Source organism: Triticum urartu, chromosome 4A, assembly GCF_056163025.1.
Source record: "Triticum urartu cultivar PI428250 chromosome 4A, HENAU_Tu73, whole genome shotgun sequence".
NCBI lineage: Eukaryota > Viridiplantae > Streptophyta > Magnoliopsida > Poales > Poaceae > Triticum > Triticum urartu.
In genome coordinates, this window is record NC_141876.1 from 5,893,623 (window position 1) to 5,965,711 (window position 72,089).

Sequence of the window (72,089 nt, forward strand, 5' to 3'; positions counted from 1 at the left end):
CTCAAACGAGCATATCAGGCACGGGGCGACTGCTTGAGACCATAAATAGACCGCTGAAGTTTGCAGACATGAGAGGGATAAGTGCCATCCTCGAACCCAGGTGGCTGCTGTTGGAAATATGAGCAAATTACTACGAGATTTAATCCGAATAAACAGAAGATAAATCATGACCATAGCAGTAAAGATTAAACTAATCATGCGAACTAGCATATGAGATGAACATATCACATCTAGGGCACATACTAGAAGCATGAATTCTACCACGATCTCGAACAGGAAGGATAGAATCACATACGGTGCAGCGGGTGCAGCACCGCCGGCGTTGACGTTGTCACCCATGTCGTCGAGGACGAGGTTGCCGAGGTCGGGGAAGAAGTCGTCGTTCGCGAAGTCGTCGCTGCCAGCAGTCGCGCGAGTGCGCTCCCCGAAAACCTGATCGCCCCTCTCCCGTATAGGATCACGAGAGACGGGGTTTCGGAGGCCTGCTGTCCCTTCTCGCGGTGCACGCCGGAAGGAGGGATGGAGAAGACTTGCTTGGCGGCGCAATGATCTGGAACGGTGGTGAGAAACCATACGAAGCGGCGGCGGCTAGGGTAGACGTCTGCCTGACTATATAGTGCGGGCCGGGTAGGTCGTGGGAGTAAACCCCACGTCCGAGTCGTCACGATCCAAAAGAATCGGAAACGGTTCAGTAATTAACGCATCCGTTAATTATTAATTAATGACTCATTAATTTTCCCATGCAACAAAAATATAGACAACGTGCATAGCTCTGTCCTCGGCTCGGCTAAATCCCGTAACCCGTGGCGCGTCGTGACGAGGCGTGGCGAGGCGAGCGAGGAGGAGGAGCGCGCGTGTAGGTCTCCTCTTCTCATGCTCATACAAGTGGTAGAAGAGCTCACCTTATTAAGAGGTGCAACTCTCTCTCAACTTCCGGGGTGGGACTAAACTTTAGCCTCACTCACTCTACTCACATGTGTGCATGAATGGGCCAAGAGAATTTCAGAATTTTAGTTGGGCTTTGGGCCAAAGGCCTACTAGCAAAATTTCAACAATCCCCCACAAAGTCTCATTGGCACATCTCATCATTTAGTTCCAAAACATTGTTTTATATATCGGTGCTTAGTGGAGACTGTGAAGTTGAACTTCCACTTAGAAATTTATGCTACACTAGATCACAACTTGAATAGTGGACTATGCCTTGAACTACAAGTTTTCTGTGAAACTAGTTTCACACAAATTCTTGACCGATACTGGGCTGCCGCAAGGATTCCCCGCGGGTGGAGCGTATACGTCATACTCCAGGGCCTTTCATGAATTTATTAGAGAACACCCAATTCTCACAGACTGCGACGTTAATAGTCAAATTCATATAGGTGTGTTCCTCAGAAGATGTTCTGCAGGACAACATCTCTGCTTACCCGAATAAGCCACTTGGGACACATTAAGATAAGTATCAACCTGCCATGCAGATCAGGAGAGTATTGCATCTTCACGGAGTGGGATAATTAATATAGGGATACTCTCCTCCCAGCTGACCAACAGCTTGTCTCCCACTTCTACTTCACGGGATCTCCGATCACATAGAGTGGGTTACCACTATGGACAACTCATGCAGTGGGTCTCAAACCCAACTCCATCGATGCATTATCTATCACATTACGTGATAGACCCTTTGTGAAGGGATCTGCCAAGTTTTTCGACGTTTGGATATAATCCAACATAATAACTCCGAAGTTCCTCAATTTTCTGACAGATTTTAGTCTCCTCTTCACATGCCTTGAGGACTTCATATTGTCCTTATAACTGTTTATCTTGACAATCACAGTTTGATTATCACAGTTCATCAGGATAGGGGGTATTGGTTTTTCAACCATAGGTAAGTCCGTCAAGAGTTCACGAAGCCACTCTGCTTCAATAGTGGCAGTGTCTAATGCTATGAGTTCTGCTTCCATAGTTGACCTCGTTAAGATGGTCTGCTTGCAAGACTTCCAGGAAACAGCGCCACCACCAAGTGTAAAAACATAACCACTTGTGGCCTTAATCTCATCAGCATCAGATATCCAGTTTGAGTCACTATAACCCTCCAGTACCCTTGGATACCCGGTGTAGTGAATCCCATAGCTCGCGGTGCCTTTCAAATAGCGCATAACTCTCTCAAGCGCATGCCAATGATCATCTCCCGGTTTTGACACAAACCGACTCAGCTTGCTCACAGCAAAAGAGATGTCAGGCCTCGTGGCACTCGCGAAATACATAAGCGAGCCAATAATATGAGAATACCTCAGTTGATCTCTAGCAATCCGTCGATTCTTTCGAAGCAACATACTAGCATCATATGGAGTTGGAGAAGGCGTGCAGTCGCTATACCCAAAACGACTCAAGACCTTTTCCACATAATGAGACTGAAGCAGTGTGATCCCACCATTCTCATCTCTCAACAACTTGATGTTTAAGATAACATCAGCTACTCCTAGATCCTTCATCTCAAAACAGCGAGATAAGAAATCCTTAACCTCCTTGATTAAATCAAGTTTGGTTCCAAAGATCAATATGTCGTCGACATACAGACAAAGAATAACTCCTTCGCCCCCACCATAGCAATAGTACACGCACTTGTCACCATCGTTTACTACAAAGCCGGCAGCAGTTAATGTTCTTTAGAACTTCTCATGCCACTCCTTAGGAGCTTGTTTAAGGCCATATAAAGACTTTAATAACTTGCACACTTTTCCTTCCTAACCAGGTACTACAAAACCATCTGGCTGATCCATGTAAATTTCCTCCTTCAACTCTCCATTGAGGAAAGCCGTCTTAACGTTCATTTGATGAACGAGAAGACCATGTGAGGCAGCCAGTGATAGTAGCACCCGAATTGTGGTCAGTCTAGCCACGGGTGAGTAAGTATCAAAGAAGTCTTCACCTTCTTTCTGGGTATAACCCTTGGCCACAAGCCGTGCCTTGTACTTTTCAATTGTACCATCAGGTCTAAGCTTCTTCTTGAACACCCACTTACATCCTACAGGTTTGCACCCATAAGGACGGTCAGTGATCTCCCAGGTACCGTTAGCTAAGATGGAATCCATCTCGCTACGTACAGCTTCCTTCCAGTAGTCAGCATCAGGAGATGCATAGGCTTCTGAAATAGTCCTGGGTGTGTCATCCACGAGGTACACAATGAAATCATCACCAAAAGACTTTGCAGTCCTCTGTCTCTTACTCCTCACAGGAGTTCCATTGTTACCCTCAACAGGATTCTCAACGTGTTCCATCGCAATGGTGGGTTCAGGAATTACAGTGAATTCCTCACTAGATGGAGTAGGTATCTCCTGATTTGATGAACTCGACATATCCTTCATAGGAAATATGTCCTCAAAGAAAATTGCATCATTTGATTCCATAATCGTACCAACATGCATGTCAGATACCTCAGATTTTATTATCAAAAATCTATAGCCGATGCTATGAAAAGCATAGCCCAGAAGAACACAATCCACGGTTTTTGGTCCAAGCTTGCGCTTCTTGGGAATTGGTATATTGACTTTCGCCAAACAACCCCAAGTACGTAGGTAAGAGAGTTTCAACCTTTTCCTTTCCCATTCCTCAAATGGAGTCATGGTCTTATGCTTTGTGGGAACTCGGTTTAGGACATGACACGCAGTCATTAGCGCCTCCCCCACCATTCCTTGGATAGACCCGAAGTGTCTAACATGGTGTTAACCATATCAGTTAGAGTTCGGTTCTTTCTTTCGGCTACCCCATTTGACTGGGGTGAGTAGGGAGGCGTCCTCTCATGGATTATACCATGTTCCACACAAAACAGATCAAATTCATTGGAAAAATACTCTCCACCATGATCGGACCTAAGCCGTTTAATTTTTCGATCAAGTTGGTTCTCTGCCTCAGCTTTATAGTTTTTAAAGAAAGTCAAAGCCTCATCTTTTGATTTCAGAAGATACACATAACAATATCTAGTGGAGTCATCAATCAACGTCATGAAGTATCTCTTTCCACCTTTTGTCAACACGCCATTCATCTCACAAAGATCAGAATGTATAAGCTCTAGTGGCGCCAAGTCTCTTGCCTCTGCAGTCTTATGTGACTTGCGAGGTTGCTTAGCTTGCACACATACTTGACACTTGGAGCCTTTGACAGTAGAGATTTTCGGAATTAAATTCATATTGGCTAACCGCGTCATGCAACCAAAGTTAATATGACAGAGTCGTGAATGCCAAATATCAGACTCATTATTGTGGCAAACATTATTAATAACTTTAGTGCAAATATCTGACAAAGATAGGCGGAACAAGCCTCCGCACTCATAGCCTTTTCCAAGAAATTGTCCACACTTATAAATTACAACTTTATTGGATTCGAAAACCAACTTAAAACCATCTCGACATAAACAGGAACCGCTAACGAGATTTTTATTGATGGACGGCACATGATGAACGTTCTTCAGACGCACAGTCTTCCCCGAAGTAAACTTCAGATCGACCGTACCAACACCTCGAACGATGGCATGTGACCCGTTCCCCATCAGCACGGGTGAAGTCCCTGTTGCCTGGTAAGAAGAAAACATGGTGGCGTCAGCACAAACATGTACATTGGCACCGGTGTCAATTAACCAATCAGGGGATTGAAATACTGAAAGGATGGTAGGAAAAATACCGTACCCTGATTCCTTCATATCAGTATCACCGATGACAACATTAGCGGACTTGCCGCTCTTCTCATGTTCGCGCTCCTCAAAGCGGTTAGGACACTTCGAAGCCCAGTGATTAGGATCACCGCAGACATGGCAAAGTCCCTTCCCCTTCTTATGAGAATTATTCTTGAAGTTGGTAGAATGTGATGGCTTGTTCTTTGTATCAAACTTGCCTTTGCCCTGAGTTTTGTTCTTATTGTTTTTGAACTTGTTGGGCTGGGATTTCTTCTTCTGTACCATGTGGGCACTAGAACCTCCCTCAGCAACTCGAGCACGTGTGTCCTTTGCTCTCGCCTTCTCTTCAACATCAAGAGTACCAATGAGATCCGCAACGGAAAACTCCTGTCTCTTGTGTTTCAGGGAAGTAGCAAAATTGTTCCATGAAGGTGGAAGCTTGGCAATGATGCCTCCGGCAACACACACTTGAAGTACTCAAGTTCTTTTGCGAGCGACTGTATCTCATGAGCCTGCTGTACAACAGGGCGCTCATCAGTCATCTTGTAGTCATAGAATTGCTCCATGACGTACAACTCGCTGCCGGCGTCCGAGGCACCAAACTTGGCCTCGAGCACAGCCCACATGTCCTTGCCGTTGTCAAACGACATATACGAATCCACAATGGAGTCATCAAGAACACTCAGAAGAGCGCCTTTAAAGAGGGTATCGATCTTCTCAAAAGCTTCCAGCTGTGCTGGATTAAGATCACCCTCAGGCTTGCCCTTGGTGGCATCATAGCAGCCCATGGTCTGAAACCAGTAGACTGCTCTCGTGCGCCACCTCTTATATTGCGCCCCCTTAAAGGCAGGCGGCTTCAGATGTGCAGCAAAACCACTCGGAGTAAATTGCCTATAATCAGGTTTTTGGATTGTTGGAAATATGAGCAAATTACTACGAGATTTATTCCGAATAAACAGAAGATAAATCATGACCATAGCAGCAGAGATTAAACTAATCATGCGAACTAGCATAGCAGATGAACATATCATATCTAGGGCACACACTAGAAGCATGAATTCTACCACGATCTCGAACATGAAGGATAGAATCACATACGGTGCAGCGGGTGCAGCACCGCCGGCGTTGACGTTGTCGCCCATGTCGTCGAGGACGAGGTTGCCGAGGTCGGGGAAGAAGTCATCGTTCACGAAGTCGTCGCTGCCAGCAGTCGCGCGAGTGCGCTCCCCAAAAACCTGAACGCCCCTCTCCCGTACAGGATCACGAGAGGCGGGGTTCCGGAGGCCTGCTGTCCCTTCTCGCGGTGCACGCCGGAAGGAGGTATGGAGAAGACTTGCTTGGCGGCGCAATGATCTGGAACGGTGGTGAGAAACCATACGAAACAGCGGCAGCTAGGGTAGATGTCTGCCTGACTATATAGTGCGGGCCGGGTAGGTCGTGGGAGTAAACCCCACGTCCGAGTCGTCACGATCCAAAAGAATCGGAAACGGTTCAGTAATTAACGCGTCCATTAATTATTAATTAATGACTCATTAATTTTCCCATGCAGCAAAAATATAGACAACATGCATAGCTCTGTCCTCGGCTCGGCTCAATCCCGCAACCCGCGGTGCGTCGTGACGAGGCATGGCGTGGCGAGGTGAGCGAGGAGGAGGAGCGCGCGTGTAGGTCTCCTCTTCTCATGCTCATACAAGTGGTAGAAGAGCTCACCTTATAAAGAGGTGCAACTCTCTCTCAACTTCCGGGGTGGGACTAAACTTTAGCCTCACTCACTCCACTCACATGTGTGCATGAATGGGCCAAGAGAATTTCAGAATTTTAGTTGGGCTTTGGGCCAAAGGCCTACTAGCAAAATTCGAACAGCTGCTGCATGTACACATCTTCGGCCAGGAACCCATGTAGAAAGGCATTGCTCACATCAATCTGTCGGAGGCTCCAGCCACGAGACACAACAAGAGACAGAACCAAGCGTACCATGGCAGGCTTCACCACGGGGCTAAAAGTATCTCCGTAGTCAATCCCATGCTGTTGAGTAAAACCGCGAGCAATAAGACGAGCTTTGTGCTTATCAACAGACCCATCCGGACGATGCTTGGTTTTGAAAATCCACTTGCAGCTCACAATATTAACACCAGGTGGTCGAGGCACCAACACCCAGGTGTTAGTGTGATGGAGAGCAGCAAACTCCTCGGACATGGCGGCACGCCAGGCAGGTTCACCCAGAGCATCACGATGGGAAACTGGCGCGGCGAAGAAGGCACGGCGGCGAGAGTCATACCGAACTGTGCCATCAGTGCAAGACTTCTCCTTGCGCGTATGATCACGATGGCGCGTAACCATAGCATGCGCCGGAGCTGCATCGCCAGTAGGAGAAGATGACGGCGACGAGGGCTCGGCCGAGGGTGTCGCGGCTGAGGGGACCTCAGCAATGGGCGACACGGGCCTAGAGATGATGGTGTGCTGGACCGGCACAGGCGAGGGTGGCGGCCCGGGCGACGGACCGGGCGAGGGTGGTGACCCAGCCACGTTCGCGGTCGTGTCATTGGGCGAGGCAGCCACGCCTGCGTCGGGCGGCGCAACATGCACGTCGGGCGCATCAGGAGGCGTCGGAGCAGCAACATGTACCTAGGGGGAACTCAAAGCAATATCACCTGCAAAAGACAAGTTAGATGACAAATAGGACAGGTCATATTTACACACATGGACATCCGGAACCGGTTCATCGGAGGGAAAAGTGAGTGCATGTTCAAGAGAAGCAGGATCAACCGAAACGCCGGGTTGAGAGTAAGGGAACACAGTCTCGTCGAAAACAACATCACAAGAGATGTATATACGACCGGAGGTACGGTCAAGACACTTATAACCCTTATGCAAAGGACTATAGCCAAGGAAAACACACATCTTGGACCAAAACTCAAGCTTGTGAGCATTGTACTTGCGGAGACTAGGCCAGCAAGCACACCCCAAAATCCGAAGGGAGGAGTAGTTGGGCTGAACATGATGTTGGGGATCGTAGCAGAAATTTAAAAAATTTTACGCATCACCAAGATCAATCTATGGAGTAATCTAGCAACGAGGGGAAGGGGAGTGCATCTACATACCCTTGTAGATCGCTAAGCCGAAGCATTCAAGTGAATGGGGTTGATGGAGTCGTACTCGTCGTGATCCAAATCACCTATGATCCTAGCGCCGAACGGACGGCACCTCCGCGTTCAACACACGTACGGAACGGAGACGTCTCCCACGCCTTGATCCAGCAAGGAGGAGGGAGAGGTTGAGGAATAGAGTCCAACAGCAGCATGACGGCGTGGTGGTGATGGAGTGGCAGTTCTCTGGCAGGGCTTCGCCAAGCTCACGCGGAGGAGGAGAGGTATTGGACGGGAGGGGCTGTGCCAGGTTCAAGGGTGTGGCCGCCCTCCCACCCCTCCACTATTTATAGGTGGGGAGAGAGGGGGGCCGCCCCCCTAGATCCCATCTAGGGTTGGGGGCGGCGGCCAAGGGGGGAGGAGTGCCTCCCAAGTCAAGTGGAGGCCCTCCCCCTTAGGGTTTCCCCTCTCCCATGCGCATGGGCCTTGGGGGGGCTGGTGCCCTTGGCCCATTAAGGTTAGGGCGCCCCCTACAGCCCATGCTGCTGTATTGGACATGGTGGAACATTTTTCGGACCTCCGGACCCCTCCGGAATCCTCTGGAACCTTCTAGAAGCTTCCCGGTACAATACCGGAAAAAACCAAACTTTTTCCAGAACCCGAACAACAACTTTCCATATATAAATCTTTACCTCCGGACCATTCCGGAACTCCTCGTGACGTCCGGGATCTCATCCGGGACTCCTAACAACATTCGGTAATCACATACAAGTCATCCTAATAACCCTAGCGTCATCGAGCCTTAAGTGTGTAGACCCTACGGGTTCGGGAACCATGTAGACATGACCGAGACAACTCTCCGGCCAATAACCAACAGCGGGATCTGGATACCCATGTTGGCTCCCACATGTTCCACGGTGATCTCATCGGATGAACCACGATGTCGAGGATTCAATCAATCCCGTATTCAATTCCCTTTGTCCAGCGGTATTGTACTTGCCCGAGATTCGATCGTCGGTATCCCGATACCTTGTTCAATCTTGTTACCGGCAAGTCTCTTTACTCGTTCCATAACACATCATCCCGTGATCAACTCCTTGGTCACATTGTCCACATTATGATGATGTCCTACCGAGTGGGCCCAGAGATACCTCTCCGTTACACGGAGTGACAAATCCCAGTCTCGATTCGTGCCAACCCAGCAGACACTTTCAGAGATACCTGTAGTGAACCTTTATAGCCACCCAGTTACGTTGTGACGTTTGGCACACCCAAAGCACTCCTACGGTATCTGGGAGTTGCACAATCTCATGGTCTAAGGAAATGATACTTGACATTAGAAAAGCTTTAGCATACGAACTACACGATCTTTGTGCTAGGCTTAGGATTGGGTCTTGTCCATCACATCATTCTCCTAATGATGTGATCCCGTTATCAACGACATCCAATGTCCATGGTCAGGAAACCGTAACCATCTATTGATCAACGAGCTAGTCAACTAGAGGCTTACTAGGGACATGGTGTTGTCTATGTATCCACACATGAGTCTGAGTTTCCTATCAATACAATTCTAGCATGGATAATAAACGATTATCATGAACAAGGAAATATAATAATAACCAATTTATTATTGCCTCTAGGGCATATTTCCAACAGTCTCCCACTTGCACTAGAGTCAATAATCTAGTTCACATCGCCATGTGATTAACACTTACAGGTCACATCGCCATGTGACCAACATCCAAAGAGTTTACTAGACTCAATAATCTAGTTCACATCACTATGTGATTAACACTCAAAGAGTTCTGGGTTTGATTATGTTATGCTTGTGAGAGAGGTTGTAGTCAACGGGTCTTGCCATATTCAGATCCCTATGTATTTCGCAAAACTTTATATCATAGATGTTGCTACCACGTTCCACTTGGAGCTATTCCAAATTATTGCTCCATTATACGTATCCGGTATCTCTTCTCAGAGCTATCCGGATAGGTGTTAAGCTTGCATCGACGTAACTCTTTACGTTGAACTCTTTATCACCTCCATAACCGAGAAACATTTCCTTATTCTTCTAAGGATAATTTTGACTGCTATCTGGTGATCCACTCCTAGATCACCTTTGTACCCTCTTGCCAGACATGTGGCAAGGCACACATTAGGTGCGGTACTTCAGCATGGCATACCGTATAGAGCCTATGACAAGAGCATAGGGGACGACCTTCGTCCTTCTTCGTTCTTCTGCCGTGGTCAAGCTTTGAGTCTTACTCAACTTCACACCTTACAACTCAGGTAAGAACCCCTTCTTTGACTGATCTATTTTGAACTCCTTCAAAAACATGTCAAGGTGTGCGTTCTTTGAAAGTATCATCAGGCGTTTTGATCTATCTCTATAGATCTTGATGCCCAATATGTAAGCAGCTTTATCCAGGTCTTCCTTTGAAAAACACTCTTCAAACAACCGTTTATGCTTTCCAGAAATTTTACATCATTTCGAATCAACAATATGTCATCCACATATACTTATCAGAAATGTTGTAGTGCTCCCACTCACTTTCTTGTAAATACAAGTTTCTAGCAAACATTGTATAAACCTAAAAGCTTTGATCACTCCATCAAAACATATATTCCGATTCCGAGATGCTTGCTCTAGTCCATAGAAGGATTTTTTTTAGATAAAAGGGCCACATGGCCCCCATTTTCATTAAGAAAATAGAAGTCTAGATACAACCACCACACCACTTTTTTCCATCAGACCTGATGCATCACCTCATCAACTGATAAGCAACCTACATCCTAGACATATAACCATATCTATAGGATGCCAAATCACCCACTACCGGAGAGAGAACAGACTTTTAAATATCTTTTTACAGATTGCACATCAGCCAAAACAATAGGCAAATCTAAAACCAGAACATACTACAGAACCGCCCAATTTCAGGTAGACACAAAACCCAGTCTTAGCGCAGAAGGATTCCACCCATATGTTCTTCTGTAGACTTCATTTGCTACCCGAGATAGCCTCTTGGAAACCTCCCTAAGCATTTTTTGCACACCTTTTCTCTGTAGAATCATCCATGAATCCAACAAAGAACATAGGGTAAATATTACATTGATAGGATTTGAAAGGAAAACACGTTGAAAACAGGATTTGTTCCTTGTTTTCCAAATTGTCCATATCAAAGCAGCAGCACCAATAGAAACAATAGCCCTATCCTTTCCAGAATAGGATGGTATCCAGTTTTGACAAAGATCAAAGAAAGATAAAGGTATTTTCGGGTTACCTAGTGTACCACATATCACATTCCATAAAAACCTAGCACAAGAGCACGAAAAGAATAGATGATCAATGCTCTCAGAAACGCCACAAAACTCGCAGAAATTTGGTCCTTTCCACCCTCGTCTAGATAAGTTATCCTTGGTTAGGATCCTCCCTTTGATCACTAACCATATAAACGCTTTTACTTTTAGAGGTATTCTCATCCTCCAAAGAAGTTTAAAAGGAAAAGCAACAACTCTAGCTATAAGGTAATGATAAAGCGACTTAACCGAGAAGGATCCAGATTTAGTTAAAAGCCATTTAACTCTATCAGGCTCCTCCGACAGAGTAACCTGACTACACATATCAAGTAATTCATTCCACATTTTAAGAGTTTCTCCACAAAGACATCTCCTAAATCTAATACAATCAAAATCCTGGTTAAAGACTTTAGCAACAGTAACATGTTGACAGAAAGTTAAATTATACAAGCGGGGGAAAAGTTGACAAAGTGGCTTTCTCCCCAGCCATGTGTCCTCCCAAAATCTCGTCTTACAACCATCACCCACCACCCTTTGACAGCAAGAATAGAAGATATCCTTTATACTCAACAACCCATTCCAAAAATGGGAATTACCCCGAGATGCTTCACATTGAACCAGAGTTTTCCTACTCAAATATTTGGCTCTAATCATTTCCTGCCAATCCCCTTCCTCATTCTCTAATCTCCATAACCACTTACATAAGAGGCTGATGTTTTTAATCTCCAAATTAGTAATCCCCAGACCCCCCTGGTCTCTAGGTTGGCATACGTCCACCCACTTGACTAAGTGATACTTTCTCACTCCATCCCTTTCTTGCCAAACCATACGAGCACGAACAAAGTCCATTCTCTTGCCTACACCTTTAGGTAGTTTAAAAAAAGAAAGCAAATGGCTAGGAACATTACTCATACAAGTCTCAGCGAGTGTAATTCTATCTCCCATTGAAAGCAAACCCCCTTGCCAGGTTGCTGCCTTCTTCTCAATTTTCTCTTCTGCTGGTTTCCAATGCGCATTATGCAACTTTTTAAAATGTAAAGGAAGGCCTAAATAAGTAAAGGGGAAGTCCCCGACCGCACAAGTGAAAATTTGAGCATATTCTTCTTGTTTCAACAAAGCGGCACCAAAGCAATGGATTTCACTTTTTAAGAAATTGATTTTCAAACCCGTCAAGTGCTCAAACACGCATAGAATGACTTTAAGGTTTCTAGCCCCTTCTAAGTCATCTTCAAAGCAGAAAATCATATCATCAGCGTATTGTAAGACAGTAAGACCACCCTCGTACAATCTAGGCAGAATTCCTTTAATAAATCCTTGTTCTTGCGCCCTTTGAACCAGGGTAGCAAGAACATCAGCAGCAAGGTTAAACAATAGGGGGGAGAACGGGTCCCCTTGCCTCAATCCTTTCCTAGTAACAAAATAGGGGCCAATCAAGTCATTTAAAGTAATAGCTACTTTCCCATTATGAATAACCGCTTTCGTCCAACGAATAAATTTATCAGGAAACCCCTTCATTTTCAGCGTACTAAGCATAAAGTCCCAATTAATTTTATCATAAGCTTTCTCAAAATCAACCTTAAAAATAACAGCAGCGCATTTAGACTTATGAAGTGAGTGAAGCGTCTCATGTAGAACAGCGACATTATCTAAAATATAACGTCCTTTGATAAACGCAGATTGCACCTTAGAAATCGTCTTGTGAGCAGTAGCCATAGCTCTATTGTTTAAGACTTTGGTAAAGATTTTAAATGGGACATTGAGCATGCATATAGGTCTATACATCTGAATCCTATCCGCCCCTTGACCCTTAGCTAACAATGTAACTACCCAATAGTTTAGCCTAGAAATATCAATCATATCATCATAAAAATCTTGAAAGAGACTCAGCAAATCATTGCAAATGAGGTGCCAAAAGGTTTGGAAGAATTCAATAGGCATACCATCGGGACCGGCTGCTCTATTATGCCTCATAGAAAAAACTGCTGTTTTTATCTCATCCAAAGTAAATTTACTAGCCAACTTACTAAAGTCTATGAACTTACCAAAGTCCATAGAAGGATTGCTAGAGCCAGCATACCTTTTAGCATCCTTAGGATCGACAAAACCTTTTATTGTATCACATACAACTTTTCTTACGAAAACTTGGTAAGAAAACTTGTTTTGACATCCATCTGTAAGATTTCATAATCAAAAAATACAGCTAATGCTAACATGATTCCGACGGACTTAAGCATCGCTACGGGTGAGAAATTCTCATCGTAGTCAACTCCTTGAACTTGTGAAAACACTCTTTCCCACAAGTCGAGCTTCATAGACGGTAACATTACCCCCCACGTCCGTCTTCTTCTTAAAGATCCATTTATCTCAATGGCTTGCCGATCATCGGGCAAGTCCACCAAAGTCCATACTTTGTTCTGATACATGGATCCTATCTCGGATTTCATGGCTTCTAACCATTTGTCGGAATACGGGCCCACCATCGCTTCTCCATAGCTCGTAGGTTCATTGTTGTCTAACAACATGATATTTAAGACAGGATTACCGTACCACTCAAGAGTAGTACATATCCTTGTCGACCTATGAGGTTCGACAGCAACTTGATCCGAAGCTTCATGATCACTATCATTAACTTCCTCTTCAACAGACGTAGGCGCCATAGAAAACATCTTTCTGTGTTGCATCAATCTCTGGTTGAAGTAAAGGTTCGACAACCTCATCAAGTTCTATCTTCCTCCCACTCAATTCTTTCGAGAGAAACTCCTTCTCGAGAAAGGACCCGTTCTTAGAGACAAACAATTTGCCCTCGGATCTGAGATAGAAGGTATACCCAACTGTCACCCTTGGGTATCCTATGAAGATGTGTTTGTCCGCTTTGGGTTCGAGCTTCTCCGGCTGAAGCCCTAAGCATCGCATCCCCAAACATTAAGAAACGACAACTTCGGTTTCTTGCCAAACCAATGTTCATATGACGTCGTCTTAACGGACTTAGATGATGTCCTATCTAAAGTGAATGCAGCTGTCTTTAACGCATAACCTCAAAATGAAAATGGTAGATCGGTAAGAGACATCATAGATCGCACCATATCTCATAAGGTTCGATTACGACGTCCGGACACACCATAACCCAGTGGTGTTCCAGGTGGCTTCAACTGTGAAACAATTCCACAATGTCTTAAGTGTTTGCCAAACTCATAACTCAGATATTCTCATTGATCAGATCGTAGGAATTTGATCTTCTTGTTATGATGATTCTTAACTTCACTCTAAAATCGCTTGAACTTTTCAAACGTTTCAGACTTGTGCTTCATTAAGTAAATATACCTATATCTACTCAAATCGTCAGTGAAGATGAGAAAATAGCGATATCCATCGCATGCTTCAATTCTCATTGGATCACGCGCATCAGCATGTTTGATTTCCAACGAGTCACTTGCCCGTTTCATTGTACCTGAAAACGGGGTCTTAGTCATCCTGCCCATGAGGCATGGCTCGCATGTGTCAAGCGATTCAAAATCAAGTGACTCCAAACATCCATCAGCATGGAGTTTTTTCATGCATCTTACGCCAATATGACCTAAGCGGCAGTGCCACAAGAAAGTGGTACTATCATTATTAACTCTACATCTTTTGGCGTGAACATGTGTATTACCACGACCGAGATTCAATGAACCATCCACATACGGTGCATGACCATGAAAGGTATTATTCATGTAAACAGAATAACCATTATTCTCTAACTTAAATGAATAACCGTATTGCAATGAACATGATCTAATCATATTCATGCTCAACGTAGACACCCGATAACATTTATCTAGGTTCAATACTAATCCCGAAGGCAGATGGAGCGTGTGATGGTGATCTCATCAACTTTGGAAACACTTCCAACACACATCGTCACCTCGCCCTTAGCGAGTCACCGTTTAGTCCGTAGCTTTTGCTTCAAGTCACCAATAATAGTAACTGAACCGGTATCCAATACCCAGGTGCTACCAGGAGTACTAGTGAGGTACACATTAATAACACGTATATACTTTGAAGTTGCCAGCCTTCTTATCTACCATGCATTTGGGGTAATTCCGCTACCAGTGACCGTTCCCCTTACAATAGAAGCACTTAGTCTCGGGTTTGGGTTCAACCTTGGGTTCCTTCACTGGAGCGGCAACTGGTTTGCCATCCATGAAGTTTCCCTTCTAGCCCTTGCCCTTCTTGAAACTAGTGGTCTTGTCAAACCATCAACACTTGATGCTCCTTCTTGATTTCTACCTTTTGCGGGCTTAAGCACCGCGAACAACTCCGGGATCAACTCCATCCCTTGCATGTCATAGTTCATCACGAAGATCTAGTAGCTTAGTGATAGTGACTAGAGAACTCAATCAATCACTATCTTATCTGGAAGTTTAACTCCCACTTGAATTAAGTGATTGTAGCACCCAAACATTCTGAGCACATGCTCACTAGCTGAGCTATTCTCCTCCATCTTGTTGGCAAAAGAACTTGTCAGAGGTCTCATACCTCTCAACACGGGCATGAGCCTGAAATCCCAATTTAAGCTCTTGGAACATCTCATATGTCTTATGGCGTTCAAAACGTCATTGGAATCCCGATTCTAAGCCGTAAAGTATGGTGCACTAAACTATCAAGTAGTCATCAGGATGTGTCAGTCAGGTGTTCACAACATCCACAGACAACGTTGTAAGGGTTTGCACATCAAGCGGTGCATCAAAGACGTAGCAGTGAGGACACTCCTCGGACTACGGACCCAGTCCGGATCAATGCTTACAATATCTTTCAACTTGGTATTTCTGTAGGAACGTATTGAAATATGGAGCTACAACGTGAGCTATTTATCTACAAAATATTTGCAAAGACAATTTAGACTATGTTCATGATAATTGAGTTCATCTAATCAAATTATTTAATGAACTCCCACTCAGACAGACATCCCTCTAGTCATCTAAGTGAAACACGATCCGAATCGACTAGGCCGTGTCCGATCATCACGTGAGATGGACTAGTCATCAACAGTGAACATCTCATGTTGATCGTATCTTCTATACGACTCATGTTCGACCTTTCGGTCTTCCGTGTTCCGAGGCCATGTCTGTACATGCTAGGCTCGTCAAGTCAACCTAAGTGTTTCGCATGTGTCCCGAGGCCATGTCTGTACATGCTAGGCTCGTCAACACCCATTGTATTCGAACGTTAGAATCTATCACACCCAATCATCACGTGGTGCTTCGAAACGACGAACCTTCGCAACGGTGCACAGTTAGGGGGAACACTTTTCTTGAAATTTTAGTGATGGATCATCTTATTTAAGCTACCGTCGTTCTAAGAAAATAAGATGTAAAACATGATAAACATCACATGCAATCAAATAGTGACATGATATGGCCAATATCATTTTGCTCCTTTTGATCTCCATCTTCGGGGCTCCATGATCATCGTTGTCACCGGCATGACACCATGATCTCCATCATCGTGTCTTCTTGAAGTTGTCTCGTCATCTATTACTTCTACTACTATGGCTAACGCTTTAGCAATAAAGTAAAGTAATTACATGACGTTTATGTTGACACACAGATCATAAATAAATTAAGACAACTCCTATGGCTCCTGCCGGTTGTCTTACTCATCGACATGCAAGTCGTGATTCCTATTAAAAGAATATGATCAATCTCATACATCACATATATCATTCATCACATCCTTTTGGCCATATCACATCACAAGTCATATGCTGCAAAAACAAGTTAGACGTCCTCTAATTGTTGTTGCAAGTTTTTACGTGGCTGCTATAGGTTTCTAGCAAGAACATTTCTTACCTATGCCAAAACCACAACGTGATATGCCAATTTCTATTTACCCTTCATAAGGACCCTTTCATCGAATCCGATCCGACTAAAGTGGGAGAGACAGATACCCGCTAGCCACCTTATGCAACTAGTGCATGTCAGTCGGTGGAACCAGTCTCACGTAAGAGTACGTGTAAGGTCGGTCCGGGCCGCTTCATCCCACGATGCCGCCGAATCAAGATAAGACTAGTAACGGCAAGTAAATTGACAATATCGACGCCCACAACTGCTTTGTGTTCTACTCGTGCATAGAAACTACGCATAAACCTGGCTCTGATACCACTGTTGGGGATCGTAGTAGAAATTTAAAATTTTCTACGCATCACCAAGATCAATCTATATGGAGTAATCTAGCAACAAGGGGAAGGAGAGTGCATCTACATACCCTTGTAGATCGCTAAGCGGAAGCGTTCAAGTGAACGGGGTTGATGGAGTTGTACTCGTCGTGATCCAAATCACCGATGATCCTAGCGCCAAACGGACGGCACCTCCGCATTCAACACACGTACGGAACGAAGACGTCTCCCACGCCTTGATCTAGAAAGGAGGAGGGAGAGGTTGAGGAAGAGATTCCAACAGCACCACGACGGCGTGGTGGTGATGGAGTGGCAGTTCTCCGGCAGGGCTTCGCCAAGCTCACGCGGAGGAGGAGAGGTATTGGAGGGGAGGGGCTGCGCCAGGTTCAAGGGTGTGGCCGCCCTCCCACCCCTCCACTATTTATAGGTGGGGAAAGAGGGGGGCCGCCCCCTAGATCCCATCTAGGGTTGGGGGCGGCGGCCAAGGGGGGAGGAGTGCCTCCCAAGTCAAGTGGAGGCCCTCCCCCTTAGGGTTTCCCCTCTCCCATGCGCATGGGCCTTGGGGGGGCTGGTGCCCTTGGCCCATTAAGGTTAGGGCGTGCCCTACAGCCCATGCTGCTGTATTGGACGTGGTGGAACATTTTCCGGACCTCCGGACCCCTCCGGAATCCTCTGGAACCTTCCGGAAGCTTCCCGATACAATACCGGAAAAAACCAAACTTTTTCCAGAACCCGAACAACAACTTTCCATATATAAATCTTTACCTCCGGACCATTCCGGAACTCCTCGTGACGTCCGGGATCTCATCCGGGACTCCGAACAACATTCGGTAATCACATACAAGTCTTCCTAATAACCCTAGCGTCATCGAGCCTTAAGTGTGTAGACCCTACGGGTTCGGGAACCATGTAGACATGACCGATACAACTCTCCGGCCAATAACCAACAGCGAGATCTGGATACCCATGTTGGCTCCCACATGTTCCACGGTGATCTCATCGGATGAACCATGATGTCGAGGATTCAATCAATCCCGTATTCAATTCCCTTTGTCCAGCGGTATTGTACTTGCCCGAGATTCGATCGTCGGTATCCCGATACCTTGTTCAATCTCGTTACCGGCAAGTCTCTTTACTCGTTCCGTAACACATCATCCCGTGATCAACTCCTTGGTCACATTGTGCACATTATGATGATGTCCTACCGAGTGGGCCCAGAGATACCTCTCCGTTACACGGAGTGACAAATCCCAGTCTCGATTTGTGCCAACCCAACAGACACTTTCGGAGATACCTGTAGTGAACCTTTATAGCCACCCAGTTACGTTGTGACGTTTGGCACACCCAAAGCACTCCTACGGTATCCGGGAGTTGCACAATCTCATGGTCTAAGGAAATGATACTTGACATTAGAAAAGCTTTAGCATACGAACTACACGATCTTTGTGCTAGGCTTAGGATTGGGTCTTGTCCATCACATCATTCTCCTAATGATGTGATCCCGTTATCAACGACATCCAATGTCCATGGTCAGGAAACCGTAACCATCTATTGATCAACGAGCTAGTCAACTAGAGGCTTACTAGGGACATGGTGTTGTCTATGTATCCACACATGTATCTGAGTTTCCTATCAATACAATTCTAGCATGGATAATAAACGATTATCATGAACAAGGAAATATAATAATAACCAATTTATTATTGTCTCTAGGGCATATTTCCAACACATGAAATAGACGGAACAGAGGTGTGTCCTTGTTGAGAACCGGAGTGGGCATACGGTTGATGAGGTAACATGCCGTAAGAAAGGCCTCATCCCAAAACCAAAGTGGAAGAGAGGAGTGCGCTAGCAAGGCAAGACCAGTCTCAATCAAATGTCGGTGTTTGCGCTCGGCAACACCGTTCCGCTGGGAGGTATGTGGACAGGACACTCGGTGAGAGATGCCCGTGCGTTGAAAGTAGTGATGGAGTTTGTGGTATTCACCACCCCAGTCGGACTGAACGGCCTTGATTTTATAATCCAGAAGGCGTTCGACATGAGCCTGAAAGTTGTAGAAAACATGCTCAACATCAGACTTGTGTTTAAGCAAATAAATCCAGGTGAAGCGCGTGTAGTCATCAATAAAACTAACATAATATTTGTACCCTCCCGACGAAGCAAGAGCGGGACCCTAAACATCTGAATGTATTAATTCAAGAGGTACAGTAGTGATATGAAACGAAGTAGAATAAGGGAGTTGATGACTCTTAGCACGCTGACAGGCATCACAAACTAACGGTGAATTATTTGAACTAGAACACGGAAGGTCATGACTCCGAACAATGGAAGTGACCACATTATTTGTAGGATGACCAAGACGTTGATGCCATTGCGATGACGAAAGTCGAACACCGGAGGAGGCACAGCGAGACGATGAAGATGATGCACGAGCGAAGGGGACCAGATAGACCCCCCGTAACTTCTACCGTGAAGGATGACGCGCCTGGTTGCTTTGTCCTTAACAAGGAAAAAACGACGGTGAAATTCAACAAAGACGTCATTATCATAGAGAAGACGATAAACAGAGAGAAGATGCTGGCTGATGTGTGGAACATGAAGGATGTTACGCAGTTGAAGAGATGAGCCGGGTAAGCGCGAATGACCAATGTGTGAAATAGACAAACCTGCACCATTGGCCACCTGAACCTGATCCTTGCCGTCATAGCGCTCGTGAACCTGGAGGCGCTCAAGATCATTGGTCAAGTGATCCGTAGCCCCGGTATCCAGCACCCAAGGGAAGTCGACGGTGTTGGTGGAGGCCGAGTTTGCGGTGCGGGAGTTGTGATCCTGATCATAGCGCTTGCGGCAGTCATCGACTTCATGGCCCCAGTTCTTGCAAATTTGGCACCGGGGACGCCAGCGATTGCGACGCCCACCTCCTCCGCCGTTGTTGGTGCCGGCGTTGCCCCCTCCACCTTGCCGGCATAACCAGCGTTGCGGTCACAGCCGCCGGTGTTGCCGCCATTACCGCCCTGGCGGTTCTGCCCTGGCTGGCCATGTCCATCAGCCGGGCGCCCCCCACCATGGGAGGGATAGGGATCGGAGTAGGGCGCGCGTCCGCCCGCGCCGTACGAACCCGAACGGGTCACGGCGTTCGCGGAGGGAGACCACCCCTCCACCACACTCTGTTGTGCCTGCAGCGCCTCGAAGGACAGAACCAATGAGTAAAAACTAGAGTAGGGCATGGGTGCGTTACTCACGCCCAAGGAGGCGGCGATGTAGTTGTAGGCGGAGCCGAGGCTGGTGAGGATGTGATCGATAAGCTCATCATCACGGATCGGAGAGCCGGCGGCGGCCATAGTGTCGGCCAGGGCCTTCATCTTGTGCATGTATTCCGCGGCAGACATATCGTCCTTCCTCAGCGACTGAAGTTGTCGCCGGATGTGGCGGACATTGGCGCGACTCTGGGCGCCGAACATGGCGGTGACGACTGTCCATACCGCATGCGCCGACTCGCAGCCAATAAGTTGGCATGCAATATCCTCATCCATGGAGGTGAGAAGAAGCCCCTTGACGCGCTGATCTTGAACCCACCATTGGTGGTACTCCATGTTGGTGATATTGCTTTGAGTTCCCCCCAGATACATGTTGCTGCTCCGACGCCTCCTGATGCGCCCGACGTGCATGTCGCACCGCCCGATGCAGGCGTGGCTGCCTCGCCCGATGACACGACCGCGGACGCGGCTGGGTCGCCACCCTCGCCCGGTCCTTAGCGCCTTCATCTCCCTTCTTCAGATTCCTTTTGCCTAGCTCTGCAGCCGTCAGTGCCACGGTTGTTGGCCCAGATAGCGTCGCCCAATACTTTCCGGCAACGGCGACGACCGACGACGAACAACGACGAAGAAACTTGCTTGCTGAACTCGATGAATTACTTTTACGCCGAGCTGCATCGTGCGCAAAGCTAGCTTCCTCTAGCTAGTTTGCTCCTGATCGATCTGCTCTAATCGATCTATGTGAATATACTGTAACCAACGTCAATAATACACGCATGTACACAGCGGCCGGACGGCCGGAGAACAACGCACGCACGCAAGAGTTGGCTGATTGCCACAGGAACGTATCGTCCCTGTTTGATCTGTATTGATTCACAAACCACAATTGTTTTGGTTACAAGGGGATACGTGACTATATATACTAGCTAAGCCAACTAGTACTAGTCCTACCCGGTGATTGACTTGGAAACCTACTCGGATACATGTACAAGCACATGTACGTGAAGGACACGGACACATATTGTCGTGTTTACTTCCAACAATCACCCCCCTAAACACGATGTCGTTACATCACAACTCCGACACCGATCTTTCTTCGCATCACCAAGTACTTCTTTCGATCCAAAGCCTTGGTTAAGATGTCCGCCAGCTGATCATCGGTGCAGTTGTAGTTGACCTCCGTCTTACCTTCTTCCACACAGTCCTTCATGTAGTGATACATCGTATCAATGTGCTTGCTCCTATCACGCCGCACTGGATCCTCCCGTAGAAAAGTTTCAGACTTACTATCAACATTAAGCACCACTTGTTCCGGATCCCGATCCATGAAATCACTGTATAGCCGTCCTAGCCACACACCTTCACACGCCACAGTGGCAGCTGCAATATACTATTGCATTAACTGCGGGTGCTTTACTCTTCTTGTTCAGCTCAAGACGAGGTTTCGTTGGAGCGTCAATTGGATTGCAATATTTCATGCCACGACTTTCAAGTACCATCATTGCGTATGCCTCCCTGCATAGTGTGATCCTCTCCGTCGTTCGATGTATCTCTATCCCGGGGTAGTAGCTCAAAAGACCTAGATCATCCACCTTGAAAAGCTCTTTCATCTGTAGCTTAAACTTTGCAATCACATCTTCATCCGCTCCGGTAATTAATAGGTCGCCGACGTAGATACCAACTAGTAGACGATCCCTTCCTTCACCTCTCTTGTACATTGCATGCTCTAGTGGGGCTTTCTCAAATCCAAGAGAAATCATTGTCCGATCAAGTTTGATGTTCCACTCCCGAGGTCCTTGCCATAGCCATACAAGATTTTGTGTAACTTCAGTACCTTGTGCTCTTCTCCCTCTTTGATGAAACCCGGTGGTTGATTCACATACACGTCTCCTTCTATCTCGCCCTTCAAATACATGGAGTTTACATCCATGTGATGTACTTTCCATGATTCCTGAGCCGCGAGAGCGATGAGTAATCTCACCGACTCCATCTTTGCAATAAGAACGAACACTTCTTCAAAGTCCATACTTTCCTCTTGCACATACTCTTTGGCCACAAACCTCACTTTGTGCTTCATGCACCCTTCAACATCTTTCCTGACCTTAAATTGCCACTTGAGCTCTATCGCTTTTTCATTGTTAGAAAGATCCACAAGCTCCCATGTATTATTGTCAGGGATCGACCCCAACTCTTCTTTCATAGCATGACGCCAACACTCCTTCGTATTTGCGTCCACAAATTCCGCCGGTTTTTCAGTGCTTGCTAGACACCGTCGCCCACTCCCGTTCACCATTACCGGGTTAATCGTCCGAAGAAATCTCTCCGGATATGGGTGTAACTCCGGATGTAGATGATCGGTTGTAGATGGACGTGTCGTTTTCTCCAGTACTTTCAGAGGCGACATAGATGCTGAAGTGACATCATCTTCTGCGTACAATTCTGCTAGCAACTGCGAGCCACCACTCATGCTCGCTTCTAGGCTGACAAATAGAGTACTGGACATACTTGCTGACTGGCCACCACCAAGTGATGCTACTGCACCCCCTGCGCATGAAATTGGTGCTGCATCATTTACACGTAGTAAAGTTCCAGGTGCCACCACGTATGAACCATGAGACACTTCCCCAAGTGGGTCTTTTCCCTCCACGTGGTGATGCTTGAGCTGCTAGCTTGCAGTGGCCACCACCGCCCAACTCGCTGGAGTGACCGGCTTCTTCTGGGTACCCGTCCTTTGCTAGGCTGCGCCCTCCGACGCACATGGCTGGGCTTTGCAACAGAACGCGTGTGCCTCGCTCGCCTCGACTCGCTACTTGGCGACCGTCTGCAACGCTCTTTGTCGAGTTGTTTTCGTGGACATCTGGCGCCACGTACGCCATTACGTCATTGTCTTTTGTGTCGCTATTGCGGCCGCCTACGTGCCTCTCCTTCAGTTGGCCAACATAAAGACTGCTTCTCCATGATCGAGCACACACTGCTTTCGTTGCATCCGATCCAGCAAAGTTAGCACTTACGTTTGTAGCATCGAGGTAAGTTTCGGAGTCACCTCCCGCATCAGTAGCATCGACACAAGTTTCCGAACCATGATTATGAAGATGAACTTTTTCTTTCACGAGCACGGCAATTTCTTTAGCCGGCGCTTGAAGAAATGGATCCTGCTTTTCCACGAGTTCACACATCAATATCATGTCACTATCATCTCCTTGCTGGGCTATGAGCGCCTTCTGCTTCGGTGCTTTCTCGCAGTCAGCCTTGAAGTGACCGAGGAGGCCACAGCTATAACACCTCACTTTCCTGATGTCAAACTTTCTCCTTGGTGGTGGTGCAGCCTCATGGTCTGAGTCGTCGTCCGAGTCGGTGAAGTTCTTTCTCGCCGAACGCTGCTTTCCCTTCTCCTTCCTGCTGCTCGTGGATCCGCCTTGCTTTTCGAGGGCGATCCACTGCGCCGTGAGCATCACAAGCTCGTCGTTCCTCCCGTCCCCAAGACTGTACCGCATCCGCTCATCGTGAGCCTTGTAACGTCCGACAAGATCATCTATGGAGAGAGTCGCGAAATCGACGCACTGCTCGATCGCCGTGACAATTTGCAGGTACCGGGGAGGGGCCGCACGCAAGAACCGCCGGACAACCGAGGCCTCGATGAGGTTTTCTCCAAGCGCGCGGATCCGATTGACGAGAATAGCCACCCGTGAAGCCAACGCATCCACGGACTCATCGTCGCCCATGACCAAAGTCTCGTAGTTCCTTAGGAGAGTTTGGAGATTGGCTTGCTTGACGCGGGTGTATCCCTCGAACATGAGTTTCAACGTATCCCACACCTCCTTCGCCGTTGCTTTGGCGATCAGGTGCTGGAGGACATCCATCGGCCTCACCGAATAAATCGCTGACGCCGCCTGCCGATCCTTCCGGTGCTTGGCTCCCTCCTTCTTGAACGCGTCGCCTCCGGGATCCACCGCGTCCCATAGCTCGTTGGCGCGGAGACCACACTCCATGAGGGCCTTCCAGACCCCGAAGTTCTTGCGATCAACCCGTGGATACGACGAACTCGCCGAAGCAGCAATTACTTTAGCCGCACCGGAGTACTCCGCCAGCTGCTTGGTCTTCTCGTCATCCGCCATGATCCTCCGTTACTAGAAGATCAACTTGGCTCTGATACCAATTGTTGGCCCAGATAGCGTCGTCGAGTACATTCCAGCAACGGCGATGACCGACGACGAACAACGACGAAGAAACTTGCTGGCTGAACTCGATGAATTACTTTTATGCCGAGCTGCACCGTGCGCAAAGCTAGCTTCCTCTAGCTAGTCTGCTCCTGATCGATCTGCTCTGATCGATCTATGTGAATATACACTGTAACCAACGTCAATAATACACGCACGTACACAGCGGCTGGACGGCCGGAGAACAATGCACTCACGCAAGACTTGGCTGATTGCCACAGGAACGTATCGTCCCTGTTTGATCTGTATTGATTCACAAACCACGGTTGTTTTGGTTACAAGGGGATACGTGACTATATATACTAGCTAAGACAACTAGTACTAGTCCTATCCGGTGATTGACTTGGAAACCTACTTGGATACATGTACAAGCACATGTACTTGAAGGACACGGACACATATTGTCGTGTTTACTTCCAACAACGGTACTGACAGGTCCATGGGCTTGAGAACCAGCTTGTCCCCCAAGCTGCGCAGATGGAAACGGTTGATTCCGTAGTCTTCATATGTAGCATAAGAAGCAGGGAATCTTTTCCACCGAATAAGTACCTGAAGCAAAGGAGAATTATCTTTCTTAATTAGGAGATGGTCCAGTATTTCCTTGGGTTGCAGATCTTCAGTGCCAAGTAGAAGTGGTGCTCCAAAAGTTGTGAAGATTGGTGGTATGGTTTAGCACATGTTGTCAAATGAAACATAGGATGAACCAAGCAGCTCAAGCGTAAGTTGCAGTGTCAATTCTCTTCAGAATCTTGTAGGGCCAAAATACCTGAAAGAAAATTTAGGAAATGCCATGCCGACCACAGAGGATTGAGCACATGGCTGTATCTTGAGGAAAACAGAGTCTCCTATATCTATGACATTCTGCTCATCTTGGTTCATCGATCCAACAATAGGATGCATCATGATCATACAAAAATTTAGCTATACTATGAGCAACTTCGCTGGCCTCCCTCGGACAGTGTAAAATATTAACATTTCCAATCATACCTACCGTGACAAAGCAATTGGCAAAGACCGCTGTTGCCTCACCCCAAATTCTACCTAGACCGGCGCAAGCCTCGACCACTTCAACGGCATCAGCTTCAACCTGTATGGAGTTATGGCCTAGGGAGTTCGCAATAATTAATCCATGGTTCATTGTTATCGCTTCCGCTGTTGCAGTGTCTGTAACATATGGATTGTAGCGCACGATGTTGCTAGGAAAGAACCGTGCTTGACACAGATTACATCCATGTTGCACCTCTTCCTTCGTCCACATAAAATGACACGTCAACATTCACTTTGATGAATCTAGTTGGCGGCCTCTTCCATCACTGATCAGTGTGATTTGTTGGCCCTGTTGAGTCCCTAATTGCTCACTGGAAAAATAGCACACCTAGTTTGCACGTCAATAACACTTCTTGTGATGGGTGATATACTTGGTCGCCGTCCTTTTGCCATCGTGGAAGCCACCAAAGATACCAACAAGCAGTAGCACAGATGGCTTTTTGTTTCCTTTGATTATGTGGGAATTCGCTGGAGCATCGCAAAGTTTTCAGATTAGATATGAAACATTTATAATACAGGCCCACAAAAATCAACGACTTCAATGAGTCTTAGGGATGCGGATTTGATGAACATGGTTCTATGTGAACCCCTTATGAATAGTAATTTTAAAAAAAAGTACCAGATAAAATAAATAAAATGAAATAAATTCTAACATACATAGTCAACCAGTATACTCAGGTATGAAGTTCCACGAAGAAATGACATTTGTGGTGTTGTGGGAAAAATGGAAAATCGGTACTATATTAAGAAACACTATTTGATGAATAGTAAAGTCTTGATTGTATTTATTCACTAAGTATTTATCCTAGTAGAATGGTCAACCAAGTTTGAAATGCCAATTTTTTAGAATTTTAGAATTTTTCGTAGTATTTCTCTGAATTTACTATTCACATGTGTGCGCGTGGAACCATGTTCACCGCTATATTTCCTGGAGTCTGAGATTATATTTGAACTATTATAATTTGGTCCCAGCCCTCCATGGATGTCATTAAATGATAAAAATGTGCACGCAGTTAAAACATTCATCAATGTTTATAAAAAAATCAGATTTTTTTGAAACTATTTTTTAATTTACTGTTCATCAAGGAGCATGTGAGCTCTGAATCAAAAAAGCACTTTCACTTCTTTACCATTTATAATGCCAAGGAACTCATCAGTTTTGGTGGTAAGATCTTTTTTCTCTTTAGTAATAGAGTTTACCATACACGTTGAAGAGCATGGCTTGATAACGATGTCCAGGATCTCCTTAGTGATCGTGGCATACAGACAGGACACAATGTTCTAGTCCTTTGCACAGACTGCATCGGCTATCCGGCAACGTGCTTCGATGGTGTCATTGAGTGGTCGACGATACCGACTAAAGAAAAGCGATGATGATGTACGGGTTGCTCTAGGTGGTGAAGTTGGAGTCCTCAATATCTAGCACCATCAATCAAGGATTAGTATTCGGAATCTGATACCATGTAGAGGAGTAAGATATGACACAACACTTGACAGGCATTATTAATCATCAATGATGATGTACATATACAAGGGTAGCAGTCATTGATGTGTCGATCACAGTGATGCAAAGGTCGAGGGGTTTTATCTCCTTTCCAGAAAAAAAAGGAGTAGCAGCCAGGCGCACGTAACAGAAACCCTAATTAAACCCTACATGCACACCTCTATATAGGTGCAGAAGATCCATGGCATATGTGGAACGCTATAAAAAAAACTAACATAGCATAGGTACAGAAGATCCAGAGGGAGACGTGGGCGTGAGACTAGCTAGCTATCATGCATGCGCCATGGTGTGACAGACCAAATAATTTGCACAGCCTCAATCTTGTCACGATGGCATCATCGATGATGTGGCAGCGACCATCTGCGTCGTTGCCATCGATCGATGTACATCTTATGTAGTAGTACATATATATGTAAGCATGCGTACTCAGCTCGTGTATATATAGAGATGTATGCATGCGCAATCTATCGATAACCACAAGCTCCTTTCTTCCTCTCGTCTGCACTGCAAGCGAAGCAAGGGACATGCCGGGCGTGCTGAGGACGACGTGGCCGGAGCTGCTGTCGACGACAGACGGCTTCGCCATGAGGGCCATCCACCACGACCGTCCGGAGCTGCGGATCATCGAGATGATGGACGGCGACCCGCCGCCGCCCAACTTCGAGAACGACCGCGTCATCCTCTGGGTCACCCCCACGATCGGTTTCGACCTCATCGTCTCCCAGGTCCCAACCGTCGGATAGACGCCACTTCCGGCCGGCGGGCGCCAATAAACTACTACTACGTAGTCCAGTAAATAATGTGAGCCGGATACCTTGGTCGATGGGCGCCGCTGGCCGTGCATCCAAGCATCCCGGCCGACCGGTGTACCACTAGCTACCTGCCTACGCCTGCGTGCTTGCATGCATGCCGTAATAAACATCCATCCATCCTACTGGTGGTTGATATAAATATACAGAAGTGCTTGACAGACGATAGTTTCCGCCCAATCTGCGAGCGTCAGTTCCTTCCCGTCCAAAGCTCGGTGCATGCACGATCAGTGTAGCACTGCCATAAGGTATAGTCGGTGTTGATTATCAATGGACATACCTTCACAGAAGGTTGAACTTCTGCATATACTCCTTAACAGTGCCGCTTCCATGCTTCAGGGCCCGGAACTGACGCTTCTTGATTGCCATCAATCTTGAGGGGATGTGAGCTTTGCAGAACCCATCCCTTGCATTCAAGGTGATCACGCGGTCACCTTACATAAGCTTGAAGTTGTCCCAGCAAGCTAAGGCGGAACCATCAAGGAAATAAGAGGCATACAACACCTTATCATGGTCTGTGCAGTTGCCGAGCTCAAGCTTGTCATCCGCGGTGCCGATCCAATAATCAGCATCCGAGGTGCGTGCTTCATGAATGAGGTAAGATCGGGGCATCCACAATCAGCGGCCCGCAACGAAGGGCAATGGATGCCCCTCTTACCGTGTTCATGACAATTCTGTGAGCCAGATTGACCGGGAAAGCTACCCCCTTTGACTTCCCTGACAATCGTTGTTTCAGCTAATATATTTTTAATACAAAAGATATATGTTACCTTTTTTTTACTATGTGATATACGTTACCTTTGTTCCTTCAAAGGCATATAGAAGAGTAAATGTAGGACTATTTGAATCATTGCTGTTTTAACTAATATTTTACAAATTACAAAAACCTATGGTAAGTTTGTTCCTTTGAAGGCATATAGAAGATTCAATGTAGACCTATTTGACTTGTTGTTTTTCTAGAGTTGAAACATTTGAAATTTCTAGATCAATGTACGTTTCAAGTTAATGGATGGATGGAATGTCAGTTATGTACCTTTAATATGTACAAAATTTAACAGGCATTGGATCGATTCATCCTATGAATATGAATGGCAAGATCAAAGTTGGTGCGTGCAAATCCAAAGATGCACATCCACACAAGTGCGAGTGGAAGCATATGCCCTCTCTTTCTAGATCCAAAGTCCGAGTCGGCATCATTAGTTAATCCACGGATGAATACATCGTTGTTATCGACATAAGAGGAGATTAATTAAGCTGCATGCAATACGTCCACTCTACTCAGAGTCATGCATGTACAAATACATGCGTCATGCATGTGTATATACTCCCTCCGTTCCTAAATATAAGTCTTTGTAGAGATTTCACTATGGACCTTACATCCGTATGGAGAGAGAGAGCACCAGTTCTATCCACAGTGCAGTGCGGCCAGCTCCTCGCTTCTTGCACTGATCACCTGCAGGTTTCCTCTCTTCTCTCATGCATGCATGTATTTCATTTCCTTTCCACCGAGTGATGAGTAATCACATGCTTGTTATATACACTACCGGAATCGATGCCGTCGGCATAGCCCTGATTCCCATCGGGACAGGCCAATGCCGACGGCCCCCGTCGGCATAGCCCTGATTCCCATCGGGACAGGCCAATGCCGACGGCCCCCGTCGGCATAGGGCCGTCGGCAACATATCCGTCGGTGTAGTCCGGAAGGCCGTCGGTATAGAAAGGCCGTCGGCATAGATCCTATGTCGACCGCTTCCATACATCTATGCTGACAGGGGCGGCCGTCGGCAACGTTTCCGCCGTCAAGAGCCGCCGTCAAGTGCTGCCCAACCAGGAGCAGCCACGTGGCATATGTGCATACTACGGCGACGGCCTAGCCGTCGGCATATATACGCAACGTGGCTGCTCCTGGTCGCTCCTGGGGCACAGCTAGCCGTCGGCATACGTTTGAAACTACGCCGATGGCCTAGCCGTCGGCATAGTTGTGCCCCACGAGTTATCAGTCTGGTTACTCAGTTTCAAAAGTATGCCGACGGCCTAGCCGTCGGCATAGGTGCCACGTGGCGCCCACTGGTAGCTCGTGCCAGCCCTATGACGACGGCTAGGCCGTCGGCATAGTTTGTATCTGATTTTTTTCTGTTTGTTTTCAGTTCAATTCAATTCAAATATATAGCAGATATCAGCAGATATATAAGATGGAAATAGACATACAGAACACATCTAACTATCATCCGGCACCGTCACAATAATATGTGTCATCACAAAGCATAAGTATCATCACAATCAACAAATAGCATATAAAGAAGCACACAAAGTCATCTAAAGGACCATAAAAGACCACAAGTTTATCATCATCACCACACCCAAGTAACCCAAAGGCTTGAGCGCCAGGACGTCGAGCACCGCGGAGGTCGTCACCGCCAAGTCCACCAAAGCCCAGGTCTTCACTGCTAGCGGCAGCGCTACCGCCAAGACCGCCTCCACCTCCGTAGATCAGAGTGGTCGGGCTTCGTGACTCGGGAGTGCTGCGAAGACCACCACCAACGGTTGATCCACCGGTTCCTTGGATGTTGAAAAGACATGTTAATTAACGGGATATATGACTGTGTTGAAAGGCATGATATGCTTTGGGTGAATAGATTGGGGATGAACTAACCGGCGAGGGGCCAGCGTTCTGTGCCAGAAACTCCTCAAAGGTAAGCAGCCTTGGTTGTGGTGGAGGAGATGATGTTGATTGCAATTGAGGAACCCTGCCGTCCGCCATTTCCTGAAGAGTGTACTGCATCCGGCGATTGTTCTGCTCATGGTATGCATAAAGGCTCTCGTGCCACGCCATGGTCTCCTGGCATGTGTACTCCATGTAGGCCTACGGTATGACATGATGGAACTCATAAAACTACTAAATGCGTAAAATAAAGTGAGCAATGAAGATAAGAGGGAAAATACTTATAGATTGCCGCTCCTGAAAGAGGGACTGTGACTGTGCATTGGTCATGGGCGTGCTCGTGCGCTGGCTCAGGCTCGGGCCGATCCGACGGAGCTGTGTGTAGGAGATAGTAGGAGTGATCAGAGCATCGAGAATCGCCTCCCGACCGTGCTACTTGGGCCCCATGCCCACCACCACCCTCTCGTCCAGATCCGCCGCAATGGGGTCAGGTGTGTCAGGATGTAACCTTAGATACCCATCGGAGTAGGCCTTCTTCCTCTGCGCGGTCTTCTTGCTGTAGTACTTGGGCTTGCCAGGCTTGGAGTCCTTCCGCGTATGGGCGATCTCCCACGCCTCCATGTGTGAGAGAGGCCGCTTCAGTTTCTCCTCCTACACCACCAAACAGAGGTTAGTCATACATAAGAAAGTGATGTTAAATAGAAGAAGAAGAATGTTTAATGAGGTTAGTCATACATTAAGTGTCTTGTGGAGAAAGTGGTTTCGGTTTCCCTGAGCATGTACTCCCTCCCTCCCTCGGTTAGCCTTGTTTTTGATGCTCGTAGCCGCCCAGGCTCCATCCTTATCACACCAAAGATCCACCAATGCTGCCCAGGACTCGTCTTTTCCATAACACCAATTTGGACACACCTACATAATGAAAGGATAATGGCATGTCAACATGAAACGGTGAAATGTACCACAAATATCGGAATGAAAAATCTTTTATACTTACCGCCAAGTACTCCTGCCTCTCCAAGGTAATGCCCATCCTCCGCGCTTCTCCCATGGTCATCTTCACACCAAGAGCGTCATGATAGTATGTTGAGATGGCCACATAGCGCACCTCGTACTGCATCTGGCGGGCCATCTTCTTGCATTGGCGCAACACGATCTGGTCGGCTCTGGCCTTGTGCTCTGGAAGAACTCGATAGAATTTCTACAATCATGCATGAAACAAGAATGGAAGAAGCCATGAGTGCTACCTCTTGAGCTTGCATTGGATTTCCCCGAAGAGGAAAGGATGATGCAGCAGAGTAGCGTAAGTATTTCCCTCAGTTTTTGAGAACCAAGGTATCAATCCAGTAGGAGGCCACACTCAAGTCCCTCGTACCTGCACAAAACGATAGCTACTCGCAACCAACGTGATTAGGGGTTGTCAATCCCTTCACGGGCACTTACGAGAGTGAGATCTGATAGATATAACATTTTTGGTATTTTTGGTATAGAGATGCAAAGTAAAAAGAAAAAGGCAAAGTAAAAAAAGCAAAACAAGATTAAAGTGATGGGGATTGATAGGATGAGAATAGACCCGGGGCCATAGGTTTCACTAGTGGCTTCTCTCAAGAGCATAAGTATTCTACGGTGGGTGAACAAATTACTGTTGAGCAATTGACAGAATTGAGCACAGTTATGAGAATATCTAGGCATGATCATGTATATAGGCATCACGTCCGTGACAAGTAGACCGAAACGATTCTGCATCTACTACTATTACTCCACTCATCGACCGCTATCCAGCATGCATCTAGAGTATTAAGTTAAAAACAGAGTAACACTTTAAGTAAGATGACATGATGTAGAGAGATAAATTCATGCAATATGAAATAAACCCCATCTTGTTATCCTCGATGGCAACGATGCAATACGTGCCTTGCTGCCCCTTCTATCACTGGGAAAGGACACCGCAAGATCAAACCCAAAGCTAAGCACTTCCCCCATGGCAAGAATTACCAATCTAGTTGGCCAAACCAAACGGATAATTCGAAGAGACTTGCAAAGATAACCAATCATACATAAAAGAATTCAGAGAAGATTCAAATATTATTCATAGAGAGACTTGATCATAAACCCACAATTCATCGGTCTCAACAAACACATCGCAAAAAGAAGAAGATTACATCGAATAGATCTCCACGAGAGAGGGGGAGAACTTTGTATTGAGATCCAAAGAGAGAGAAGAAGCCATCTAGCTAATAACTATGGACCCGAAGGTCTGAGGTAAACTACTCACACTTCATCGGAGAGGCTAGGATGATGTAGAAACCCTCCGTGATGACGGCCCTCTCCGGCGGAGCTCCGGAACAGGCCCCAAGATGGGATCTCAAGGATACAGAAAGTTGCGGCGGTGGAATTAGGTTTTTGGCTCCCTCTCTGTTCGTTTGGGGGTCCGTAGGTATATATAGGAGGAAGACGTACGTCAGTGGAGCTTCGGTGGGCCCACGAGGGTGGGGGCGCGCCTGGGGGTATAGGGCGCGCCCCCCTACCTCGTGCCCACCTCGAAGCTTCCTTGGTGTAGGGTCCAAGTCTCCTGGGTCTAATTCGGGAAGAAAATCACGTTCCAGAAAGGTTTATTCCGTTTGGACTCCGTTTGATATTCCGTTTCTTCGAAACACTGAAATAGGCAAAAAAACAACAATTCTGGCTGGGCCTCCGGTTAGTAGGTTATTCCAAAAATAATATAAAAGTGGAAAATAAAGCCCAATATAGTCCAAAACAGTAGATAATATAGCATGGAGCAATCAAAAATTATAGATACGTTGGAGACGTATCAGGCATCCCCAAGCTTAATTCCTACTCGTCCTCGAGTAGGTAAATGATAAAAAGAGAATTTTTAATGCGGAGTGCTACTTGGCATAATTTCAATGCAAATCTTCTTAATTGTGATATGAATATTCTGATTCGAAAGATTCAAGACAAAAGTTTATGTTGACATAAAAATAATAATACTTCAAGCATACTAACAAAGCAATTATGTCTTCTCAAAATAACATGGCCAAAGAAAGTTATCCCTACAAAATCATATAGTCTGGCTATGCTCTATCTTCACCACACAAAGTATTTAAATCATGCACAACCCCGATGACAAGCCAAGCAATTGTTTCATACTCTAACTTTTTCAAAACTTTTTCAATCTTCACGCAATACATGAGCGTGAGCCATGGATATAGCACTATAGGTGGAATAGAGTGGTGGTTGTGAAGAAGACAAAAAAGGGGAAGATAGTCTCACATCAACTAGGCGTATCAACGGGCTATGGAGATGCCCATCAATAGATATCAATGTGAGTGAGTAGGGATTGCCATGCAACCACTACTAGAAAAAGGCCTACTAATGGCGTATCAGTTTTGCCTACTAATGGCGCACTACTGGTGCGCCATTAGTATCACGCCACTAGTATTTTTAGTGGTGCGCCATTAGTACACCAGATAGTAATGGTGCACCAGTAGTGTGCCATTAGTATGCCTAGAGGTGCGCCATTACTATCTGACTTAGTAATGGCGCACCGCATAGAAGTGCGCCATTAGTAATAAATTTTTTTCAATTTTTTTTAAAAAAAAATTCAATTTTTTTTATTTTTTTCTTAATCTCAGGTCACTATGGCTTAATCTCAGGTCAAATCGCACACTGTGGTTAAACTTCCCGAAAGGTCACCCATCCTCACAGCACCACCTCACTTCACAGGCACTTGTTGATATATCTATCATATCAATCCTATTAAACCTTGCTGATGTCTAGGACTTTGTTCATGTTCATGAGTATGATGAAATTTTAAAAAAATATTTCAAACTTCCCGGTCATATTACGTATCATATTTTGGAAAATAATTAAAAAAAAATTCGAACCAATTTTTTTTCTGTTACTAGTGGCGCACCTAGCATACGGTGTGCCACTAGTAAGTTTGAATTATTTTGAATATTTTTGCCTCCGGATCTTAAAAGCCCCGTAACTTTTTTCTGTTAGGTTTTTGGGGATTTTGAAAATTTGGATGTAACTTTTCGAGTAGATGATTTTTCATATAGAAAACTTTTTAATCCGAGTTCGTATGCAAATGTTATGCCCATTTTACAAATTCCAGAGAGATTTTGCAAATAAAGTCGAAATTCATATTTGTAAATTTTCCCAACAACTAGACCACATATCACATGGGAAACTTATTTTCTTTTAATTTTTTGACATTTCCATCAATTTTTTTATTTTTTTAAACTGAAAAGGCGGTCCAGGGGGTGCATTCGGTGGAAATTTTGGGCCAAGTTAGTAATGGCGCACCGTGGGAGCGGTGCGCCATTACTAGTTAAACTAGTAATGGCGCACCACACCCACGGTGCGCCATTACTAGTTTTGAAAAAAAACAAATTCTGAATTTTTTTAGAAAAAAACTTAGTAATGGCGCACCAGTTGACAGTGCGCCATTACTAATAAATAAAAAAAAATTGAAAAAAAATTTGAAAAAAATTTACTAGTGGCGCACCGTGGATGTGGTGCGCCATTACTAGTTTAACTAGTAATGGCGCACTATCCACTGGTGCGCCATTACTAGTTTTGAAAAAAAATGAATTTTTTTTTGTTACTAATGGCACACCGTGGATGTGGTGCGCCATTAGTATTTGGACACTAATGGCGCACCAACACGTGGTGCGCCATTAGTATATACTAATGGCGCACCACATGTCTGGTGCGCCATTAGTGTCATTTCCATCTATAGCCCTTTTCCTAGTAGTGAACGTATGCACTAGAGTTATAAGTATATGAAAGCTCAAAAAGAAACTAAGTGGGTGTGCATCCAACTTGCTTGCTCATGAAGACCTAGGGCAATTTGAGGAAGCCCTCATTGGAATATACAAGCCAAGTTCTATAATGAAAGATTCCCACTAGTATATGAAAGTGACAACATAGGAGACTCTCTATCATGAAGATCATGATGCTACTTTGAAGCACAAGTGTGGTAAAAGGATAGTAGCATTGTCCCTTCTCTCTTTTTCTCTCATTTTTTTATTTTTTTATTTAGGCCTTTTCTCTTTTTATGGCCTCTTTTTTTATTTGGGCTTCTTTGGCCTATTTTATTTGTTTATTTTTGTCTGGAGTCTCATCTCGACTTATGGGGGAATCATAGACAATGCTCTAAAAATGATGATCATCACACTTTTATTTTTCTTACAACTCAATAACTCGATACTTAGAACAAAATATGACTCTATATGAATGCCTCCGGCGGTGTACCGGGATATGCAATGAATCAAGAGTGACATGTATGAAAGAATTATGAACGGTGGCTTTGCCCCAAATACGATGTCAACTACATGATCATGCTAGCAATATGACAATGATGGAGCGTGTCATGATAAACTGGATGGTGGAAAGTTGCATGGCAATATATCTCGGAATGGCTATAGAAATGCCATAATAGGTTGGTATGGTGGCTGTTTTGAGGAAGGCATATGGTAGGTGTATGATACCGGCAAAAGGTGCGTGGTATTAGAGAGGCTAGCAATGGTGGAAGGTTGGGAAAAGGTGCATATAATCCATGGACTCAACATTAGTCATAAAGAACTCATATACTTATTGCAAAAATCTAGAAGTTATCAAAGCAAAGTATTACGCGCATGCTCCTAGGGGGATACATTGGTAGGAAAAGACCATCGCTCGTCCCCGACCGCCACTTATAAGGAAGACAATCAATAAATAAATCATGCTCCGACTTCATCACATAACGGTTCACCATACGTGCATGCTACGGGAATCACAAACTTTAACACAAGTATTCTTTAAATTCACAACTACTCAACTAGCATGACTCTAATATTATCACCTCCATATCTCAAAAAAATTATCATGCTTCAATCTTTTCTTAGTATTCAATGCACTCAAAAGAAAGTTTCACAAATCTTGAATACCAAGCATATTATTATTAAGCGAATTACCATGCTATTAAGAGACTCTCAAAATAATTTAAGTGAAGGATGAGAGATCAATAGTTTCTTTAAAACAAATCCACCACCGTGCTCTTAAAAGATCTAAGTGAAGCACATAGAGCAAAATTATAACGCTCAAAAGATATAAGTGAAGCACATAGAGCAAAACTACATAGCTCAAAAGATATAAATGAAGCACATAGAGTATTCTATCAAATTTTAATTCATGTATGGCTCTCTCAAAAGGTGTGTACAGAAAGGATGATTGTGGCACACTAAAACTCAAAGACACAAATAATACAAGACGCTCCAAGCAAAACACATATCATGTTGGTGAATAAAAATATAGCTCCAAATAAATTACCGATGGAAGTGGACGAAAGAGGGGATGCCTTCCGGGGCATCCCCAAGCTTTGACTTTTTGGTGTCCTTGGATTATCTTGGGGGTGCCATGGGCATCCCCAAGTTTAGGCTCTTGCCACTTCTTGTTCCATAATCCATCAAAAGAATTCACCCAAAACATGAATACTTCACAACACAAAACTCAAATAGAAATCTCGTGAGCTCCGTTAGAGAAAAGAAAACAAAAGACCACTTCAAGGTACTGCAATTAACCCATTCTTTATTTATATTGGTGTTAAACCTACTGTATTCCAACTTCTATATGGATAATAAACTATTTTACTAGCCATAGATTCATCAAAATAAGCAAACAACACACGAAAAACAGAATCTGTCAAAAACAGAACAGTCTGTAGTAATCTGTAACTAACGCAAACTTATGGAACCCCAAAAATTCTAAAATAAATTGATGTATGTGAGGAATTTATCTATTAATCATCTTCAAAAATAATTAACTAAATAGCACTTTCCAAATAAACATGACAGCAGTTCTCGTGAGCGCTAAAGTTTCTGTTTTTTACAGCAAGTTCAACAAGACTTTCCCCAAGTCTTCCCAACGGTTCTACTTGGCACAAACACTAATTAAACACAAAAAAAACAACCAAAACAGAGGCTAAATAATTTATTTATTACTAAATAGGAGCAAAAATAAATAAATAAAAATAAAATTGGGTTGCCTCCCAACAAGCGCTATCGTTTAATGCCCCTAGCTAGGCATAAAAGCAAGGATAGATCTAGGTTGTGCCGTAGTAATAAGATAGATCGGTGAAACTCATTTCATATTCTCTACGTTTGGTAGCAAGTTTTCTTTGAGGCAAGAAAAAGTAATCTAAAGGGCTAAATTTAATAGGACAGAAGTCCCCAAGATCAATTTTAGGAGGTATAGGTTCCTCTTTCGGCCCTTCGTATCGTACAACCAATTCATCATTATAAGCATTCTTTTGACAGAACCTTGTGAGCCTAAAATCAAGAGAGCATCCTAGCTCATTATTTTGAATATCCAAATCATCATTAAGTTCAGAGATTCTATCAATTAAAATATTGATTAGCACCTTTTTTCTAAGGTTTTCATTAAAAGCAACATAGTCAGGAGATTGAAAGCGCATAATTTCTTCTTGATCAAAGAGGATAGATTCTATGGGAGGACGACCAACGTCCACCCTATAGTGCGCAAAGATTTCTTTTGCTTCTTTTATTATGAATCTGAATTCATGAGCCAAAAAGATAGTAGCGGCACGCTTAATAGAAGAATTCTCGATATTAGAAAATTCTAGGAGAACTCTTTGTATAGATGGGTGCATATGCATAAATTGCCTTTCAAGTTCAATGATAAGCATGGCAATAGTGTCCGCAAGACTACTAGTTTTATGGAGAATAGAACCGCCCATAGAGGGCAAAGCACCGGCACAAGTAAAGAAATCTTGAATAACTCCTTTTCCAATAATATTACCACTACCGATTCGAAATCTTTTTGTATGGTAGGTAGGGGGTTCTTCAGCAGGAGCATCAGAATTTTCCATGATATTGTTATCGCTCATATCGGCGATAACTTCCCCAAATTCATACATAATGACAAGCAAACAATCCAACACACGGGCAAACAAAAGGCAAGCGAGAAAAAGGCAAACAGAAAAGAGAGGCGGAGAAGGAGAAGGAGATTGGGAAAGAGAGGGCGAATAAAACGGCAAGGGTGAAGTGGGGGATAGGAAAACAAGAGGCAAATGGCAAATAATGTAATGCGAGAGATAGGGATTGTGATGGGTACTTGGTATGTTGACTTTTTGTGTAGACTCCCCGGCAACGGCTCCGGAAATTCTTCTTGCTACCTCTTGAGCTTGCGTTGGATTTCCCCGAAGAGGAAAGGATGATGCAGTAGAGTAGCGTAAGTATTTCCCTCAGTTTTTGAGAACCAAGGTATCAATCCAGTATGAGGCCACACTCAAGTCCCTCGTACCTGCACAAAACGATAGCTACTCGCAACCAATGCGATTAGGGTTGTCAATCCCTTCATGGTCACTTACGAGAGTGAGATCTGATAGATATAACATTTTTGGTATTTTTGGTATAGAGATGCAAAGTGAAAAGAAAAAGGCAAAGTAAAAAGCAAAGCAAGATTAAAGTGATGGAGATTGATAGGATGAGAATAGACCCGGGGGCCATATGTTTCACTAGTGGCTTCTCTCAAGATCATAAGTATTCTACGGTGGGTGAACAAATTACTGTTGAGCAATTGACAGAATTGAGCATAGTTATGAGAATATCTAGGCATGATCATGTATATAGGCATCACGTCCGTGACAAGTAGACCGAAACGATTCTGCATCTACTACTATTACTCCACTCATCGACCGCTATCCAGCATGCATCTAGAGTATTAAGTTAAAAACAGAGTAACGCTTTAAGCAAGATGACATGATGTAGAGAGATAAATTCATGCAATATGAAATAAACCCCATCTTGTTATCCTCGTTGGCAATGATGCAATACGTGCCTTGCTGCCCCTTCTGTCACTGGGAAAGGACACCGCAAGATCGAACCCAAAGCTAAGCACTTCCCCCATGGCAAGAATTACCAATCTAGTTGGCCAAACCAAACGGATAATTCGAAGAGACTTGCAAAGATAACCAATCATACATAAAAGAATTCAGACAAGATTCAAATATTATTCATAGATAGACTTGATCATAAACCCACAATTCATCGATCTCAACAAACACACCGCAAAAAGAAGAAGATTACATCGAATAGATCTCCACGAGAGAGGGGGAGAACTTTGTATTGAGATCCAAAGAGAGAGAAGAAGTCATCTAGCTAATAACTATGGACCCGAAGGTCTGAGGTAAACTACTCACACTTCATCGGAGAGGCTATGATGATGTAGAATCCCTCTGTGATGACGGCCCTCTCCGGCGGAGCTCCGGAACAGGCCCCAAGATGGGATCTCGTGGATACAGAAAGTTGCGGCGGTGGAATTAGGTTTTTGGCTCCCGCTCTGTTCGTTTGGGGGTATGTAGGTATATATAGGAGGAAGAAGTACGTCGGTGGAGCTTCGGTGGGCCCACGAGGGTGGGGGGCGTGCCTGGGGGTATAGGGCGCGCCCCCCTACCTCGTGCCCACCTCGAAGCTTCCTTGGCGTAGGGTCCAAGTCTCCTGGGTCATATTCGGGAAGAAAATCACGTTCCAGAAAGGTTTATTCCGTTTGGACTCCATTTGATATTCCGTTTCTTCGAAACACTGAAATAGGCAAAAAAAACAGCAATTCTGGGCTAGGCCTCCGGTTAATAGTTTAGTCCCAAAAATAATATAAAAGTGGAAAATAAAGCCCAATATAGTCCAAAACAGTAGATAATATAGCATGGAGCAATCAAAAATGATAGATACGTTGGAGATGTATCAATGAGTTAAATCATTCATGAAACTAAAATGGACTTGTGCTTCTGAAGAGAACTCACCCAGAAAGTAGTGATCACGGCCTTGGCATGGGTGTCATGGTCTGCGTGGAGGGCCGCTTCCCAGTGGTCCCAGCTCGTGGCCAAAACCCAACGGTCCGGGTGCCTGACTGGATACGGACAGTATAGCCCCGGCCAGTGTAACTTCAGCAAGACGGTGATGAGGCTTTTGGGAATACGGGCCCCTTTAGAATATATCCAGTTGCTGCAAAAGAACGAAATATTAGCATGTGACAAGCAAAATAAATAACTACCGAGATGAGCATTTGATAAGCAAAATAATGAAATTATTATAAAATGGCACTTACTCTTTCCCCGTGGACTTAATGAGCCACTTCCGCTCCTCAGTAGCAGGAATCTGCTTTGGTAGCTTTGCGTTACCACGCAGCCACACCTTGCTGCCAACCCCCTCCCCGCCACCACCATCATCCCCGCCACCACCCTCCTCCTCGCCTGCCTCCTGCTCCTCGTCTGCCTCATCCCACTCCTCCTTGTCCCCCTCCCCAACCTCCTCCTCCTCGGCCCCATCCCGAACCTCCTCCTCCTCCTCCTCATTAGAGGGTACCTCACTAGAGGAGGGCCTCGAATACAACACCCCTAAGTCGGTGAGGTCCTTGAAATAGGGAAGCTGCGAGAAGGGGGTAGTGTGAGTCCAGTTGTGCATCTCACCATATCCCTCGAAGCCTATAGCTTTGGCTTTGTCTTTGCCTTTGACTTTAGGCTTGAGAGCTTTTAGCTGAGCAAGCACACCTGCCCCCGAAAATTTTGGAATCTCGGTTACTTCATGAACAACCCGACCTTTCATGAAGTTCTTCTCGTCTTCCCTATCTGGATGGTCTGGAGGGAGGAACTGTCGATGCAGGTCAAAGGCTACATACTTGCCACCCTTACTCAGCCAAATCATTCGCAGAGCCTGCATGCACGCTGGCCATGGCATCTTCCCACTTGTACACCATCTGCAGAATAGAGCACAGCCGGGAAAGTCATGAATGCAATAGTGCAACCAAACTTTCATCAAGAAATTTCTCTGCAGATCCTGGTCGTATGTCAACCTCGGAAAGTACCAAGAATGGTGTAGATCATCCACCGGCGGATGCATAAACACACCCAATTGCTTCCCCGGGTATTCAGGCCCCGGAATGATGAGAGACAAGAACATGGTCTTGCGTTGCATTAGGGCACCGGGAGGGAGATTGAGAAGAATTACAAACACGGGCCAACAGTTGTATGGATTGGACGACATACCATATGGATTGAACCCATCACCTGATATGGCTATTCTGACATTCCTAGCCTTGGCTGCTTCCTCGGGGTATTCTTCATCGAACGACTTCCATGCTTCGCCTTCCGATGGATGTACGATTTTATTTGGATTGTACCTTATACCCTCCTTGTGCCACTTCATCATTTTGGCAAACTCCTCCATGATGAAAAAGCGTTGCAGTCTTTCTATGAAATGGAGATACCGAAGATGCAAAAGGTCCGTCGTAAAGGGTTACGTCAATGCAAGTTTTGACACTAATCTAGATGAATCTAAGTCTCAATCTAGATACATATTGAAAGTGGGAGCAATTAGCTAGAGTAGCTCCGTGCAGAGCATTGTTGACATAAATATTTGCAAAATACTTACGGATCTGAATATAACAGACCCGGTGACTAAAATTATCTCACAAGCAAAACATGATCACACATTAGTACCCTTTGGGTGTTGGTCACATATCGATGTGGACTATGGGTGTTAATCACATGGTGATGTGAACTATTGCTGTTAAATCACATGGCGATGTGAACTAGATTATTGACTCTAGTGCAAGTGGGAGACTGAAGGAAATATGCCCTAGAGGCAATAATAAAGTTATTATTTATTTCCTTATTTCTTGATAAATGTTTATTATTCATGCTAGAATTGTATTAATCGGAAACATAATACATGTGTGAATACATAGACAAACAGAGTGTCACTAGTATGCCTCTACTTGACTAGCTCGTTAATCAAAGATGGTTATGTTTCCTAACCATGGACAAAGAGTTGTTATTTGATTAACGGGATCACATCATTAGTTGAATGATCTGATTGACATGACCCATTCCATTAGCTTAGCACCCGATCGTTTAGTATGTTGCTATTGCTTTCTTCATGACTTATACATGTTCCTATGACTATGAGATTATGCAACTCCCGTTTGCCGGAGGAACACTTTGTGTGCTACCAAACGTCACAACGTAACTGGGTGATTATAAAGGAGCTCTACAGGTGTCTCCAAAGGTACATGTTGGGTTGGCGTATTTCGAGATTAGGATTTGTCACTCCGATTGTCGGAGAGGTATCTCTGGGCCCTCTCGGTAATGCACATCACTTAAGCCTTGCAAGCATTGCAACTAATGAGTTAGTTGCGGGATGATGTATTACAGAACGAGTAAAGAGACTTGCCGGTAACGAGATTGAACTAGGTATTGGATACCGACGATCGAATCTCAGGCAAGTAACATACCGATGACAAAGGGAACAACGTATGTTGTTATGCGGTCTGACCGATAAAGATCTTCGTAGAATATGTAGGAGCCAATATGGGCATCCAGGTCCCGCTATTGGTTATTGACCGGAGACGTGTCTCGGTCATGTCTACATTGTTCTCGAACCCGTAGGGTCCGCACGCTTAAGGTTTCGATGACAGTTATATTATGAGTTTATGAGTTTTGATGTACCGAAGGAGTTAGGAGTCCCAGATGAGATCGGGGACATGACGAGGAGTCTCGAAATGGTCGAGACGTAAAGATCGATATATTGGACGACTATATTCGGACATCGGAAAGGTTCCGAGTGATTCGGGTATTTTTCGGAGTACCGGGTAGTTACGGGAGAAGCAATGAGCCTTGATGGGCTTTAGTGGGAAGAGGAGAAAGGGCCAAGGGGCTGCTGCGCCCCCCCTCCCGTCTGGTCCGAATTGGACTAGGGAAAAGGGGGCCGGCCACCTCTCCTTCTCCTCCACTTCCTTCTCCCTTCCTCCCCTCTTGGTGGGCTCCTACTAGGACTTGGAGTCCTAGTAGGACTTCACATCCTGGCCGCACCAATTGCCTTGGCCGGCCTCCTCCTCCTCCATCCTTTATATACTGAGGCAAGGGGCACCCCATAGACACAAGTTGATCTTCGTGATCGTTCCTTAGCCGTGTGCGGTGCCCCCCTCCACCATATTCCACCTCGGTCATATTGTAGCGGTGCTTAGGCGAAGCCCTGCGATAGTAGTACATCAAGATCGTCACCACGCCGTCGTGCTGATGGAACTCTTCCCCGACACTTTGCTGGATTAGAGTCTGGGGATCGTCATCGAGCTGAACATGTGCTAGAACTCGGAGGTGCCGTAGTTTCGGTGCTTGATCGGTCGGGCCGTGGAGACGTACGACTACATCAACCAAGTTAACGCTTCCGTTGTCGATCTACAAGGGTACGTAGATCACACTCTCCCCCTCTCGTTGCTATGCATCACCATGATCTTGCGTGTGCGTAGGAATTTTTTTGAAATTACTACGAAACCTAACAGTGGTATCAGAGCCTAGGTGTTATATGTTGGTGTTATATGCACGAGTAGAACACAAGTGAGTTGTGGGCGATATAAGTCATACTGCTTACCAGCATGTCATATTTTGGTTCGGCGGTATTGTTGGACGAAGCGGCCCGGACCGACATTACGCGTACGCTTACGCGAGACCGGTTCTCCCGACGTGCTTTGCACATAGGTGGCTTGCGGGTGACAGTTTCTCCAACTTTAGTTGAACCAAGTGTGGCTACGCCCGGTCCTTGCGAAGGTTAAAACAGCACCAACTTGACAAACTATCATTGTGGTTTTGATGCGTAGGTAAGATTGGTTCTTGCTTAAGCCCGTAGCAGCCACGTAAAACATGCAACAACAAAGTAGAGGACGTCTAACTTGTTTTTGCAGGGCATGTTGTGATGTGATATGGTCAAGACGTGATGAGATATAAGTTGTTGTATGAGATGATCATGTTTTGTTGAAGTTATCGGCAACTGGCAAAATCCTTATGGTTGTCTATCTATTGCATAAGATGCAAGCATCCAATAATTGCTTTACTTTATCGCTATGCGATAGCAATAGTTGCAAGAGCAATTGTTGGCGAGACGACCACGTGACGACACATTGATATAGATCAAGATGATGGAGATCATGGTGTCATGCCGGTGACGATATAGATCATGACAGTACTTTGGAGATGGAGATCAAAGAAGCAAGATGATGATGGCCATATCATGTCACATATTTTGATTGCATATGATGTTTATCTTTTATACATCTTATTTTTTCTTAGTTTAACGGTAGCATTTTAAGATGATCTCTCACTAATTATCAAGAAGTGTTCTCCCTGAGTATGCACTGTTGCGAAAGTTCTTCGTGCTGAGACACCACGTGATGATCGGGTGTGATAGGCTCTACGTTCAAATACAACGGGTGCAAAACAGTTGCACACGCGGAATACTCAGGTTATACTTGACGAGCCAAGCATATACAGATATGGCCTCGGAACACGGAGACCGAAAGGTCGAGCGTGAATCATATAGTATATATGATCAACATAGTGATGTTCACCAATGAAACTGCTCCATCTCACGTGATGATCGGACATGGTTTAGTTGATTTGGATGACGTGATCACTTAGAGGATTAGAGGGATGTCTATCTAAGTGGGAGTTCTTAAGTAATATGATTAATTGAACTTAAATTTATCATGAACTTAGTCCTGGTAGTATTTTGCAAATTATGTTGTAGATCAATAGCTCGCGTTGTTGCTTCCCTGTGTTTATTTTGATATGTTCCTAGAGAAAATTGTGTTGAAAGATGTTAGTAGCAATGATGCGGATTGGATCCGTGATCTGAGGTTTATCCTCATTGCTGCACAGAAGAATTATGTCCTTGATGCACCGCTAGGTGACAGACCTATTGCAAGAGCAGATGCAGACGTTATGAACGTTTGGCTAGCTCAATATGATGACTGCTTGATAGTTTAGTGCACCATGTTTAATGGCTTAGAATTGGGACTTCAAAGACGTTTTGGACGTCATGGACCATATGAGATGTTCCAGGAGTTGAAGTTAATATTTCAAGCAAATACCCATGTTGAGAGATATGAAGTCTCCAACAAGTTCTATAGCTAAAAGATGGAGGAGAATCGCTCAACTAGTGAGCATGTGCCCAGATTGTCTGAGTACTACAATCGCTTGAATCAAGTGGGAGTTAATCTTCCAGATAAGATAGTGATTGACATAATTCTCTAGTCACCATCACCAAGTTAGTAGAACTTCGTGATGAACTATGATATGCAAGGGATAACGGAAATGATTCCCAAGCTCTTCGTAATGCGGAAATTGACGAAGGTAGAAATCGAGAAAAACATCAAGTGTTGATGGTAGACAAGACCACTAGTTTCAAGAAAATGGCAGAGGGAAGAAGGGGAACTTCAATAAGAACAGCAAGCAAGTTGTTGCTCAAGAGAAGAAGCCCAAGTCTGGTCCTAAGCCTGAGACTAAGTGTTTCTACTGCAAAGGGACTGGTCACTGGAAGCGGAACTACCCCAAGTGATTGGCAAATAAGAAGGATGGCAAAGTGAACATAAGTATATTTGATATACATGTTATTGATGTGTACTTTACTAGTGTTTATAGCAACCCCGCAGTATTTGATACTAGTTCAGTTGCTAAGATTAGTAACTCGAAACAGGAGTTGCAGAATAAACAGAGACTAGTTAAGGGTGAAGTGACGATGTGTGTTGGAAGTGGTTCCAAGATTGATATGATCATCATCGCACACTCCCTATACTTTCGGGATTAGTGTTGAACCTGAATAAGTGTTATTTGGTGTTTGTGTTAAGCATGAATATGATTTGATCATGTTTATTGTAATACGGTTATTCATTTAAGTAAGAGAATAAATTGTTGTTCTGTTTACATGAATAAAACCTTATATGGTTACACACCCAATGAAAATAGTTCATTGGATCTCGATCATAGTGATACACATAATCATAATATTGAAACCAAAAGATGCAAAGTTAATAATGATAGTGCAACTTATTTGTAGCACTGCCGTTTAGGTCATATTGGTGTAAAGCGCATGAAGAAACTCCATGCTGATGGGATTTTGGAATCACTTGATTATGAATCACTTGATGCTTGCGAACCATGCCTCATGGGCAAGATGACTAAGACTCCGTTCTCCGGAGCGAGCAACTGACTTATTGGAAATAATACATACTGATGTATGCAGTCCGATGAGTGTTAAGGCTCACGGCAAGTATCGTTATTTTCTGAACTTCACAGATGATTTGAGCAGATATGGGTATATCTACTTGATGAAACATAAGTCTGAAACATTTGAGAAGTTCAAAGAATTTTAGAGTGAAGTGGAAAATCATCGTAACAAGAAAATAAAGTTTCTATGATCTGATAGCGGAGACAAATATTTGAGTTACGAGTTTGGTCTTCAATTAAAACAATGTGGAATAGTTTCACAAACTCATGCCACATGGAACACCACAGCATAATGGTGTGTCTGAATGTCATAACCGTACTTTATTAGATATGGTGCAATCTATGATGTCTCTTACCGATCTACCACTATCGTTTTGGGGTTATGCATTAGAGACAGCTGCATTCACGTTAAATAGGGCACCATCTAAGTCCGTTGAGATGACACAATCTGAACTGTGGTTTGGCAAGAAACCAAAGTTGTCGTTTCTTAAAGTTTGGGGTTGTGATGCTTATATGAAAAAGTTTCATCCTAATAAGCTCAAACCCAAATCGAAGAAATATGTCTTCATAGGATACCCAAAGGAGACTATTGGGTACACCTTCTATCACAAATCCGAAGGCAAGACTTTTGTTGCTAAATTCGGAGTTTTTCTAGAGAAGGAGTTTCTCTCGAAAGAAGTGAGTGGGAGGAAAGTAGAACTTGATGAGGTAACTGTACCTGCTCCCTTATTGGAAAGTAGTTCGTCACAGAAATCTGTTCCTGTGACACCTACACCAATTAGTAAGGAAGCTAATGATGATGATCATGTAACTTCAGATCAAGTCACTACCGAATCTCGTAGGTAAACCAGAGTGAGATCCGCACCAGAGTGGTACGGTAATCCTGTTCTGGAAGTCATGTTACTAGACCATGACGAACTTGCGAACTATGAGGAAGCGATGATGAGCCCAGATTCCGCGAAATGGTTTGAGGCCATGAAATCTGAGATATGATCCATGTATGAGAACAAAGTATGGACTTTGATGGATTTTCCCGATGATCGGCAAGCCATAGAAAATAAATGGATCTTCAAGAGGAAGACGGACGCTGATAGTAGTGTTACTATCTATAAAGCTAGAATTGTCGCAAAAGGTTTTCGACAAAGTTCAAGGTGTTGACTACGATGAGATTTTCTCACTCGTATCGATGCTTAAAAGTCTGTCCAAATCATGTTAGCAATTGCCGCATTTTATGAAATCCAGCAAATGGATAACAAAACTGCAATCCTTAATGGATTTCTTAAAGTAAGAGTTCTATATGATGCAACCAAAAGGTTTTGTCAATCCTAAAGGTGTTAAAAAAATAAGCAAGCTCCAGCGATCCATCTATGGACTGGTGCAAGAATCTCGGAGTTGGAATAGACGCTTTGATAAGTTGATCAAAGCATATAGTTTTATACAGACTTGCGGTGAAGCCTGTATTTACAAGAAAGTGAGTGGGAGCACTACAGCATTTCTGATAAGTATATGTGAATGACATATTGTTGATCGGAAATAATGTAGAATTATTCTGCAAAGCATAAAGGAGTGTTTGAAAGGAATTTTTCAAAGAAAGACCTCGGTGAAGCTGCTTACATATTGAGCATCAATATCTATAGAGATAGATCAAGACGCTTGATAAGTTTTTTTTCAATGAGTACATACCTTGACAAGATTTTGAAGTAGTTCAAAATGGAACAGTCAAAGAATGAGTTCTTGCCTATGTTACAAGGTGTGAAATTGAGTAAGACTCAAAGACCAACCACGGCAGAAGATAGAAAGAGAATGAAAGTCATTCCCTATGCCTCAGCCATAGGTTTTATAAAGTATGCCATGCTGTGTACCAGATCTATTGTATACCCTACCACTGAGTTTGGCAAGGGAGTACAATAGTGATCTAGGAGTAGATCACTGGACAACGGTCAAAATTATCCTTAGTGGAATAAGGATATGTTTCTCGATTATGGAAGTGACAAAAGGTTCGTCGTAAAGGGTTACGTCGATGCAAGTTTTGACACTAATCTAGATGAATCTAAGTCTCAATCTAGATACATATTGAAAGTGGGAGCAATTAGCTAGAGTAGCTCCGTGCAGAGCATTGTTGACATAAATATTTGCAAAATACTTACGGATCTGAATATAACAGACCCGGTGACTAAAATTATCTCACAAGCAAAACATGATCACGCATTAGTACCCTTTGGGTGTTGGTCACATATCGATGTGGACTATGGGTGTTAATCACATGGTGATGTGAACTATTGCTGTTAAATCACACGGCGATGTGAACTAGATTATTGACTCTAGTGCAAGTGGGAGACTGAAGGAAATATGCCCTAGAGGCAATAATAAAGTTATTATTTATTTCCTTATTTCTTGATAAATGTTTATTATTCATGCTAGAATTGTATTAATCGGAAACATAATACATGTGTGAATACATAGACAAACAGAGTGTCACTAGTATGCCTCTACTTGACTAGCTCGTTAATCAAAGATGGTTATGTTTCCTAACCATGGACAAAGAGTTGTTATTTGATTAACGGGATCACATCATTAGTTGAATGATTTGATTGACATGACCCATTCCATTAGCTTAGCACCCGATCGTTTAGTATGTTGCTATTGCTTTCTTCATGACTTATACATGTTCCTATGACTATGAGATTATGCAACTCCCGTTTGCCGGAGGAACACTTTGTGTGCTACCAAACGTCACAACGTAACTGGGTGATTATAAAGGAGCTCTACAGGTGTCTCCAAAGGTACATGTTGGGTTGGCGTATTTTGAGATTAGGATTTGTCACTCCGGTTGTCGGAGAGGTATCTCTGGGCCCTCTCGGTAATGCACATCACTTAAGCCTTGCAAGCATTGCAACTAATGAGTTAGTTGCGGGATGATGTATTACAGAACGAGTAAAGAGACTTGCCGGTAACGAGATTGAACTAGGTATTGGATACCGATGATCGAATCTCGGGCAAGTAACATACCGATGACAAAGGGAACAACGTATGTTGTTATGCGGTCTGACCGATAAAGATCTTCGTAGAATATGTAGGAGCCAATATGGGCATCCAGGTCCCGCTATTGGTTATTGACTGGAGACGTGTCTCGGTCATGTCTACATTGTTCTTGAACCCGTAGGGTCCGCACGCTTAAGGTTTTGATGACAGTTATATTATGAGTTTATGAGTTTTGATGTACCGAAGGAGTTAGGAGTCCCGGATGAGATCGGGGACATGACGAGGAGTCTCGAAATGGTCGAGACGTAAAGATCGATATATTGGACGACTATATTCGGACATTGGAAAGGTTCCGAGTGATTCGGGTATTTTTCGGAGTACCGGGTAGTTACGGGAGAAGCAATGGGTCTTGATGGGCTTTAGTGGGAAGAGGAGAAAGGGCCAAGGGGCTGCTGCGCCCCCCTCCCCTCTGGTCCGAATTGGACTAGGGAAAAGGGGGCCGACCACCTCTCCTTCTCCTCCACTTCCTTCTCCCTTCCTCCCCTCTTGGTGGGCTCCTACTAGGACTTGGAGTCCTAGTAGGACTCCACATCCTGGCCGCACCAATTGCCTTGGCCGGCCTCCTCCTCCTCCATCCTTTATATACTGAGGCAAGGGGCACCCCATAGACACAAGTTGATCTTCGTGATCGTTCCTTAGCCATGTGCGGTGCCCCCCTCCACCATATTCCACCTCGGTCATATTGTAGCGGTGCTTAGGCGAAGCCCTGCGACATTAGTACATCAAGATCGTCACCACGCCGTCGTGCTGACGGAACTCTTCCCCGACACTTTGCTGGATCGGAGTCCGAGGATCGTCATCGAGCTGAACGTGTGCTAGAACTCGGAGGTGCCGTAGTTTCGGTGCTTGATCGGTCGGGCCGTGGAGACGTACGACTACATCAACCAAGTTAACGCTTCCGTTGTCGATCTACAAGGGTACGTAGATCACACTCTCCCCCTCTCGTTGCTATGCATCACCATGATCTTGCGTGTGCGTAGGAATTTTTTTAAATTACTACGAAACCTAACAAAAACCACTGTACATCCACTGATTATATGCCATCCTCTGCTTTTTTCCATGCCACACAACATAATTAAGGATCCACTTAAACTAATCACATCAAATTTTCATTTTCTACCATGTTGAATCCACCTACATCTCTAATAGGTAAAGATGGGTCCTAATCCCACCCGAGGATGTGTAGATTGAGTACGTTCTCCATTCTACCCCGTTTCGAGACAAAATTTCGGCAGCACCTCCCCACTATTCTCTAGATACACGTATCGGCAAGTAGCCGAGAGAATGTGCTCCGGAGAACAATGGGGAGGCGCCGCCGAAATCCTGTCTCGGAACGGGGTAGAAAATGGAGAACATACCCAATCTGCACATCCTCGGGCTGTCCGTGGAAAACACTGGACAATCCGAAAGAGCTACAGTGATAAATATGTAATTGAATGCATATTTATCGATGCAACCCTTTTGGACGGGAGGCGCCTCGGTTACACGACTTGACTTGTGAATGAAATCTAGTGACATGATTCGTAGCTCACCCTCGGCTATACAGGAAGTAGTCGAACATCGGAGGGACAATCAGGGTCCAAGAGCTCCTATGACGATCACTCCATCGAGATGGAACACCAGATAACCTGCACTGTGACAAAATTTAAGAACATCACAATATCATCATCATCATCATCATCATCGAAGCATAAAAAATCATCATCATCATTTATCATGATCCAACAATCATCATCATTTATCATCTCTTCTGCAAAAAATGGAAATCTATCATCATCATCATCTAAAAATTATCAAGGCATAAAAAAACATTATCATCTATCATCAACATCATAATCTATCATCACCAACATCATCATCTATCATCTAATTTTTTTTGCATTTCTTGCATTTCTCACATTTCTAACTATCCTCAAATCATCTACCATCTAACTATCATCATACATAATGCATGCATCCATCCATCTAACCATCTATCATCATACATAATGCATCCATCCATCTATCATCTAACTAAATTAACAAAAAATTGCTTCAAAGAGGGAGGGAAGGAGCTCACCGTGGGGGAGGTCCGGCTCGGGGGGGGGGGGAGGGCATGCATGGAGCGGGAGGCAGAGGGAAGCTCGGGCTAGGCCGGCCGAAGCAGCGGCAGAGGAGAGACAGTGTAGCCTAGCCACCGGCCGGAGCGACGGTTGGGACGTGGTGAGGGAGGAGTGGGCTCAGAGAGGTCCGGCTAGACCGAGCTCGACAAGGGCGCGGCCGAGGGATGGCCGGGGAGGAGTCCACGCACCCCTCTGCGGCAAGGGAAAGGCGGCGGCGGCGCGGGCCGAGACGACGAGGCCGGGGCGGAGCGCGGGTGGGGCGGCTACGGCGAGTAGCGAGCGAAGGGCGGCGGCGGCCCAGAGCACGGGAAGGAGGCGGCGGAGCAGGGCGAGGAAAGGGCGGCAGCAGCGACTCGAGCTGAAGGGCAGCGGCGGGCGGAGCAGAGGATCCGGCGGCGGCGCGGGTGTGGGTCGGGGGGAAGGGGGATATGGGGAATGGGTGGTGGCCCACTACAAGAAATCTGTTAATCCATGACGGATTTTTTTGACGATCCTATATCCGTCACCGATTATGGCAGTTTACACTCATCCGTCACCCATACTGTCACCGACTAGTAAGCCGCATGTGGGCCGAAAAACAGCAGGCCCTTGATGACGGACGTCGGGCTACCGTCACAGAAACTGTCATGAATCGAACAAGTGGGCTTAGTCGGGCCTACAATTTTTTTCCATATACACCATCCAGACCGTCATGGATTATGCTCATGCTGATGTGGCGTAGATGCCCCTTCTTTGGCCCACATGTCGGTTGGACCATACATGTTTTTCCAAAAAACAAAACAGTGAGGATGCGTGGGTGCCATTGTATGCCCCACATGACAGTAAAAAAAACAAATTATCGATTTAGTCCGTCGCCGTCCAGATCGAGGGTCGTCGCCGCGGCACCGCCAGTGCCACCGACGGCTGCCCGGGCGAGGGTGGTCCGGCGGGGTGGTCTGTCTCGGCGTCATCTTCAGGATCCCGTAGGCCTCTCGCCTCGCCGCCGCCCGCCCTTGCTGCGCCGACGAGCCAGCCTCCGCCAGGCATTGCCGCGCCACGATCTAGCCGCAGCCCGCCATTGCCGCACTGACAAGCAGCCGCCGCCCGCCATTGCTGCACCGGACACTCCCCCGTTCTTCCCCACATCAACGTCAACTAGGAGCGAGCGGTATGTCTTCTACAGAAATCATCTCTGTCCTACTGAATTTGTTGATTAAATATTGTGATTTACAAGCAGAGGTGAAGCAAGTATGCATATACAGAGATAATTTAAGATGGATTTCCCATCCTTAATATTGCTATTCCAGTATAGTTGTATGGATTGAGGTGAATTTTTTTTGGATAGGGGATCTAGGATAACAGTGCTTGGCCAAATGATTTAAATGTACGCATAGATTAAAAGTTGGGGTTGTGTTGTGTTTTAATATCCGGATCTTGTATACCATGTGATCCAAAATCCCAGTTACCTTGCGTAATCTGCAAGTGATTTATGCATGCTTAAGCTTGGTGTTTTGTTGGCAGAATTTGCCCAGAATCTAATCCTGCTCTAAGTACAGGACATGCTGCTTCTATTGGTACAAAATGCCCAAAATCTGATGCTGCCTTAAATCCTTAATACTTGTGACTACCTGGTTATCGTTATTTTGTTTGTTCTGTTGTGCAGAAGAGATTGTCTACAGGCAGCTCCCTCTATTATAACTTGTTGCTATTTTATTTATCTGGCCATTATAAGTCTTCACTTATGGTTGTATGTTATTTCCATCTTTGCTAGTAAAGATGTTGCCTATCTAGAGTTATAATTCTGATCCATATGCCCCTTGTAATATTGGGATTACTTGTAAGTTGTTCTAGTCATGTCTCTGAAGTGATGATATATCTTTGATTCTTTTTCTGCAATGAAGATGGATAGACGCTGGATTCATCGTAAATTGTTTTCCCGTGAGTACATCGAAGGTGTCACAGAATTTATGAACTTCATTCAAGATAAATTCAGCGAGGATGAGAAAATACTCTGCCCATGTAGAAATTGCCTTAATCATAGACACCAGCATCAGACCGTTGTGAACACACACATATTGACGTATGGCATGGAAAGTACATACACTCGTTGGATATATCATGGAGAAGACTTTGATGTTGATGTGATTGAAGAACCTGTTCATGTGCATGACACCGCCGATGGTAACAATGGTGCTGATCGATTTGAGGAGATGTTTGGAGACCTACTCACAGCAGTAGAACAAGCTGAAAGTGAAACTGAAAATCCTTCTAAGCATGAGTCGTTTTTGAAGAACGTGATGAAAGAGGCAAAGCAGCAACTTTATCATGGTTGTACCAAGTTTTCGAGGTTCTCCTTTGTGGTAAAGCTTCTTCATTTGAAGTCATACCATAGGATCACAAATAGTGCATTTACTGATATATTGAAGATATTGGCTGAAGCATTCCCTGAACCTAATACACTCCCAAAATCATACGAGGAAGCTAAGAACCTTTTGAAGGAATTAGGCCTTGGGTATGTTTCTATACATGTGTGCTTTAATAATTGCATTTTGTTCAGGAAGCAATATGCCAATCATGACAACTGCCAAGTTGTGGCCTATCAAGGTGGAAAGACCCTGCTAGAAAGAAGGTTCCACAGAAAGTGTTGAGGCATTTTCCATTGGTGCCTAGGCTGAGTAGGATGTTTCTTTCCAAAAAAGGAGAAGAAGAAGCACAATGGCACAAGCTAAAGAGGCAACCCAGTGAGAAGGAATTGAGTCATCCGGTTGACGGTGATGCATGGAAAGATTTTGATAAACAATATCCAGATTTTGCAAAAGATGCCATAAACATTAGACTTGGCATTGCCACTGATGGGTTCAATCCTTTTGGAAACTTTAACACAACCTATAGTATGTGGCCTGTGTTTGTTATACCATACAACCTTCCACCTTGGGCATGCATGGACCAGTCAAATTTCATGATGGCTTTGCTAATTCTAGGTCCTAAATCACCTGGAAAGCACTTTGATGTCTTTCTACAACCACTTGTAGAAGAATTACTTGAGCTCTAGGAGGGTGTGCGTACATATGATGCTCTTACTGAAAAAATGTTTGATCTTCATGCTGCAGTTCTATGGTGCATTCATGATTACCCAGCTCTGAGCACTCTTTCAGGGCGTACCACAAGAGGCTATTTTGCATGTATCCATTGTGACAAACACCCTATTTCTTACCGCCTAAGAAAAAAATTGGGTATATTGGTCACTATCGTTTCCTTCCAAAGGGACATCGTTTGCGGAGAAATAATGAATTTGTTGGTCTTCATGAAAGCAATGATCGGCCAGGTAAATTCTTTGAGAAAGAGCTGCAAGCAGAATTTGAGAAGGTTAGACCTGGGAGGCAACAAGAAAGTAAGAAAAGGAAACGTTCTGACTTCGGCAGCAAGAAGGCTCATGTACCAATTTGGAGCTGCAGGGTTTGTTTGTGGGATTTGGAATATTGGGGGAAATTGAAGCCGAGGCACAATCTTGATGTCATGCACATCGAGAAAAACATATGTGAAAACCTCATTGGGACAATTTTGAACTTAGAGGGGAAGACAAAGGACACACTGAATGCTAGGATTGATCTCCAAGATTTGAATATTAAAGAGGAGTTGAAATTGAGGAAGGAAGGAAACTCATATGTGATGCCTCAGGCACGATATACCTTGTCCAAAGAACAAGTGGTTGCATTTTGTCAATTTCTACGGGAGTTAAAGTTTCCGGATGGATTTGCTTCCAACATATCAAGATGTACAAGTGCTGATGGTACCAAGGTACAAGGCCTTAAAACACATGATTGTCACATTCTTCTGCAAAGAATCTTACCTGCTGGCATGAGAAGATTTTTGGATAGTGATATATATCAAGCAATAGCTGAGTTAGGCAAGTTTTTCAGGGAACTATGCAGCAAAACTCTTAATAGGGATGTGTTGGCTGAAATGAAGAAAGAAATCCCTATAATTTTGTGCAAGCTTGAGAAAATCCCCCCTGCTTTCTTTGATGTGATGGTGCACCTTGTAGTACATTTACCTGAAGAGGCATTGCTTCGAGGCCCCGTACAATATTGGTGGATGTATCCAGTTGAAAGAAGGCTATATACTTTAAAGCGCTATGTGAGGAATAGGGCATGACCAGAAGGTTCGATTGCTGAAGCATATGTTGCGGATGAGCGCCTGACATTTTGCTCCAAGTACATGGATGATGTTGAAACAATATTTAATCGGAACCCAAGAAACATAGGTTTTTTAGATGAAGAAGCCTATGGTGTTGATGTTTTTGGACATGGAGTTAATTTTACTTCAGGATATGATTATGAATATGTACATGCGGAAAAAGAATTTGATCAGATGGTGTGGTATGTGTTGAACAATTGTGATCAAGCTAAGAAATATATCGAGTATGTTGTCACTTCTGAACTTGCTTATGTTGTTTGTGTTGTACTTATGTGATTTTTTGATTGATATGTTTTACTTTACAGAATATTCAGAGATGAGTTAAAGAGAAAAGGGGCGCCGGACAGTGATAAGGAGCTTCAAACAAAATTTCCAACATGGTTCAAGAACTATGTTAGTTTTCATTCGCATCTAGTTTTTGGTTGTCACATTTCACTACAGACTCTAATGTATGTGTTTGCGTGTGTTGTTGCAGATGATAAGGATGCAAGATGAGGTTGGTGAAGAGGTAGACGAAGATCTCTTTGCCTTGGCATGTGGTCCTGATCGGAGAGTCCGGAAATTCTCATCATGCATAGTGAATGGTATTAGATTTAGCACTGTTGATCGTGATAGCAACAAGAGAATGCAAAACAGTGGAGTCATGACCGAAGGTGAACATGACCGTAAGATCATAAATTTTTATGGAACCTTGAAAGAGATCATTCAGTTAGACTACAACTTGGATGACAGGTCAGTTGTTTTGTTTAAATGTGACTGGTTTAAACTTGATGGAAAGAAGACCGAGCTTAAAGATGATGGTTTTTTCGAAAGCATAAATGTTGGAAGTATGTGGTACAAGGACGATTCTTTGATTTTGGCTACGCAGGCTAGAAAGGTTTTTTATTTGCTAGACACGAAGTATGGGAAGAATTGGCAAGTTTTGCAAACATTTGAACATAGGCATCTCTTCAATATTAGTGAAACTGAGGGTGTACCTTTTACTAGTCCTGCATATCAAGAGGACGAGTGTTGTAATGAGGAGGGTAGGAGAATATCTATTTCTGACCTTACATCCGAGAAGCCTTTGCATAGAGATGATGAGCAAGGCATTGCTTTTGAAGCTGATGTAGTTGCTCATTTGATGAAAGAAAAAAACACAGAAGTGTATGAAGGTGGCAATGAAGAGGAACAAGATGATACAGGTCTGGAGTATTGCAGCAAAGACGAAGGAGGTGCCATGGATGTTGACAGCGATGATGAGTAGATGTTTTAATGTAGAGGTACTATCTTCATTCTTCATTTAGTTGCTGTTTCCTATTGTCTACATGGAGTTTATGTTCAGTACAGGGTTAACACAAGTTTGCCATGATTTAGTTTATGTTCAGTACAGTTTTAAAGAGAGTGAGGTGTTTTATGCACTACATGGAGTTTTTGTTCAGTACATTACCAAGTGCTATTTCCTAAAAAAAATTCTCACTGAATCCTGTAGTTAATGTGTTGGCCGGTGTGTTAGAGGATTAAAATGGTAGTATCTGAAGTTTTATCTTGTTTGCCGTAACAGAGTTTTAGTCTGTCAGTGTGTTGTGATCCATAGTGTTTGTTCTGTACAGTACATGAGAGTGTGATGTGTTTTTCTTCTCACTGATGCATAGTTTTGTTCAGTACAGTTCATGGAAACTTCTAATTTTGAAATATTCGACATGTGTTGCTAATGAGGCTGAGAAGGAGATGCTCAAAAATGGTTGTGCTGCAAGCTTAAGTTGGTTTGGAGTTTTATTTTGTTTGCCTTGATACGGCAATGACCGCTGGTCAGCATAGGCCTGGCCCTTTGCCACGTCATCAGTCTATGGCTGTGTGCGCTGCTATGCCGACGGCCTTGCCGGCGGCATACCTCTATTTTTAATATTTTTTTTAAAAAATATTTTTTTATTTTTTTATTTATATTATTTATTATTTTCTGTTTTTTCTCAACATAAATGTGCCTTATCTAAACAAAAAACATACCCCAATGGTATATTGATTGCCCCCCTCACGGATGTTGTTGCTGCCGTGCCCCGCAGCGACGCCCGTGAGGGGGGCACACCCCGGAGCCGCGTGCCGGCGCCTGCCAACATGCTGCCAAAACCGTAGGAGGGCCCACCGCAACAACTGGCAGCATTGCTACCCCCCCAGGTATCCCGTCCCGTCTACCCCTGACACAGACGACCGCCGGATCTAGCCCTTTGACTTTCGCCGGACGGGGTTTGACTGGTGGACCTTTTCATCTGATTGTCCTAGCCCAGCCCATAGCTACACCCCCAACACCATCCCGGCCCAACCCACCCCAAGATTCCCTCCATGTCGGCCCGGCGTGGCCGGTTCCCCCCTCCGTGACACGACGGCAGCGACGCCCGTGAGGGGGGGGGGACACCCCGGAGCCGCGTGTCGGGTGCCTGCGCCTGCCACCATGCTTCCACAACCGTAGGAAGGCCCACCGCAACACCTGGCGGCATTGCTACCCCCCCAAGTACCCCGTCCCGTCTAACCCTGACACAGACGACCGCCGGGTCTAGCCCATTGACTTTCTCCGAACGGAGTTTACCGATGGACCTTTTCACCTGATTATCATAGCCTAGCCCATAGCTACACCCCCCAACACAGTCCCGGTCCAACGCACCCCAAGATTCCCTCCGTGTCGGCCCGGCGTGGCCGTTTCCCCCCTTCGTGACACGGCGGCAGCGACGCCCGTGAGGGGGTGCACACCCCGGAGCCGCGTGACGGGTGCCTGCGCCTGCCACCACGATTCCACAACCGTAGGAGGGCCCACCGCAACACCTGGAGGCATTTCTACCCCCAGGTACCCCGTCCTGTCTAACCCTGACACAAACGACCGTTGGATCTAACCCTTTTACTTTCGCTGGAAGGGGTTTGACCGGTGGACCTTTTCACATGGTTGTCATAGCCCAGCCCATAGCTAGACCCCCAATAACGTCATAGCCCAACCCACCTCAAGATTCCCTCCGTGTCGGCCCGGTGTGGTCGTTTCCCCCCTCCGTGACATGGCAGCAACGACGCCGGTGAGGGGGGGGGCACACCCCGGAGCCGCGTGTCGGTTGCCTATGCTTGCCACCATGCTTCCACAATCGTAGGAGGGCCCACCGCAACCCTTGGCGGCATTGCTACCCGCCAGGTACCCCGTCCCGTCTAACCCTGACACGGACGACCGTCTGGTCTAGCCCTTTGACTTTCGCCGGACGGAGTTTGACCAGTGGACCTTTTAACCTGGTTATCATAGCCCAGCCCGTAGCTACACCCCCAACACAGTCCCGGCCCAACCCACCCTAATATTCCCTCCGTGTTGATAACGCACAAGTATAGGGGATCACAACAGCTTTCGAGGGTAGAGTATTCAACCCAAAATTATTGATTCGACATAAGGGGAGCCAAAGAATATTCTCAAGTATTAGCAGCTGAGTTGTCAATTCAACCACACCTGGAAACTTAGTATCTGCAACAAAGTGTTTAGTAGCACAGTAATATGATAGTGGTGGTAGCGGCAACAAAAGTAAAGACAACAAAAGTAATGTTTTTGGTATTTTGTAGTGATTGTAATAGTAGCAGCGAGAAAGTAAATAAGCGTAAACCAGTATATGGAAAACTCGTAGGCACGGGATTAGTGATGGATAATTATGCCGGATGCGGTTCATCATGTAACAGTCATAGCATAGGGTGACACAGAACTAGCTCCAATTCATCAATGTAATGTAGGCATGTATTCCGTATATAGTCATACGTGCTTATGGAAAAGAACTTGCATGACATCTTTTGTCCTACCCTCCCGTGGCAGCGGGGTCCTATTGGAAACTAAGGGATATTAAGGCCTCCTTTTAATAGAGAGCCGGAACAAAGCATTAGCACATAGTGAATACATGAACTCCTCAAACTATGGTCATCACCGGGAGTGGTCCCGATTATTGTCACTTCGGGGTTGCCGGATCATAACACATAGTAGGTGACTATAGACTTGCAAGATAGGATCAAGAACTCACATATATTCATGAAAACACAATAGGTTCAGATCTGAAATCATGGAACTCGGGCCCTAGTGACAAGCATTAAGCATAGCAACATCAATCTCAGAACATAATTGATCCTAGGGATCAAACCCTAACAAAACTAACTCGATTACATGATAAATCTCATCCAACCCATCACCGTCCAGCAAACCTACGATGCAATTACTCACGCACAGCGGTGACAATCATGAAATTGGTGATGGAGGATGGTTGATGATGATGACGACGGCGACGAATCCCCCTCTTCGGAGCCCCGAACGGACTCCAGATCAGCCCTCCAGAGAGGTTTTAGGGCTTGGCGGCGGCTCCGTATCATAAAACGCGATGATTTCTTCTCTTTGAAAGCAAATATATAGAGTTGGAGTTGGTGTCGGAGGCATCCAGGGGGCCCACGAGGTAGGGGGGCGCGCCCTAGGGGGGTGCCACCCTCGTGAGAAGGGTGTGGGCCCCCTGGTCTTCATCTTTGGCGAGGATTTTTCATTGTTTTTTCTAAGATGTTCCGTGGAGTTTCAGGTCATTCTGAGAATATTTGTTTTCTGCACATAAAACAACACCATGGCAATTCTGCTGAAAACAGTGTCAGTCTGGGTTAGTTCCATTGAAATCATACAAGTTAGAGTCCAAAACAAGGGCAAAAGTGTTTGGAAAAGTAGATAAGACGGAGACGTATCAACTCCCCCAAGCTTAAACCCTTGCTTGTCCTCAAGCAATTCAGTTGACAAACTGAAAGAAAGAAAGAAAAACTTTTACAAACTCTATTTGCTCTTGTTGTTCTAACTATGTCAAGCCTGCATTCAAGTTTTCAGCATAGATCATAACTAACCATAATTGCAATAATTCTCAGGTCTCATAATTACTCATATCAATAGCATAATCAACCAGCAACTCATAATAATAAATCTCGGATGACAACACTTTCTCAAAACAATCATAATATGATATAACAAGATGGTATCTCGCTAGCCCTTTCTGAGACCGCAAAACATAAATGCAGAGCACCTTTAAAGATCAAGGACTGACTAGACATTGTAATTCATGGTAAAAGAGGTCCAATCATAGTCACACCCAATATAAATTAACAGTGATGAATGCAAATGACAGCTGTGCTCTCGAGCTAGTGCTTTTTAATAAGAGGGTGATGACTCAACATAAAAGTAAATGGATAGGTCCTTCGCAGAGGGAAGCAGGGATTTGTAGAGGTGCCAGATCTCAGTTTTCAAATAGAGATAAATTTAATTTTGAGCGATATACTTTCATTGTCAACGTAACAACTAAGAGATGGCGATATCTTCCATGCTAAGCACATTATAGGCGGTTCCTAAACAGAATGGTAAAGTTTATACTCCCCCTCCACCAACAAGCATCAATCCATGGCTTGCTCGAAACAACGAGTGCCTCCAACATACATCAGGTCCCAGGAGGAGTTTTGTTTGCAATTAATTTTGATTTAGTTTGCATAAAGCATGGGACTGGGCATCTCGGTGACCAACCATTTTCTCGTGAGTGAGGAGCAGAGTCCACTCCTCTTGAGAATAACCCACCTAACACGGAAGATAAGGACAGCCTTGGTTGATACATGAGCTATTCGAGCACACAAAACAGAATGTTTATTTGAAGGTTTAGAGTTTGGCACATACAAATTTACTTGGAACGGCAGGTAGATACCGCATATAGGAAGGTATAGTGGACTCATTTGGAATAACTTTGGGGTTTAAGGGATTGGATGCACAAGCAGTATTCCCGCTTAGTACAGGTGAAGGCTAGCAAAAGACTGGGAAGCGACCAACTAGAGAGGGACAACAGCCATGTACATGCATTAAAATTAATAAACATTGGATGCAAGCATGAGTAGGATATAATCTACCATGAACATAAATATCGTGAAGGCTATGTTGATTTTGTTTCAACTACATGCGTGAACATGTGCCAAGTCAAGTCACTTAAAACATTCAAAGGAGGATACCACCCCATCATAGCACATCATAATCATCTCAATAGCATGTTGGCACACAAGGTAAATCATTATAACTCATAGCTAATCAAGCATGGCACAAGCAACTATGATCTCTAATTGTCATTGCAAACATGTTTATTCATAATAAGCTAAATCAAGAACGAGGGACTCATCATATTTACAAAAACAAAAGAGGTCGAGTTCATACTAGCTTTTCTCATCTCAGTCAGTCCATCATATATCATCATAATTGCCTTTCACTTGCACGACCGAACGGTGTGAATAATAATAAGAGTGCACGTGCATTAGACTAAGATGGAATCTGCGAGCATTCAATAAACAGGAGAAGACAAGGCAATATGGGCTCTGGGTTAAATCAACAATAATGCATATAAGAGCCACTTCAACAATTTAATTATGGTCTTGTCCTATTGACCCCCAAAGAAAAGAAATAATAAAACTATTTACACGGGAAAGCTCCCAACAAGCAAAAGAAGAACGGGAAATATTTTTGGGTTTTCTTTTTAATTATTACTACTACAGCAGAAAAATAAACTACTAGTAATTTTTTTTGTTTTTTCTTAAGGTTTAACAAACACACAAGAAGAAAGCAGGAAAAACAAAATAAACTAGCATGGATATTACAGTGAAAAAGTATGAGCACCCACATCTAGCTGTGAGTGTGTGTGAACATAAATGTAATGTCGGTGAGAAATACGTACTCCCCCAAGCTTAGGCTTTTGGCCTAAGTTGGTCTATGGCCACGGCTGGCCTGGCGGATATCCATAATAATAGTTGTTGGGGTCGTACTGTGATGACGAGGAATAGTTGGGATCATACTGATGTGCAGCGGTTATCGCCTGCTGAGCTGCAGCATGGAGTTGAGCTGCCTCTGCTCTCCTCTTGTACTCTTCTGCCTCCTCTTTGGTAATAACATATCTTCCTTTTGTCTGTGAATCAAAGAAGGTAGGAGCAGGGAGAGTAATACGGAAAACACGTCATTTATCAAAAATTAAACGATATAAGAGAGGTGATTCAGGCGTCTCGACAAACTGGTGTGAAGCCATAGAGTCATAATCTAAATATGTAGGAGGCAACTCCATATCACCCTCACGAATGTCTATCTCAAGAAAATGAGCTAAGCGGGTTGCATAAATTCCTCCAAAGAAATCTCCATTATGTCTATTATGATGCAACCTACGAGCTACAATGGCTCCCATATGATAAGATTGATCTCCTAACGCAGCACTCCTAAGAATGCTAAGATCAGGGACAGTATGACGCTCGGGTAATTAGGCTACAGTAATCCCACGCTAATCGTGCCATGACACCTCGGTTACTGTTGCTGTCCTCGCAATAATTCGAAACCGTTCAAAATTCAAATTCAAATTTATGACAAGAATAAAAGTTTTCAAAAATTAAAACAAAAACGTTCGGTGGTTGCCGAATATTACAAGGGTAATTATGGGGCAACAAACACCTTTTTATAAAATGGCTAAATGGTTTAAAATGATTTAAACAGAAAAGAAAGAAATAATAAAAGAAAACAGAAAACAAACAAACAAAAAAAAGGAAAAGGAAAAGACCCCCCCCCCCCCCCCGTCCCTCGCTGGGCTGCGGCCCAGCTGGCCACCAGGCCGCCTAGCCGGCCCAACCGGCCACCCACTCCCTCCTACTAACCCCCACCCGGGGCAAACCCTAGCCTACTACCCACTACCCCCGATTCCCCTCCCCACACCCCGTCGCCACTCCCTCTTCCCCTCCCGATCGGATCTGGATCGGGGACGAACCCCCCCTCGATGCCAACACCTCGCCACCCCTGGACATCGACGCCGTCGTCGGTCGCCATCGCCACCTCGCCGGAGCCTCTTCGCCTCGACCACCTCGCCTCTTCGCCGGAACGTTGCCACGCCGTCCTCCTTCCCAAGTCGCTCCCCGCGCCTCACTGCCCCGTCCCTACTCCCCGCCGTGAGCATCCTCCCTTCCCCTCTCTATCGTCGGGGCCGTTCCCTCGCCACGCCCAGCGCGTGCGTGGCTGCGCTCCCGCGCGCCCATGGTCCGCGCCCGGGCCGCCCGCCGCCGTAGGCCCGCCCCGTCGTGGTCGCGCTCACCATCGCGCCCTCCCCTTTCGTGCCGCGGCCCTGCTCGCTGCTTCGCTGCCGACCACGCGCTGCTCCGTCCACGGTCTCGCCTAGCGCAGCCGCTCGCCGCCGCCATTGCGTCCGGCCACCGCATGTGCTGCTCGCGCCCAGCGCCGCTCCCCTCGCCACCTGCGCCGCGCTCGTCACCCTCCCCTGCCAGGCTCCACTCCGGCCTCCTCACTGGCCGCCTACGTCGCTGCCCTTGGCGCCGGTGTTTGCCTCCGGCCTCGCCCCGCAGCGCCCAAGCGGGTGCTCAAACGCGCCCGTAAACCGTCGCCCGCTAAGCCCCCTGCCTATGACACGGGGGCCCCACAGCCCCCAGAACGTTTTAATTAAAAAAAGGGAATTTAAAGAAAATATAATATAATAATAAATAATAAAAATAATTAATTAAATAACTAATTAATTAACTTAATTAATTCTGATTAAATTAACCAATTAAGATTAATTAACCTAATGATTAATTAATCTAATTAACTACTGTTAATTAGCTAATTAATTAGTAAGACAGTGGGGCCCACCCACTAATTAATTTTGATTAGATTAATTAAACTATTTAATTAAAATGTGTCACTGACCAGTGGGACCCACTGGTCAGGTTGACCAAGTCAACTCTGTTGACTGCTGATGTCAGCATGACATCATGCTGATGTCATTAGTTCATTTTCGAATTAATTAATTAATTAATTAATTAAATTCCAGAAATTAATAAAATCTTTAGAAAATCATATCTTTTAATCCGTAACTCGGATGAAAATACTTTCTACATGAAAGTTGCTCAGAACGATGAGACGAATCCGGATACGCAGCCCGTTCGTCTGCCACGCACCCCTAACGTATCAAACTCGCAACTTTCCCCCTCCGGCTCCTCTGCCCGAAAACGCGAAACACCGGGGATACTTTCCCGGATGTTTCCCCCCTTCACCGGTATCACCTCATACCGCTTTAGGGCACCTCTAGCACAGATACGTGTCATGTCATGCATTGTTATGCATCTGTTCGCTCAAATATTTATTGTTTCTTCCCCCTCTTCTCTCGCTAGACACCGAGACCGACGCCGCTGCTACCCAGTACGACTACGGAGTTGTCGACCTCTCTCTCTTGCCAGAGCAATCAGGCAAGCCCCCCTTTGATCACCAGATATCGCCTACTCTTCTCTATACTGCTTGCATTAGAGTAGTGTAGCATGTTACTTCTTTCCGTTATTCCTATCCTGATGCATAGCCTGTCCTTGCTACTACTGTTGTTACCATTACCTGCTATCCTACTGCTTAGTATAGGATGCTAGTGTTCCATCAGTGGCCCTACACTCTTGTCCATCTGCCATGCTATACTACTGGGCCGTGATCACTTCGGGAGGTGATCACGGGCATATACTATATACTTTACATAGTTACATTACCTGTGGTACTGTTCGGAGTTGGGGGCTGAAGGGGCAGGTGGCTCCATCCCGGTAGAGGTGGGCCTGGGTTCCCGACGGCCCCCGACTGTTACTTTGAGGCGGAGCGACAGGGCAGGTTGAGACCACCTAGGAGAGAGGTGGGCTTGGCCCTGGTCGGCGTTCGCAGGTACTTAACACGTTTAACGAGATCTTGGTATTTGATCTGAGTCTGGCTACTGGCCTATACGCACTAACCATCTACGTGGGAACAGTTATGGGCACTCGACGTCGTGGTATCAGCCGAAGCCTTCGTGACGTCAGCAACGGAGCGGCGCGTGCTGGATTGGACTAGAACGCCTACTAGGCTAGGTCTACTTCCGGCCGCCCACGCAACGTGCACGTGTGCTAAGGGCGATGGGCCCAGACCCCTGGGCGCTTAGGTTTAGACCGGCGTGCTGACATCTCTGTTGGTCTAGGTGGGGCTGTGACGTGTTGATCTTCCGAGGCCGGGGATGACCCAGAAAAGTGTGTCCGGCCAAATGGGATCAAGCGTGTTGGGTTATGTGGTGCACCCCTGCAGGGAAGTTAATCTATTCGAATAGCCGTGATCTTCGGTAACAGGACGACTTGGAGTTGTACCTTGACCTTATGACAACTAGAACTAGATACTTAATAAAACACACCCTTCCAAGTGCCAGATACAACCGGTGATAGCTCTCTCACAGGGCGACGAGGGGAGGATCATCGGTTTGGATTATGCTACGTGATGATACTTGGAGGACTTCAGTCTACTCTCTTCTACATGCTGCAAGACGGAGGCTGCCAGAAGCGTAGTCTTCGAAAGGACTAGCTATCCCCCTCTTATTCCGGCATTCTGCAGTTCAGTCCACATATGATAGCCTTATTCCAGTTGATACCAATGCATACATATGTAGTGTAGCTCCTTGCTTGCGAGTACTTTGGATGAGTACTCACGGTTGCTTTCTCCCTCTTTTCCCCCTATCCCTTCTACCTGGTTGTCGCAACCAGATGTTGGAGCCCAGGAGCCAGATGCCACCTTCGACGACAACTCCTACTACACCGGAGGTGCCTACTACTGCGTGCTGCCCGCTGACGACGACCAGGAATAGTTTAGGAGGATCCCAGGCAGGAGGCATGCGCCTCTTTCGATCTGTATCCCAGTTTGTGCTAGCCTTCTTAAGGCAAACTTGTTTAACTTATGTCTGTACTCAGATATTGTTGCTTCCACTGACTCATCTTTGATCGAGCTCTTGTATTCGAGCCTTCGAGGCCCCTGGCTTGTAATATGATGCTTGTATGACTTATTTTATTTGTAGAGTTGTGTTGTGATATCTTCCCGTGAGTCCCTGATCTTGATCGTACATGTTTGCGTGTATGATTAGTGTACGGTCAAACCCGGGGCGTCACAGACACACATGTGACATGCTTCATCCTTAGCATTTATGCATCTACCGATGAAGAGAGCAAAATAATGTATAGCAGGAAAGTGAATGCTCCCTATGGTAGCCTGCGTTATATCTCTAGATTCCCCCATAGTTGTACTAGCAAGAAAGTTCCTAAATTCAGATTTAGGGGGATCCCTAACACTACCCCATGATGGAAGTTTGCAAGCAGAAGTGAAATCCTCTAAGTCCATGGTATAAGATTTGTCATAGAGATCAAACATGACTGAAGGAGAATTACGTGAAGATGAATACTCAAAGCTCCTCACAAATGAACGTGTGAGATCATGATACTGGGAGCATTTGTTAGCCTCAAAATCCTCAAGGCCGGCATTGTGCAAATATGCTTTGAATTCTTCTTTAATTCCCGCATGGTCCATAAAACTTTCCGACGGCCATTCACAAGGCCGTACCGGAGCGTCTCTTGGTGGGTCCTCGTCAGCATCGCGCATAGCAATCCTAGGTCCTTGCTTCTTAGAGGAACCACCTTGGAACATCTTCCTAAGCATATTGTTTTTCTCTGAAAAATTCTGAAATTTTTAGTAACTGCAAACAAAAGTGAACCAACTTCAATAACATTGATAGCAACTACTCCTACAAGTGCCTAGAGCCTATATCAAGCATTAGAACTACTTGGAACCATATAAATCTGACATGCAAGCTCAAGAACATGGTCACCCATGAAGAACAAATTTGCAAAGAATAAAGCACTAGAACAAAAACTAATTGGACCAATGGAGGAGTCACATACCAAGGAACAATCTCCCCAAACAGTTTTGTGAGAGGTGCTTTGAGCAAGGAGATCGAAAATCACAGCAAAAGTGGCTGGAACTCGTGCTTGAGTTGGTTTTTCGGGTTTGTGTGAGATAGAGGAAGAAGATGGGTGCTGGGATAAGTGGAGGAGGGCCACCGTGGGCCCATGAGGCAGGGGGCGCACCCTAGAGGGGGGGCGCGCCCACCACCCTCGTGGCCAGGTGGCAGCTCCTCTCGCAGTAATTTTTGCAAAGTAAATTCTCAAATATTCTTGAAAAAATCATATTAAATTGGCATATCATTCTGAGGACTTTTATTTTTGGGATATTTTTATGTTTGCACGGATAAGTCAGGAAACAGACAGAAAAATACTATTTTTACTTTATTTAATATAAATAACAGAAAGTATAGAGAGGGTACAGAAGTTTGTGCTTCTAGTTTCATCCATCTCATGCTCATAAAAAAGAATCCAAGAACAAGGTTGATCAAGTCTTGTTAACAAACTCATTCCGATAATCATGAAACCGGAGAAATTTCGAATAGCACTAAGTTACCTCAACGGGGATATGCACATCCCCAATAATAAGTATATCGTATTTCTTTTTGAAAGTAGGAAGAGGAAATTCAAAACCACCAAATATAATCGATGGAATTTTTCCAATAGAGTTGATACCATGAACTTGAGGTTGTTTCCTCGGAAAGTGTACCGTATGCTCATTACCATTAACATGAAAAGTGATATTGCCTTTGTTGCAATCAATAACAGCCCCTGCAGTATTAAGAAAAGGTCATCCAAGAATAATAGACATACTATCATCCTCGGCAATATCAAGAATAACAAAGTCCGTTAAAATAGTAACGTTTGCAACCACAACAGGCACATCCTCACAGAAACCGACAGGTATAGCAGTTGATTTATCAGCCATTTGCAAATATATTTCAGTAGGTGTGAGCTTATTCAAGTCAAGTCTACGATATAAAGAGAGAGGCATAACACTAACACCGGCTCCAAGATCACATAAAGCATTTTTAATATAATTTCTTTTAATGGAGCAAGGTATAGTAGGTACTTCGGGGTCTCCAAGTTTCTTTGGTATTCCACTCTTAAAAGTATAATTAGCAAGCATGGTGGAAATTTCAGCTTTCGGTATCTTTCTTTTATTAGTAATGATATCCTTCATGTATTTAGCATAAGGATTTGTTTTAAGCACATCAGTTAATCGCATACGCAAAAAGATAGGCCTAATCATTTCGGCAAATCGCTCAAAATCCTCGTCATCCTTTTTCTTGGATGGTTTCAGAGGAAAGGGCATGGGTTTCTAAACCCAAGGTTCCCTTTCTTTACCATGTTTCTTAGCAACAAAGTCTCTTTTATCATAACGTTGATTCTTTGATTGTAGGTTATCAAGATCAACAGCAGGTTCAATTTCTACATCATTGTCATTACTAGGTTGAGCATCATTATGAACATCATCATTAATATTTTCACTAGGTTCATGTTCATTACCAGATTGTGTTTCAGCATCAGACATAGAAATATCATTTGGATTATCAGGTGGTTCAGCAATAGGTTCACTAGAAGTTTGCATAGTTCTATCATTTTTCTTCTTCTTCTTCTTCTTTTTAGAAGAACTAGGAACATCAATATTATTTCTTTGAGAATCTTGCTCGATTCTCTTAGGGTGGCCTTCAGGATACAAAGGTTCCTGAGTCATTCTACCAGTTCTAGTAGCCACTCTAACAACATAATCATTTTTCTTACTATTCATTTCATTAAGCACTTCTTTTTGAGCCTTAAGTACTTGTTCTACTTGAGTGGTAACCATAGAAGCATGTTTGCTAACAAGTTTAAGTTCACCTTCAATATTAGCCATATAATCACCCAAGCGTCTAATCATATAAGCATTTCTTTTAATTGTCTACCAAAATAAGCATTGAAGTCGTCTTGCTTAAACATAAAGTTATCAAACTCATCCAAGCACTGACTAGCAATTTTAGTAGGAGGGACTTCAGCTTTATCATATCTATAGAGAGAGTTTACCTTTACTACCTGTGTCGGGATATCGGGATCAGGAGGTTCTTCAGTAAATAAAGAATTAAGATCATATGTTTCTTCAACAGGCGGTGAATTAAGACCATGTATTTCTTCAATAGGAGGTAAATTCTTAACGTCTTCAGCTTTAATACCTTTTTCTTTCATAGATTTCTTTGCCTCTTGCATATCTTCGGGACTAAGGAATAGAACACCTCTCTTCTTCGGAGTTGGTTTAAGAATAGGCTTAGTAATTGGAGCAGGAGTTGGCTCAGGAGCTGGCTCAGGAGGTGCCCAATTATTTTCATTTGTGAACATATTATTCAATAGAATTTCAGCTTCATCCGGTGTTCTTTCCCTGAAAATAGAACCAGCACAACTATCCAGGTAATCTCTGGAAGCATCGGTTAGTCCATTATAAATGATATCAAGTATTTCAGGTTTCTTAAGAGGATGATCAGGCAAAGCATTAAGTAACTTGAGAAGCCTGCCCCAAGCTTGTGGGAGACTCTCTTCTTTAATTTGCACGAACTTGTATATTTCCCTCAAAGCAGCTTGTTTCTTATGAGCAGGGAAATATTTAGCAGAGAAGTAATAAATCATATCCTGGGGACTACACACACAACCAGGATCAAGAGAATTAAACCATATCTTAGCATCACCCTTTAATGAGAACGGAAATATTTTGAGTATATAGAAGTAACACGATCTCTCATCATTAGTGAACAGGGCAGCTATATCATTTAACTTAGTAAGATGTGCCACAACAGTTTCAGATTCATAGCCATAAAATGAATCAGATTCAACCAAAGTAATTATATCAGGATCAACAGAGGATTCATAATCCTTATCAGGGACACATATAGGTGAAGTAGCAAAAGCAGGGTCATGTTTCATTTTATCTCTAAGTGATTCTTTGTTCCATTTAATTAATAACCTCTTAAGATCATATCTATCTTTGAAAGCTAAAATAGCAGCAGAAGATTCCATATCAAAAAGATAACCCTCAGGAATAACAGGCATATTTTCATCATCACTATCATCATCGTATTCAGATTCAATAATTTCTTTTTCTCTAGCCCTAGCAATTTGTTCATCAAGAAATTCACCAGGGGGCACAGTAGTATCATGCATAGAAGCAGTTTCATAATAAGTATCATGCATAGCAGAAGTGGCATCATCAATAACATGCGAAATATCAGAACAAATAGCAGAAGCAGATGTAGGTGTCGCAAACTTACTCATAACAGAAGGTGAATCATGTGCAGACCTAGATGGCAGTTCCTTACCTCCCCTCGTAGTTGAGGGATAGATCTTGGTTTTTGGATCTCTCAAGTTCTTCATAGTGTCTAGTAGATATAAATCCCAAGTGACTCAAAGAATAGAGCTATGCACCCCGGCAACGGCGCGAGAAATTAGTCTTGATAACGCACAAGTATAGGGGATCGCAACAGCTTTCGAGGGTAGAGTATTCAACCCAAATTTATTGATTCGACACAAGGGGAGCCAAAGAATATTCTCAAGTATTAGCAGCTGAGTGGTCAATTCAACCACACCTGGAAACTTAGTATCTGCAGCAAAGTGTTTAGTAGCACAGTAATATGATAGTGGTGGTAGCGGCAACAAAAGTAAAGATAGCAAAAGTAATGTTTTTGGTATTTTGTAGTGATTGTACTAGTAGCAGCGGGAAAGTAAATAAGCGTAAACCAGTATATGGAAAACTCGTAGGCACCGGATCAGTGATGGATAATTATGCCGTATGCGGTTCATCATGTAACAGTCATAACATAGGGTGACACAGAACTAGCTCCAATTCATCAATGTAATGTCGGCATGTATTCCGTATATAGTCATACGTGCTTATGGAAAAGAACTTGCATGACATCTTTTGTCCTACCCTCCCGTGGCAGCGGGGTCCTATTGGAAACTAAGGGATATTAAGGCCTCCTTTTAATAGAGAACCGGAACAAAGCATTAGCACATAGTGAATACATGAACTCCTCAAACTATGGTCATCACCGGGAGTGGTCCCGATTATTGTCACTTCGGGGTTGCCGGATCATAACACGTAGTAGGTGACTATAGACTTGCAAGATAGGATCAAGAACTCACATATATTCATGAAAACATAATAGGTTCAGATCTGAAATCATGGCACTCGGGCCCTAGTGACAAGCATTAAGCATAGAAAAGTCATAGCAACATCAATCTCAGAACATAATGGATACTAGGGTTCAAACCCTAACAAAACTAAC

At 44.7% G+C, this 72,089-nt stretch overlaps 2 protein-coding genes and 1 pseudogene across 2 annotated transcripts; 2 read left to right on the forward strand and 1 right to left on the reverse strand.

Annotated features, from left to right (window-relative positions):
* Positions 1 to 23,021: 23,021 nt before the first annotated feature.
* Positions 23,022 to 24,569, reverse strand: LOC147974315 (uncharacterized). The gene has a single exon (XM_087520004.1). The coding sequence runs from the start codon at positions 24,567 to 24,569 to the stop codon at positions 23,022 to 23,024; it is 1,548 nt and encodes a 515-aa protein (XP_087376130.1).
* A 29,208-nt stretch (positions 24,570 to 53,777) lies between these two features.
* Positions 53,778 to 56,291, forward strand: LOC147974316 (uncharacterized; annotated as a pseudogene).
* Positions 56,292 to 56,554: 263 nt separating this feature from the next.
* LOC147974317 (uncharacterized) lies at positions 56,555 to 57,397 on the forward strand. Its single transcript, XM_087519439.1, has one exon. It carries the CDS (start codon positions 56,558 to 56,560, stop codon positions 57,317 to 57,319), a length of 762 nt encoding a protein of 253 aa, XP_087375565.1. The 5' UTR covers positions 56,555 to 56,557; the 3' UTR covers positions 57,320 to 57,397.
* Positions 57,398 to 72,089: the final 14,692 nt, after the last annotated feature.

What these genes read in the sequence shown, in the direction of transcription:
- LOC147974317 (XM_087519439.1), top strand. Translation starts at nt 56,558, where the DNA reads ATGCAAGATGAGGTTGGTGAAGAGGTAGACGAAGATCTCTTTGCCTTG.
- LOC147974315 (XM_087520004.1), bottom strand. Translation starts at nt 24,569, where the DNA reads ATGGCGGATGACGAGAAGACCAAGCAGCTGGCGGAGTACTCCGGTGCG.